General features: G+C 30.2%; 5 protein-coding genes and 3 long non-coding RNA genes across 18 annotated transcripts in view; 2 read left to right on the top strand and 6 right to left on the bottom strand.

Annotated features, from left to right (window-relative positions):
* LOC145189697 (large ribosomal subunit protein eL43-like) overlaps positions 1-11,407 on the bottom strand; it is a 28,669-nt gene extending 17,262 nt beyond the window's left edge. The window contains exon 1 of the mRNA XM_090090886.1: positions 11,385-11,407. Within this exon, the coding sequence (XP_089947012.1) occupies positions 11,385-11,387 (3 nt within the window). The 5' untranslated portion in view covers positions 11,388-11,407. The remainder of the gene's footprint in view (positions 1-11,384) is intronic.
* Positions 11,408-13,690: 2,283 nt separating this feature from the next.
* LOC149887105 (uncharacterized) lies at positions 13,691-17,657 on the bottom strand. 4 transcript variants are annotated; one of them, XM_090091607.1, is made up of 3 exons: positions 17,326-17,650; positions 16,886-16,942; positions 13,691-14,638 (listed from the first exon to the last, which is right to left on the bottom strand). In XM_090091607.1, the coding sequence occupies exon 3, from the start codon at positions 14,610-14,612 to the stop codon at positions 13,791-13,793; it is 822 nt and encodes a 273-aa protein (XP_089947733.1). In that variant the 5' UTR covers positions 14,613-14,638; positions 16,886-16,942; positions 17,326-17,650; the 3' UTR covers positions 13,691-13,790. The 4 variants fall into 4 exon arrangements, 3 of the variants coding, with proteins under 3 accessions (XP_089947733.1, XP_089947734.1, XP_089947732.1); XM_090091608.1 differs by lacking the exon at positions 16,886-16,942 and adding an exon at positions 15,985-16,043; XR_016453709.1 differs by lacking the exons at positions 13,691-14,638; positions 16,886-16,942 and adding exons at positions 14,645-15,651; positions 15,985-16,043 and having other exon boundaries at positions 17,326-17,657.
* A 6,241-nt stretch (positions 17,658-23,898) lies between these two features.
* On the bottom strand, positions 23,899-28,534 carry LOC149887104 (uncharacterized). Its single transcript, XM_090091364.1, has 3 exons — positions 28,332-28,534; positions 25,624-26,704; positions 23,899-24,334 (listed from the first exon to the last, which is right to left on the bottom strand). The coding sequence occupies exon 2, from the start codon at positions 26,676-26,678 to the stop codon at positions 25,857-25,859; it is 822 nt and encodes a 273-aa protein (XP_089947490.1). The 5' UTR covers positions 26,679-26,704; positions 28,332-28,534; the 3' UTR covers positions 23,899-24,334; positions 25,624-25,856.
* A 464-nt stretch (positions 28,535-28,998) lies between these two features.
* Positions 28,999-32,783, top strand: LOC145193958 (uncharacterized). 4 transcript variants are annotated; one of them, XR_016453745.1, is made up of 5 exons: positions 28,999-29,850; positions 30,923-31,997; positions 32,102-32,136; positions 32,338-32,418; positions 32,499-32,783. It is a non-coding gene; the product is annotated as an uncharacterized LOC145193958 (long non-coding RNA). The 4 variants fall into 4 exon arrangements; XR_016453742.1 differs by having other exon boundaries at positions 29,017-29,850; positions 31,904-31,997; XR_016453744.1 differs by lacking the exon at positions 28,999-29,850 and adding an exon at positions 29,878-30,833.
* Positions 32,784-35,923: 3,140 nt separating this feature from the next.
* Positions 35,924-36,517, bottom strand: LOC149887103 (uncharacterized). The gene is made up of 2 exons (XM_090091474.1): positions 36,505-36,517; positions 35,924-36,237 (listed from the first exon to the last, which is right to left on the bottom strand). Exons 1-2 carry the CDS (start codon positions 36,515-36,517, stop codon positions 35,924-35,926), a joined length of 327 nt encoding a protein of 108 aa, XP_089947600.1.
* Positions 36,518-43,686: 7,169 nt separating this feature from the next.
* On the bottom strand, positions 43,687-44,757 carry LOC149887102 (uncharacterized). Its single transcript, XR_016453774.1, has 3 exons — positions 44,698-44,757; positions 44,436-44,612; positions 43,687-44,047 (listed from the first exon to the last, which is right to left on the bottom strand). It is a non-coding gene; the product is annotated as an uncharacterized LOC149887102 (long non-coding RNA).
* Positions 44,758-47,331: 2,574 nt separating this feature from the next.
* Positions 47,332-48,402, top strand: LOC145189601 (uncharacterized). The gene is made up of 3 exons (XR_016453779.1): positions 47,332-47,391; positions 47,477-47,653; positions 48,042-48,402. It is a non-coding gene; the product is annotated as an uncharacterized LOC145189601 (long non-coding RNA).
* A 4,198-nt stretch (positions 48,403-52,600) lies between these two features.
* Positions 52,601-71,720, bottom strand: LOC145190805 (rac GTPase-activating protein 1-like). 5 transcript variants are annotated; one of them, XM_090090299.1, is made up of 25 exons: positions 71,470-71,720; positions 68,536-68,636; positions 67,896-67,936; positions 67,580-67,640; positions 67,065-67,219; positions 66,803-66,872; positions 65,197-65,247; positions 64,385-64,429; positions 62,325-62,363; positions 61,464-61,505; positions 60,595-60,751; positions 60,256-60,310; positions 59,753-59,833; positions 59,222-59,278; positions 58,673-58,730; positions 57,700-57,750; positions 57,572-57,617; positions 57,281-57,372; positions 55,159-55,215; positions 54,740-54,804; positions 54,587-54,647; positions 54,332-54,443; positions 53,522-53,760; positions 53,133-53,344; positions 52,601-52,984 (listed from the first exon to the last, which is right to left on the bottom strand). In XM_090090299.1, the coding sequence occupies exons 1-25, from the start codon at positions 71,615-71,617 to the stop codon at positions 52,933-52,935; spliced, it is 2,148 nt and encodes a 715-aa protein (XP_089946425.1). In that variant the 5' UTR covers positions 71,618-71,720; the 3' UTR covers positions 52,601-52,932. The 5 variants fall into 5 exon arrangements, with proteins under 5 accessions (XP_089946425.1, XP_089946427.1, XP_089946426.1 ...); XM_090090301.1 differs by lacking the exon at positions 59,753-59,833; XM_090090300.1 differs by lacking the exon at positions 61,464-61,505.
* Between the last annotated feature and the right edge of the window lie 369 nt (positions 71,721-72,089).

Here is a 72,089-nt window from a genome sequence, read left to right as displayed (position 1 = left end):
CAGATACGAATTTTCAAGCTGATGTGAGCAAGCTATTTAAACCCATCATCAAGAGCAATGAAAAGATGCTTAAAGGAAAATTTGTATCCAAAATGCCTTTCGAAGTGAACAAAGTTGGAGATAAAATGTATATTGGAAAAATGGAGGTTGAAATAGATGGAAATGATATCATTGTCGGTGAAGAAAAGTATAATGGAACAAAAGGTCTTTGGGAACTGATGACTGAATTAACAATACCAAAGAGCTATACCGATGAAGATTTGCAAAATTATGAAAAAATTTTAATGGATAGTGATGCTATAAGATCTGATTCGCAGCCGCATAAACCGAAATCATCAAGAAGACCAAAGTATCAGCAACTTATTGCTCCTATTTGGGAAAAAATGATGCGTATTGAAAAAGGTAAAAAAGGTCGTGGTGTGATTATACTTCCAAGCGATCCTAATGCGTTGGTGGGAAAGCTTGAATTGAGTATTGCTGCATGGCATGCTGGGAATAAAGAGTCGAGAAATGTGGCTGTTGCTATTTGCGATGAGCTGTTGAGACAGGGGGAGATTAATAAAGAGGAATATAAATCGTTAATGAGAACTATTGATAAAATTATTTAAAAAAATTGTTTTATTTAAAAAAAATGCTCATTGTGAACAAAAGAAGATATGTGAAAAAGAACGTTGTTGGTGGAGGTGGTATTGTAGACATGATTAAAAATTTCATAAAAAGAGCAGCTGCGTCAAGTGTGTCAAAAGCAACAGTGAATTTGCTTAAAAATGCTGCTACAAGTAAAATTGGACAAGAAGCGATTACAGCTGCAAAATCTGCTGGGACAGAGTTAGCCCTTTCAGCCATTTCCACTGCTAGAGATGTGGCTATTGACAAAGGTAAAAAGACTATTGAGAAATTAAAGACTGGTTCATCTATTCAAAGTAATAAAATGTCTAAAAAGAACGCGATTCGAATTCAAGACCTGGTGAAAATGGGACAGGGTATGAAAATAGCATGACTTGCAATGAGAGACATTTAAATGAATTAAATAATTTTTTTATTATATAAAAATGATAAATACTGAGCGATTAAGAGTGACTGAGAATCCAGAGTATGATATTGGTATTGAAAAAGTTGATTTTTTTGAGTATCTTCCAACCAATCTCGATTTAAATTCTTCAAGCACGATTACTTTTGAGATTGACTGTCAATCGATTCAAACAGTACCATCAGAAGCTTACATTCTTATTGAAGGAGTGTTGAAAAAGAGCGATGGAACCTTTTACGATGCTAAAGACAACATTGCACTGGTGAACAACGCTTTGATGTATTTGTTTAATGATGTGACTTATTACTTGTTTGGAGAGCAAGTGGAAAGAGTGATGTATCCAGGTCCAGCCACCACTATACTTGGATTGATGAAATATCCTTATGGATTTCAGTTTGCTGATGGATTAAAACAGATGTGGTATATGGATACGTCAAATCTTGTTGGAAATTCAGGATTCAATGTTAGACGAGACCACTTGTTTGCAGACACTACATCTGTTGGAGCTTTTTCGTTTAAAATTCCGTTGAAGCACATTTTTGGATTTTGCGAAACCTATGACAAAGTTGTTTATGGGTTTAGACATACCATCACCTTTACAAAGAAAGAATGCGATGATGCAATTTATAGAGCGGAAAGTGTTAGTGCAGGAATGATCAACCTTAAAAAATTCAGACTTTATATGCCTCGCGTTGAATTAGATATTTCGAAAAAGACTGATTTCATGAATTTAATAGCTCAAAAAATTCCCATTCAAGTGGCTTATAAATCAAACAGATGTGAAAGACAGCTTATTCCAGCCGGTCAAACAGAATTTACCTGGTCGCTTGGAAGAGTCACTGACAAAAGCATTCCAAGATTTATTTTGTTTGGACTTCAGACAAACAGAAATTCCAGTCAAACAGTTAATCCGTCACTATTCGACCATTGTGATGTTAGCAATTTTTACGTGACTGTTAATGGAATAAAGTATCCAAATTACAATTACGACTTGAATTTTGGAGAAAAGAGAGTGGTTATGGCTTATTCAGATGCGTTCTCTTTTGATGAAAAATATTACGGCACAAATGAACTTGTTTGTCAATCTGGGTTAAGCTTGCTTGAATATATAAAATTATATCCGTTGTTCTTTGTGGATATCAGCAAGCAAAAAGAAAGAGTGGCGTCGGAAACAGCTGAAATAGTGGTAAACCTTAAATTTCGAACTTCAACTATTGCAAATACCGTTATTTTTGCAGTGGTGATCTCTGACAAACTGCTTAAATTTGAATCAGACGGAACCAACATGACTGCTGTTTATTAAGATATCTTTTCAGGAAAAAATTGAAAGTGACTTAAACAAAAATCTTGGTATAATAAAATGAGATATACAACATCGTATTTGAAAAATTTGTTGAATGAAAACGGCGTTAGTAAAACAGCAGATGATTTAATAACGTTGATGATGCTTGCGGTTGAAAACAACTTGATCAGTAAAGATGAGATTTTAGAAAGAGCAAAAGAAAAAAAAGTAAAGCTTCCTCCAAAAGAAAAAAAACCTGTTGATCCAAAATGGGAATGGCTTAGTTTAGTTAAGAAAAAACCCATCACTGTGAGAATAACCGACATAGAAACGGGTGAGGTGACTGAATACAAGTCTCTTTACAAAGCGATGGCAGGAACTGGACGTGGATGGAGATATTTAGAGCGTCGAGATGGAAAGGTGGATAATGGAATCAAGATTGAATTTTTAAATTCTGAAAAGCTTGAAAAACGTAAAAAGCAGCAAAATTGATTTTTTAACTTTTAACATGTTAAAAAATTGACTTAAATAAAATTCTTGACATAAATAAAAGATGGAGAGGAAGTATGTGATTGAATTTGATACCATGGGTCGTGCGCATCTGTTTGATGAAGAAAAAGAAATTCATGCGGTTGGATGTGAATTTACTGCACATGACGAGTGGGGAAGAAAGTATACGATTAGATTTGATGAAATGGGTCAAGCACATGTATACGACTCAATAAGCGAAATTTTTGCCAATTATCTTGTTTCATAAATTTTTAATTCTCCCGCGAAAAGAATTAAAAAACGGTAAAAACTTTTCGAAGAAGAAAATATGCTGAAAGTGTGCCAAGATTTAAAAAAATTGAATTGACTTAAAGAAAATCACGGCAGAGATAAAATGAGTATCTATTCTTCAAAACCAGATTTAATTGCTAAAGAGCGAAAAATTGAATGCACCGAAAAAAAATTTCTTTCCCTTAATAAAATGGGTGATAAAACTGATGCTAAAAAGCAAAAAGCAAAAACTACCGCCAAAGAGCGAAAAATTGAAAGTGACTTAAACAAAAATCTTTCCGTAATAAAAATGGAAAGTAAAACGGTGAAAGAATTAAAAGAAATTGCCAAAGGGCAAAAAATAAGAGGATACTCTAAAATGAGAAAGGGAGAACTTATAATGGCTTTGCAGCCTCCTAGAGTTTTCTCTGCTCCTGCTGCTTTTCGTAGACGAACGACTGAGGCAAGACCGCTGCCTGAAAGACCTACCATGGTGAGGTTTGTTCGACCCGCTGTAAAAGTTTCTATAAAGCCTACAAAAGTTTCTGTAAAACCGACAAAAGTAAGGATTGTTGTTGGCTCTGAAAAACCTGTGCCAGCTCCTCGTCCTGCAGCTAAAAGACCTGTGACAGCTCCAAGACCGAGGTCTAGCAACTTGATTTCATTCGAGCCTTCTACTCTCTTGCAAAATCAGACGACAAGAGATGAACCCTCTATTCTTGATACATCAGTCGAGGATTCAACAAACGTTATTACACCTAGACCGGTTCCTGCACCAAGACCTTTATTTTCAACTCTGACAAAAGTTGCAAAAAGTGTGGCGTCGTATGTTAAAACCAAGTTTAATGATGTTAAAGAATGGATAGAACCCTACGTTCCTGAAGTAGTCAAGGAGAAGGTAAGCAAATCAGCAAAACAAATCGATGAAAAAATAAAGTCCATCAAATCGCTTGTATCAAAAACAGTATACAAACAGCCCTTGCCAAAGCCAATTAAAGTAAAGTTTAAAATGACTGAACATTCAGCGGAGGGTTCTGTGAGACAATTTTCTTATAGACCTTCTTCTCGATATCAAGACCTTGCATCCTTTTTTAATTTGGTGAGAGAGTCTGCCATTCAAACCATGGAAGGGGAAAGAAATACAAAGGTAAGAATTATTTTAACGTGTGAAATGAAATCTGTAAGCATGATGACTGGTGAAGAAGTGACTCGGGAAGCAAGCTTTTCATCAAGATCAGAGATTGTTCTAGCAACTACAAATGTAAGAGAGCTCATGGGTGAAATGGAAGGAAAAGTCTTGGAAAGTAGTGTCAAATACAATGCTTTAGGATCTAATTGCACTATATCTAAGATTTTAAGAATGGACATTAACTTTACTGATTACGAGCCTATCAGCGGTTCTTCCTATATTGAGTTGTCTAAAGAGCTGAAAGACAAAAAGGCTATCATCAACATGGAAAACAAGGACAATCAATGCTTTAAATGGTCAGTCACTCGAGCGTTGAACTTAAAAAATACGCATAACGAAAGAATTGACAATGATCTTATTTTAAAATCAGAAGAGCTGAATTGGGATGGAATGGAATTTCCTGTAAAGACTACTCAAATTAAAAAGTTTGAAGCGAATAATCCTGACATTAACATTAACGTCTTTGGGTATGAAAATGAAAAACTTTATCCTTTGCAAATATCTAAATTTACAGATCGAAAGCACTGTGTTGATTTGTTGTTTATTTCAAACGAAGACACTGACCATTACTGTCTTATTAAAAGTTTAAGCAGGTTATTGTCTACACAAACATCAAAAGGTAAAAGAAAACAACATTATTGTAGAAATTGCTTGCAAGGCTATGACCAGGAAGAAAAGCTTCAATATCATCAACCTTATTGTTATGATAACTCCTCAGTAAGAATCGAACTTCCTAAAGAAGGAACGATCGTTCAGTTTAAAAACTATAACAAGTCTATGAGGGTTCCATACGTTGTTTATGCAGACTTTGAAAGTTTCATCAAACCTCTTAACACTTGCACACCGAATTCGAAAGAGTCGTACACCAAACAATATCAAAAGCACGTTCCAAGCTCCTTCTGCTATTACATCAAATGCTTTGACGATAACCTTTACAAAGGAGAACCTGTCATGTATACAGCAGAAAGCGAAGAGGATGATGTAGCTCAAAAGTTTATAACCATGCTTGAAGCTGACCTTATAAAGATTCTTGACAAGATTGATATAGTAAAAAAGAAAGTGGTAACGGATGAGGATGAAAAGAATTTTGAGACTGCAACTCTATGTCATATTTGTGAATCAGATCTTAACAGTGACAAAGTGTGGGATCACTGTCATTTAACTGGAAAGTATCGAGGAGCTGCTCATAACAAATGCAACTTGAATTATAAACTTCCAAAATTCATACCCATCATTTTACATAATTTGTCCGGCTATGACAGTCATTTGTTCATCAAGAAATTAGGAGGGAAATTAAAATGTATACCCAACAATGAAGAAAAATATATCAGCTTCTCTAAACAAATCAAAGTGAGAGAATTTACTGATAAGAAAGGTAAACTAAAGGAAGTATGGAAAGAGCTAAGGTTTATTGACAGCTTCAGATTCATGGCTGGTAGTTTGGACGCTTTAGCTAAAAATCTAAACAACGATCAATGCAAAAACGTTGCTCAATATTACTCTGGAGAAAAGTTTGATTTATTAAGAAAAAAAGGTATTTACCCTTATGACTGGGTGGACTCGATTGAAAAGTTCTCCGAAACGCAATTGCCTCCTATTGAATCATTCTATTCCAAACTGAATGATGAGGGAATAAGCTGTGAAGACTATGCACATGCTCAAAACGTTTGGAAGGTATTTGATTGTAAAACATTTAAAGATTACCAAGAACTGTACAACAAGTCAGACGTGCTGATACTTGCTGATATCTTTGAAAATTTCAGAGACGTGTGCCGTACCTATTACAAGCTTGATCCTGCTTGGTATTACACCTCACCTGGTTTGGGTTGGGATGCCATGTTAAAACTCACTGGAATTCAGTTAGAGCTTCTGTCTGATATTGATATGCTTAATATGATAGAAAAAGGGATACGCGGTGGAATTTGCATGATCAGCAAACGACATGGAACTGCTAACAACCAGTACATGAGTGATTATGATCCTTCACAACCTTCGAAATTCATTCAGTATTTAGACGCAAATAATTTATATGGATGGGCTATGTGCAAACCTCTTCCTGTTAGAGGATTCAGATGGATGACTGAAGATGAACTTTTAAATTGGAAATCCATGCCTTGCATTCTCGAAGTTGATTTAACCTATCCCAAAAGCCTACACGATTTACACAACGACTATCCTTTGGCTCCTGAAAGACTAACCATTGGAAAAGTAGAAAAGCTCGTTCCTAATTTAAACAACAAGGAAAAATACATCATTTATCATGAAAACCTAAAACTCTATGAACGACTTGGATTGATCGTTACCAAAATTCATCGAGGTGTCACCTTTGAAGAAGAACCCTTCATGAAACAATACATTGACCTCAACACTGCATTAAGAGCAGAAGCTAAAAACGAGTTTGAAAAGGACTTTTTTAAACTCATGAATAACTCTGTCTTTGGAAAAACCATGGAGAATATTCGAAAGCATGTTGATATTAAACTAATCACCACAAGAAAAGAAGTCTTGAAATTGTCAAGAAAGTCTAATTATGATAGAAATACCATTTTTGATGAAAACCTTACTGCAGTTCATATGAAAAGAACAAAACTCTTTTACAACAAGCCTGTTTACTTAGGACTGAGCGTTCTAGACATAAGCAAAATTCTCATGTTTGAGCATCATTACGACTATATCAAACCTAAATACGGAGATCGAGCAAAACTTCTCATGACCGATACTGACTCGCTCATTTATGAAATCGAAACGGAGGATTTTTATCAAGACATTGCTAACGATATTGAAGCTAAATTTGACACGAGCGAATTTCCAAAAGACCATCCTGCCGTTCAAAACTTTGCATTTGACTTTGGGTTTAAAAATAAAAAGGTTATAGGCAAGTTCAAAGATGAAACTGCAGGTAAGCAAATTAAAGAGTTTGTTGGACTTCGACCCAAACTCTACTCTTACAAGATCGCTAAAGATGAACACAAAAAATGTAAAGGGGTTAAAAAGAAAGTCGTTAATAAACACATCACTCATCAAGATTATTACGACTGCTTAATGAATAAGACAGAAAAGCATGCAACCATGAACGTTATCCGATCACATGAACATGACATATACACCGAAGAAATCAACAAAGTCGCACTCAGCGCTAACGATGACAAAAGACACATCTTGCAAGACGGAATTCACACGCTAGCCCTTGGACACTACAAACTAAAACCGTGCTTTACATTTATGGACTATGATCAACTCTTCGGACATGATGATTAAATATAAACTCGGAACACAATGCCATCCTGAAAACATTAACTATAGCAAATCACTATATTATAAAAATACTGATGCGGTATTTCTATAAATCACAATGTGACAGAATGCACAATTCATGATTGCAGAAAATTAAAACACGACGCCATCTTGAATTCCTTAAGTATGGAAATATATCAATGTCCTAGAATCGATATTGCATACAAAAAAATATCAATGCATACAAAAATATATCAATGTCCCAGAATCCGCTAATCCTAGTAGTCACACAAATTGACATACGACTAGTTAGACTTTTAAAGTTAAACCTCTTAAGGTTTATTTAAAAGTCTAAGCTTAAAATTTAAACATTACTGTGATATGTGCCATCCCTATTTTATTATGCCATAAAACTATTTAACTAAAATTCCGGTCTTTAAATTACCATAGATTAATGTAAACATGTAAAATAGCGGGCAGAATATAAATTTTTAAAACTTAACATATCATATTGTTTACAAACAAATGTTGCAGACCGGAAAAAAAGTATGTTTGTTATCACCGAGAACAAACAAGACAAAAAAGTTTGAGAACATGCATTAACGGCGTTGAGAACACTTTAGTTTTGTTGTTAATAATTTTCGAGTTGAAACTTATACTAAAAGGAAATAGTAGCTAGGAAAATGGCTAACTGATAAGTTTTGATATAGTTAACTTAGAGAACCGCATTTGAATAAAGTTGAGCTAAAGTTGTTTTTGAACCAACATGGCAGACAAATGTATTTTGATTTTCGTGACGTCATCTCGGAACACAGAATTGCAAGTAATATGTAATCAAGATTTGAATAATAAATAATGTGGTTTGTTATAAATCATTATATTATATACTAATTCAAAACATGTTATGAACTCATGATATATACTCAAAAAATTAGAAAGCTTTCTTGTCGGACTTTTTTTAGTCACCGCTTTATTATAAACGTCTAGAAAAATCCCGCGAGATCTGAACGGCATAATTTTACGTCACCCTCAGATAAACGAAACAAACCCGAAATTTACGGAGACTGGCCTTAAACTACATGAGCGGGCTAGCTCGTTTAATCATATAAACGCAAAATAAAATTAAGGGCCTGTTTATATGGAAAGTGGGCTGGCTCGGCAAACGAGCCAGCCCATTTGCCGAGATCTCGACGTCGTCCTTATTTCAACTTAATTTTATTTTACGTTTATATGAATAAAAGAATTAGCCCGGATCGCTATCCGGGCCAGCTCGTTTATTCATATATACGCAAAATAAAATTAAGTTAAGATATTGATGACGTCGATATCTCGGCAAACGGGCTGGCTCGTTTGCCGAGCCAGCCCGCTTTCCACATAAACAGGTCCCTAAGTTAAAATATTGATGACATCGATATCTCGGTAAACGGGCTAGCTCGGCAAACGAGCCAGCCCGCTTTCCATATAAACAGGCCCTAAGAAAGCCGTCGGTTTGACGACGTTTCTTAAATTAAACGATTTTAAAGTTCTTTAAACTTCGAAAACAAACTAATTAAACGATTATGAAAGCAGTAAAAAGTTGTAATTTTAATCGTAATCGACTTTGAAAACCTTTAAATGTTGTTAAAACTTAATTAAAATGATGTTGAAAGCCGCAAAAAATTGTAAATCAAACTTTTACGATTATGAAAATAGTATAAGCTAGTTTTATAATATATTTGACGAATTTGAAAACCTTATGTGTGTATATTATTTATCCCGATATTTACATTGTAAAATATGCCAAGAGCCATCGATCGCTGGTTTGGCAGTACTTCTTGAATGAATACAGGGGAGAAAAGGCCAATGATGTGTGCAGCATCTGCAAGAAGGACCTAAAGATGACTTCTGGATCAACATCAACCCTGAGTGGTCACCTGCGGTCCAACCACAAGGATGAGTACATTAAAATGTGTCAGAATTAAAAGATACGAGATGAGGCAGAAACTGCCGACGAGGACAAAATTGAAGAGGCAAAAGATGAACTGGAAGCAGCTGGCAATCGTAACTTAGTTAAATTAAGCATGTTACGATACCTCATCTCGTATCTTTTGATGTCAAAAAGTTAAAAAACTTCATGTCAAATTTATATGGTTTTTAATTGATGTAAACGAAGGTAAATCAATGTTAATGAATGTATATAATTTTTTTTGGTTCACAAGAAAAAAGTCTCTAAAAGCCAGAAAGAATATGTACTACCCAGCACAGAGCACTACAAAATTGAGTGGTGACATAGAGCTCATGATTTACCTAACAATTGGAAATAAGCCTTTCTCCATGTGTGACTCTACCCCTTTCCAAAAGCTGCTTGCCCACTTTTACTCAAGGTTTGAGGCTAAAAGTGATACCTGCATGGTTCACATTAAGTTACCTCTTCTCTACAAGAATCTTCAGATGGCCATGAAGAGCATATTTGACAAGGGACTTCCACGTTGTGACCGAGTTGCAATCAACACTTACAACTGGGCCTCAAGCAAAAATAATTCATTCATGGCAGTGACTCTTCATTACATCACTAAGGAGTTTGTTCTCCAAAACATTGGAGTTGTTCCTTTCCCAGGTAAGCACACTAATGACAATATTGCTTTTTATCTCGACAACTTAGTTAAAAGTATTGAGCCACTCAAAATGGGAAACGAGTTGTTACGTGTGACCCAGATTCAAATATAAAAGCTGCATTTAGGGAGTCAATGACCATCGCTGATCTTGATAGAGATTCAATCACGTGCATTGACCACAAGTTTAACGTGGCCATGGAAAGGAATGTAAACAAATAGGCTTATGTTAAAGCTGCTATCGATACATTCAGGAAAATCTCCACCCGAGTCCATCACTCTCCTCTTATTGAAAGGGTTTTGGAAAAGAAGTGCCTCGAAATGAATGGTAATATGTTTAACTCTTTAAGTTGATACGAATACGAAGTTATATGTCTTAATGTCAGAAAATCACTGCCCCTTGTGCTATCAGATAGAACTCTATCTAGATGAGGCTCCTTGGCAACAACCATCTCCGAAATATGCTATGTACTCTCAGAGCTTACAAAAAGGAATAGACCACACCCTTTCACCCAATGATAAACAATTTGAGCTTGTTACAACCATCCTGCCACTCCTGATCACATGTCGAATCATCTCTGAGTCAATGTCGAGTAGTGAGAAAATTACTGTTAATAGAACTGACAGCCATTGTTCATCTTGTGGACAGGCGTGGTTCTCTGAGGGTCAAAGAAATTAGAAAGAATAGTGTCACTGGAGTAGGTCCTTTCATGGTTGAACTTATTGTAGAACTCGAGAATCAATTCCTTAGAGGAGGCTGTGACATCATGCCTTATGCTGTAGGTTGCCTGCTACACCCCTCTTCTTGAAAAGCTAATAACTGCATGGTGTCAGGGATGAAATCTTTGACAAGTTTAAAGCCAGTCATTCTACAGCAGCAGACTGGATGACAAAGCAGCAAAGTACAATCAATGTCTCAGATGAAATCACCCATGAGCTTCTTAAGATGATGGGGAGAATGAATTTTGGAAGGCAGCAACAGAGGTTATAACTGTTAAGTATAATAAAAATTAAATTTGTTAAATATTAGTTAATTTAACCTTAAACAAACAAAGCCATTTGAATTTTAAATTGAGGATACGAAGACATACGGGGGTAGATCGAAGTTACACGAACTTTTTAAAAGGTTTTTTAGACTAAAGTAACACTTCACTATAAATCTTCTTTGAACCTGATCATAGATAGATTCTAATTGATTTGGTTTTTTTTTCTAAATCTGAGGAATATAGTTGGAGTCTAGGAGACTAGAAGGGAAGAGTGCAATAGTACTATCACAGCCACATACTAGTTATCACTTACCATTTCACGTCACTTTAAAATATAGCTTACAAAACTCGAAATCGAAGTCATTTAACTTGAACTTAAACTTGAAGTCAGTGAACTTAAAACCTGAGCGAAGTCACGCGACGTTCATTTGTTTACTTTTCGTATGCATTCGTTTCCTTTACGCAAACGGTTTTGAAAGCAGTTACATTTTTGGAAGCAAATTTTAAAACCGCTAGAAATTTGAAACAGTATTGAAACACGTCATTTTCGAATTTATACAAGTTTTTACTATTTTAAAAACTGCGAAAATATATTTTATTCGAATTAATACGATTTTGAAAACCGTGAAATTCATTTTTGTACAACTTTAAACGATTAAAAAACACGTTCACATACAACTTTTAGCGACGTATATCTAATTGAAGTTTTTTTTACAAACTTCAAGTTTTTAAAATTGTTTTTAATTTCTAACCTATAGGTTAGAAATTAAAAACATGTTTAACCTATAGGTAACAACTGCTAGCAAGAAGCTATAGCTTCTTGCTAGCAGTTGTTACTGGCTATGGATTGAGATTCTTGATACTTGAGTTGAACTAGAGAATGATTCTAGCCAACCAGTTGTTTGTTGCTTAATATTTAAGTGAACAAGGTTTGAATGAAAATTAATTCAAAATTTTATTTGCTCCCCAAATGTTTTGTTGCATCGTATATATTAAAAAATGAAATGTTTGAAAATTTATAAAACTTATTTTAAAATCGTGTCGTAATGTCGTAATGTCGTAGTGTCGTAAAAAAAAAACAGATTGCAGTTTACAAAAATTTACTTTGCGTAAGAAAAATTCTATCTTTATGCGTAAATAGCGCATTTTTCAGCTTTGTTGGATACGGTCCAGATTTGATAATTGAGCACAGACCGTAAAGCAACGCGTTTTTTTAAAAGTATCAAACTTCAAGTCCGGAGAAAATGATCAATACGCAAAAAGCTCAAATTAAATTTCTCTTAAAGATTTTTTTTGAAAAAAAAAGGAGAAAAGCCTTAAAAAAAGAAAAAATGGAATAATAAAGAAACATTTAAGCACAACTTTTCAGTAAAGTTTAGTCTAGTACACTTCGATGATTGTTATCATCAACTTATTCCACCAGAAGTTTGTGGTACAATGAAAAAATCCAACATTTTTCATAAACCTCTGTTGTCGCCCTAACACAATTAAAAGGAAAAAACATTGCTAACGACACTTTGATATATAAAGCCGATTTGCAAAATAAAGGTTTGAGATTTTGTCAGGTGAAACCTTGTGATCATATTGACATTTCTGTTTGACAAGATCAGGTTGTGATCGAATAAGAAACGTTGAAAAGGGAGGGCGGTCACTTATTTTGGGTGAAAACCGGTGTCTCAACTTCTAGAACAAGCAAAAATACAAAAAATTAAATCGCCAGCTTAATTTTTTCTTTTTCGAGGGTTTGGTAATTGTTCATTTTCAGAAATATAAATATTAATTGTTCCATGAAGTACACATTAAATTTATTGCTTTTAATTTTTGATGGGGTGATACCACCAACTTCCGCCCAGGGTGTCACCCGAGCTAGCTACGCCACTGAGCTATACAAATATAAAAAAGGTAAATTTTTAAATTTCTTCCTCAAACTCCATTGAGCCTTTTTTTATTCATTGTATGGAAACTAGAGTAGATTGTCTGTAAAACAGAAGCTGATAATATTCTTCCAAATGCAATATATGGGTATGAGATCATATCATAGTATCAGATCATTTTTTCTTCTTAATTATTGTTCATTTTTAAAAATCACAATTATTAAATCTCACAACAGGGTTTTACTAAATTTCATTCTTTCATCCAACAACTCCATACTTGAATATACTTTTTTTAGAAAATAACTTTTTGAAAACTTTTTGAAATTGAAAAAGACTGCTATTTGCAGTCTTTTTCAATTTCAAAAAGTTTTCAAAAAGTTTTCAAAGACTGATGGTAGAGGCCAGTAAAACTTATTTTAATGCAGCTTAAAAGACAATCTTTAACTGCAATTTGTTTTAGAAAGAAAATGTTTTACTAGATTTTTGTCGATAAATTTATATTTCATAAGCTCAAAGTTATTACCTCCCACATTTGTTAGAGTCAAGTGGTAGGATGTAGTTTATGCTTAGAGTAATAAAAAGTGAAACATAAAATTATCAGGATAAATCTGTACCAGGCTTAAGGTCGATATTATACCATGTATATCGAACTTAAGCCTTCTCGTTTTGTAGGTGAGTACGAAATGTCCCTTAGAAGTCATAAGACTTATTAAGGCTCGAATAAGAATTTTCAATAATCTTCTATACTTTTCATTTTTTCTTTCTAAAAATTTGGAACATTTTATTTCAATAAAATATATTTATGTATAATATAATACTATAAAGAATACTTTAATTCTATAAAATCAAGGCAAAAGCCTAGTAGACTCAGTTTGTACGCTTAGTTTTTGATTAACTGAACGACTTTTCAGAGATAACTTTTTCGATTCTTGTATTAAGAACACTATTGGCATAATAAAACCATCAAGCCATAGTGCATGTACAACATACTTTGTAGCACCTAAGCTAAACATATCGTTTATCAAAATAGGGAGGTAGCTTGCTAAAAAGGTGAGGGCAAAAGTGATGCAAAAAAATGTTGTCCTTTTTGCCATAACAACATCAGGAGAAGTGTTTTTAAGCCTTTTCAGACAAATGATAATATCAGTGTAAAGTATGAAAAGTATTATACAAGGAATTAATCCAATAAACTGAATTTTTTGTGCCAACTTCGCCTTGTTCATCATAAAAGGAATGGCCAATCCACCTGATATTATATATGAAAACAGGTAAACTGCCAACAAACATCTCTTAGTCAACTTGTGTGTAAGATAAGTAGATGACTTAAATGGGTATTTAGCAGCTATCCATCGTTGTACAGCAATCACTAATGTTGTGAGTGCAATGTTCCAGTTAAGAGCTGGAGATATAATTTTCATCACAAGTATGTAAAGAACTTTCCATTTTAACGAAGAACGAGGAAGTTTAACTAAACCATACCAGTAAGTTATCTTGGTGAGCCCAAACAAAATGTTGATAATAAATATATTGAGAAGCAAGATTGTCAATGGACGGAACTTTTTCAATCTAATCATGAATATAATTACAGGTACATTTACTCCAAAACTAAGAACTGCTAAACATGTTTCAATAGTTCTATTAATTTTTAGTTGACTTTCACTTGACATTTCTGTGCAATTTTTCTTGTTGAAATCTAATAGTAAGAAACAGAAATACATACATAAAAATTAGAGATGGGAATCGAACCCTTTTTTTAAAGTTTGGGTCTGGTTCGGTTCGGTTATATCTAATGTTCGAGTTCGGTTCAGTTCGGTCTTAAGCACAGTTCGGGTTCGGTTCGGTATCAACACAACTGTTTTTTTATTAGTTACAAAGCTTTACATCCACAATGATAAAACACAAATAAATTAAAGTAATATTAAGTAGTTAAAGCATTGCAAATATTTTGAAATAATTTGCAATGCTTTTATACTGCAACTTTTTTGGTCCATTTACGAGTTAATTTACTGTTACTCATTATTACTAAAATATTATGTAAATATTGCAATCATTAATTACTAAGATATAAATAAAAACTCAGAACATTAACCATAACCTAATATTGCAAATGTTTAGAAACAACATTTCCATTTTGGTTAGTAATCTTATGAACTGTAGACTTATCGCAAGGTTAGAACTATTTTGTTCTATTTCCCATTTTAAATATTGGGAGAAAGTTTTTCATTTTTTTCTAAAAGTTAAAATTACTTAAAATTTTAGCTTAGTTTTTAAAGAAATAATAACTTATGCTTTAAATAATTTTGATTTAAACAAATTATTTAGAAAAAAATTTAAAAAATAAAATATATTTTAAAAGTAACTATTAATTACTAAAATTACTAACTCACTTTCTTCCAACACTTAAAATGAGAGAGAGAACAAAACAATTCTAAACTCGTGGTATGTTATGCATTAGGCTATGAATTATGTTATGTATCATGTTATGTATTTTAGAGATGTGGGAATTGCAAAACTTTCACTTTTTCAAGCCTCTATTTAGCTTGGTTAGAGTAAGAACAGTTGGTTTGATTTGGCTCGTTCCCAACAGTTTTAAAGTTCGGGTTCTGTTTGGTTTGGTAACAACTAAAGTTCGGGTTTGGTTCAGTTCTGTCGTAGATAAGGTTCTAGTTCGGTTCGTTCGGTTCGGGTTCGGTTTGTTTCCCATCTCTAATATAAATATAATACTTATGACTTTGATTTGTGTTGTAAAAATCCTAAACTCCTCAAATAGTTTAAACACACTATTGTTTACGGTTTTACATGCTAATTCAAACCCTAATAATTTACAAAACAAACACTTCATATATAGTGATGAGAAGTGGGACAGCCATAGATGAATGATTAGATAGGTAGATAAATAGATAGCAAGTGACTATAATACTAGATAGTTAAAATGGCTTTAGCCAAGCATGACAACAATAGCGATAGTAAGATATAAGACACTTGTGGTGAGTAAAAGTAATTAGTATACTAAATCGATAAATGAATAAAGAAACTTACCTTAAACATTAAACTAATTCAAATCAAAGTCAAAGTGACAATAACCAACAAACAGTAAACTACAAAATAATTTTTTAAATACCATTTCAATACAAGCAAATCTAATAATTAACTGCACCAAAATGAAGTAAAAAATAAAGTTCTGGCAGAGGTATGCTTCCATCAATTATGGAACAAAATTAAGGTACACATAAATTTGTTCCATAAATGATGGAAAAACTGAGCTGTCCCAATTCTCCCTTTTTCTATTTCTTACCACTCTCCTTTAGTAGTTTTGGAAGAAATGACTGGAAAAATGGCTTAAAATTTAAAATTGACTGAAAATATGACTTGAAAATTGACTTAAAAATGACTTCAACTTTTTTTTTATTGAGGGTGAAATATATATAGGTTTTACCAATCATTAAGTTAATCTTCCTAAAGTTTTAGACACTTTTTAAAACTATTGGCATTTTTTAATTATTCATCAGTTATCAAACTAAACTGTAAAATTCTTGCTAATTTCTGCATATAATCAGTGCTCTAGGAGTGTAACTCAAAATGAAGGGTTTAAAGCCATATAAAAAAAATTGTTTTAAGGCTGCAATAAAAAGTAGACAGAAGTAACAGATTTCCCAGAAAATCTTATAAAATGCAGTATATAACTTATATTTAACATTACTATTAATCAGGTTCACCAATTTTATTAACAAGGTTTTGTAGTGCTGAAATTTTAGGGGTGGTAAAGAGTAATTCTGGCTCTAGTCAACAGCTATAGCTTTTCTCAAAAAATTGGATGAATGAAAAAGAAAGGAAAACCTCTAAGCTTGCATTCATTCAGGTTATGAAAGATTTGGGACAAACTTAAAATTTAGATCTTGAGGTATAATAAGCTTTGAAAGAGCAGTTCTATTAACATTACCTAATTCCAGAAATGGCTATCTTGAGCTAATACTACTGGTTTACATATACCACCAAGCTGAAAAAAAAAACTGATCTTCCCCTTCAAAATTGACTTTCTGTATTAAGATAATAAACATGTTTTTAAGATGACTTTTGGTAAATTAAAAACCATTCAAAAATTTAAATGATTTTTTAGAGATAACTGTTCAATAAACAAAAATATTAATAGCAAAATTACGTTAAAAAGAAATTGATTAAAAAAAAAAAGGGGACATCTTTTAAAAGGCCTTTTAAGTAATATTCATGATCTATGATTTTACACTCTTAATTTTCTTTTTCTTTTAACTTTATTTTACAGTTAGTGATAATATCAAAAAATAAACAAAAAGAACGATAACGTAAAAAACAATTTATTTGTAAAGAAAGTTAAGAAAAAGTAAAAATTAAAAAAGTTGTTACATTTCGATCAGATGCTCAATAAATCTATTATCTGATGGTATTTCCCATTCTATCCAACTTAAGTTAATTTTCATGACATTGCGTGATATTTGTATCAAAGCAAACGTTTTTCAAGTATTTGATGCATTTCAATAAGCCTAAAAAAACATTTAGAGGCGTTCTGTCTACTTTCGTTTCATTTAAAGCCGCTCTGTTCACTTCCCATTAAAATATAAAGAATTCTTTACATAGTAAATTGATAGGATTTGTATTCACACATTGATTTGAATAAATTGCTTATACCAACATATTATTTCGTAATTACCGCCAATTTAAGCGTAAAAACTCCACAATAAATTTAAGCGAGCTTTGTGTAGAGGAAATCGTAAATCCGAAAATTTGCGCTACAACTAACAGTTTATTGTTTTGAAAATAAAATCAGAAATTTGGACACGAATAAATTTCTAATTTTTTCAGACCAAGCTGTATTTTCACATGAATTTCTCCACTAATATCAAAAATCAAGTTAATTATCAAATGTTATTTGCAAAAAAAGAGACTTTTTAGGTTAGCGTCACTAATAATCAAAGAAACTACTTCGCCAATTATAAATACTTTTATTTAGATTTCTTTACATTGCAGTGGAACACACTGAATTTGACTATAAAAACTCAGAATTTGATTCTAGAATAGTTGTACTACATTCTATAGAACTATTTGAGTCTAATTTCAAAAACAATCTCATCTAGTGATGTTAGTTTTTGACGCCCCATACCACTTTTGTTAGAACCTGTCACCTTCTTTGTAGTCGTTTGATGTTGTCCCAGAAGTCCTACATACTTAAATAATGCATTTTAAGTTTGTAACATTATAAAACATTTATGACATCCTATTCTATGATAGTACATTATTGCAGTATCTTGCATAATCTATATTAGGCACCATTTACACCTTGGGAAACAAGACACTTTTTACTATATCATAGGCATCTGCGTCTCGCTATTTTTTTATTCGAGACGAGACGGTGGTATCCAGGACACATTTTTTAAATTCCGAGAAAAAGTTATTGTCCCGATTTATAACTTTATTCCGGAACAGTTTTTTCTTTTGTCTCGTTGTTCTGTTATATGTAAATAAGTTGTATTGTCTCTAATACGTCCATGGTGTGATTGATGTTTCGGAGTGACTGATGTTTCGGTGTGATTGATTTAACAGATTTTCAGTCAAAAATTAGAATTGGAAAAAATATAAAAATCACACAAGATTTGATGTTAATATCAAAGAATAATGTTTTAGTAACATTTTTTATGAATGTTTAAAAGGTTATATAATAAAAATAAATTCGCGAAAATTATCAATTAAATAGAAAGAGGAAAAAAGTGTGTAAAGTCACCCCGCTGTGTAAATTCGAACCGTTACACGGTTCGAATTACAGAAACTAAAATTTGTTTTGCTTTCACTTTTTATGGTTATGTAATTCTACCGTGTTTATTACTATTGTAGATGTATCGAATCCTGGAAACATTCCAGAAATTTTGGCAATCAAAAATAGTTTTCATCTTACAATAAATCCATTTTGATCAGCTATGCACCATACCTTTCTTGTACCATACCTTTCTTGTACCATACCTTTTTTTATAGGAACCATACCTCACTTTAAAGGCTCAGGTACCATACTGGCAACAAAAATATTGATTATTTATAAATTCATATTTTCTGAGCTCAATAAAATTACTAAATCCTGCATTTGTTAGAGTAAGGGGTTAGTATGTAGTCTATACTTAGAGTAATGAAAAGTGAAACATAAATTTATCGGGATAAATATATACCAGGGTCAACTTTCAGTCGTTTTGTTTTATAGGCGAGTAACAAATGCCCCTTAGACGCCAGAAGACTTGTTAAAGATCAAATAAGGATTTTCAATGATCTACTGCAGTGGTTCTTAACCGGTGCTCCGCGAAGCATTGGTGCTCCGCGAGGTAGTTGCAAGTGCTCCGTGAAATTGTGAAACTCAAAATTTAATGTTCACTTACTTATTGCATAACACTGTAATGATTACAGTTTAGGTAAGAAGCTACAATAATTGGGTTTTATTACCTACCTACTTACCTACCTACCTACCTATCTACCTACCTACCTACATTGAATGCAAAATTTTGAAAATAAAAATGAAAAGTGCAGTTTATAGGAAACCAAATAATGATAAGGTTTGTATTTTATTCTAATCAAGAGAAAAAAAAAGTACATTTACATTCATTTAATTAAAATACATGTTGAGTAAAAGAAAAACTTAATAATGTCTGATTAAATTTAAATTTGGTCGGACAATGTCCAATCAAAATTTTAAGATGTTTGTAGCAAATTTTATTTTTAATTACATAGCTCGGTTTATATTACAGCTGTTAAAACGTCACAATAAACTAATTTTTTATTACCAATTTAAATAAATAATGAAATATTTATTTAAATTGACAAATTTAAATTTAATCAGACATTTTGTCTGGGACTTAATAAAAAATTAAAATAAGCCCTGTATTAATTCCCAAATCATTTTTGGTTTTTACTGTAATACCCCATAATGGACAAATTTCTTATCAAACGAAAAGCGAACGATTCGGAAGAACAAAATTACTTAAAATGGACCGAGTCCAAGTTGAAGCGGTAGTAATGCTCTTGCTGCACATATTGTGTCTGATACAAACGATAGGATTAAAAGAAAAAAAATTAATCGACAGTATTCTAAAGAGTATTTAAATTTTGGATTTACGTACATTTGTGAGGAAGAATATCACATTCCACATTGTATTGTATGTGGAGAAAAATTATCCAACAGCGCGATGGTTCCTAACAAGTTGAAAGGTCACTTTTCTACAAATCACGCCAACCTTGCTACAAAAACTAAAGATTATTTCAAACGATTGTTAGATATGCAAGTTAAACAAGTAAAATACTTTGAAAAAACTGTGAAAATTTCCGATAAGGCACAGTTGGCGTCATATAAGGTTGCTGAAATGATTGCTGTTCAGTTAAAACCACATGCTATAGCAGAGTTTAATTATACCTGCGTGTTGTGAAATGGTTAAAATTATGTTTGGCTATGAAGCAACAAAGGAAATAATGAAAATTCCTCGTTCAAATGATACAATAAAAAATAGAAATAAAAATATGTCGGATTATATCGAGAAAACAGTTGCCGATAACAGTTGCCAAACGGCATTTTGCTCTGCAAATTGACGAGTCCACTGACATAAGTGGAAAAGCTCATATACTAGGGTTCGTTCGTTTCCTTCATGAAAACGAAATAGTGAATCAATTTCTATGCTGTCTTGAGCATACCGAACGCTCGACAGGACAAGATGTCTTTGATTCTATTTCTTCCTATTTTGAACAGTTCAAAATATCATGGGAGTTGTGTGTGGGAATTTGTACGGACGGTACTCCATCAATGGTAGGCTCATTAAAAGGGTTTGTGACTCGCGCCAAGAAAAGAAACGTCAATATTATATCTACTCACTGTTTTTTGCATAGAGAATCTCTGGTGTCCAAAACATTACCAGTAGCATTAAAACCTGTGCTAGACAAAATTGTAAATATGGTAAACTTCATAAAATCGAGACCTTTGAAAATACGCGTCTTTAAAAATCTTTGCATCTCTATGGAAGCCAAGTACGAATCTTTTGCATACTGAAGTGAGATGGTTATCCAGAGGAATAAATTATTTCAGCAGTAAAAAGTGTTACGTCGCTTCTTAGAACTGAAGGATGAATTGATGACCTTTTTCCAAAAGGAAAATATGGATGATTCTGTGGAATATCTTCAAAATGACATTTGGTGTGCTAAACTGGCATATTTAGCTGATATTTTTGATTATTTAAATTGTGTTAATTCCAGCCTTTAAGGAAGAAAAGAAAATTTTTTAACATCGACCGACAAATTGACAGCGTTTCGGAAAAAAGTTATTTTTTTGGAAAAATCGTGTGTTGGAGAAGAAGAAAGTAGATATCTTTCCTTTTCTTAATGATAACACTACCGACGAAATTATTTCAGCAGTAACTGACCATTTAACTTTATTAGAAGAAAAGATTGAATTTTATTTTCCATCAATAAACGTAGAAACTTATGACTGGATACGTAATCCCTTTGCCAAGGTTTATACATCAAATAGTAAGTTGTCATACCAAGAAGAAGAAGAATTAATCAACCTATCATCGGATCGCACACTTAAAATGAAATTTTCCGAAATGGTTCTTGAAGAATTTTTGATCTTTGTGCAAGAAGAATACTCAGTTATATCCATGAAGGCACCTTAAATCTTGTTGCAATTTTCAACATCATAATTGTGTGAACTCGGTTTCTCGATAGTCACCAACATAAAAATTAAAAAACGAGCAACACTTACTAATTTGGATGAAGAATTGAGGGTAGCTATTTCTAAAATTAGGCCTAATATCACTGAAATTTGTAAAAACCGTCAAGCTCAGGTTTCACATTAAATCTTTTTATTTTTCTGAATTAAATTTTGCTCAATGTTATTTTTTTCCTTATTAAATTTATGTTTATTAACAATTTGTTTGTCATGTTATTATTTAAAACTGTTATGTTATAATCTTTTATTTTCAATAAAAGTCGTACGTATATGTATTTGTTTGTTTTTTTTACTCCTTGACTTCAGTGCTCCCCAAATTTTTGTCATGATCAAAAGTGCTCCCCGACTTCAAAAACGTTAAGAACCACTGATCTACTGTGCTTTTCATATTCCTGCCTTACAAAATTTAAACTGCACAAAAAAAAAAAATTAGTAAACAAACTTGAAGAATTTACAAAATTCAAACCTTATTTAAATTCAAACCTTAGAACGTGGCTAAACTGTTTGAGTCTTTTTATATAAAAGCTGAATTTTTAGTAGGTGTTAAAGAAACCCATCTCAAAAAAAAAAAAGAAAAAAAAAGAGGTATGAAAATTTTTGTTACAAGTTTCCTCACATTCATGTTGAAGAAAATACTTTGACAGAAAATCGAGAAAATCAATTTGCCCAATTTTTTTTCATGAGAAGAATTTGGGTGGTGAAGTAAAAAAGGGATTTTGAGCAGTATTCTCAACAAGCACAGAACTTTTTGGAACCTCAAATTCAAAAAGCTGTAAAGTATGTAAGAGAGACGGCAAACCAACGAATAGTTTACCAAATGAGGTTAGTCATAGACAAAAAAAATCACGCATACCACTCAATGATCTTAACAACTTTCTTCTGAACACTTGCTAAAACGCACTCCTAATACTAGTAAATACTAGTAAATACTAGTAAAATAATAAAGGTTGAAATACCTATTACTAAAAAACTTGGATGAAAAAATTCTTTGGATTATAAAAGCATGCGAATGAGTCTTACAAAACATCAACACGATATTGAATTCTTTGTACGACATCCTTTACAAATATTTTGTCCAAGTTACCTTCAACCGATTTGGTAGAAAAATTGCTGCTGAAAAAATAGGAAAAGTTAAGAGAATCAACAGAGTGAAAACAACCGTTCAACTCGTTGGACAACAAACAATAAAGACATGAATACACTGCTTAGTGTTCGACAAAGTCTGCCTATTTTGATGATGTTCAATGCAACAAGCTAGTCTTTACTTTGAATCCAAACAAGATGCTTTTTTTGGAGAGAACTTCAAACTGATCAACATTTTGTTTGCATATCACTGTAGCGTAATTACTATAGCCTAAAAAGTGATAAACCTATAAACTACTACTAGTTACTGGATCAGCAACCAACTAACATAAAAACCATACATTTTCGGTGTGTAAATATGTAGTTTATGTATCCAACAGGTTTTAAAAAAGCGCTGGAGAAGTCGAAAACTATTCGGTTTTTTCATTTTTGGCTGAAAAAGCTGGATAAAGCAGTTTTATGTCGATTTATTTTGATTTAAGCTATTTTTGATATTTACTATATTAAGGATATTGTAAAGATCCGATATAAAAAGTGACAAACACGATAGAAAGATAGGGTTTTGTCAAAAATAAAGTAAAGGTAATTATATAAAAAAATAATAATTTCGTTCATTAGTTCAATTTAATTTAAGGATTGGAACTTTTAGCTGGACTTATTACAGATTTTTAAAATCCAAATCGGAAAAATGCATAGTTTTGAGCAACAAAAAACTGGAAAAAAAAATTTTTTTTGAGAAGATAACGCTGGGGTTCGAAATAAACAGTGACGATGCTTTAAACATAATTTAACTTTAAGTGATTATTACTATATGAAAAGCTAAATGTACGAAGAAAAAAAGACATTATCCAGATTCGAAAAATACTGAAATCAACAAGTCTGGGCAGTTGAAAGACATGTAAGAGGTCGAAAAAGGCTCAAAAGTAATAAATCTACTTTTATTACTCTTAAGTTTTATAATTTACAAGTTAAACAAGATAAAATTTACAGATTACAACACTTTTACACAACATATAATTCAACTATTCTATACTTCTGTGTTTATACATAAACTAATTTATTTTGCTAAAGTAAACTTTAAAAGAAGAAAAAAGTGTAAAATATAAAAAACGCTGCAGTATTTAAACAAAGAAATTGGGTAATTCATTTGAAGAAAGATTAGTCAGACAAAAATTGATAACAAAATTATATAAAAAATCTCCTACAAATTCTATCTATGATTGCTATAAATTTTTTATTAAATATTCAAAATTTAAATTAAAAGCTTTTTAAAAAAATCAAACTCATATTAATAATTCTTAACTAAAGGTTGTTGCTGGCCCAACAGGAAGAAAGTTGAAAGCAGTTAATCCTTTTTAACAGATCTGGAAAGTTCTCTGAAAATCAGGAAATCAGTGTCAAAGAGTTAAACAGAAACATCCAAGAAGCGAAAGCAATCTGAAAAACATTTAGGGATAACCTTGCTGGTGTTTCATGAGCTCTGACGCTGTGTTTTGGCAATGAGTTAAACTCTATGACATATACTACCACTCAATTACAACACATCTCAGTGAAGTTGTACGCATCATCTCACCAAGTTTACTGCATAGAGAAAACAAAGAGCAAATCTTTAGCAAAATCAAACAAACTAGTTTGAAAACTTCTGTTGAAAAATTGAGTTAATATGTGATAACAGCATCATTCAATCTAAGCATAGCAAAAGTTTTTAAAAAAGGTTCAATGTAATAAAAAGAAGTTCAGTCTCTAAAACAACAAAGTTGAGCAAATCTACAGGTAGTATCTATCATTCTTACATTATTCATCATAAAATAATAAGTCTTGAGAACTAAGTAATTTTATGACATGTGAAGGTGTTTAGTGGCATTTAGAAAACAATTATGTAATTTTTCACAATAGAGAAACAGATTCTGATTTCAGGAAAGAAGGTCCTAATTAATGCATTTTAATGAAAACAAACTCACAAAGTACAAGTGAAGTTACATTTGAAAAGGTAAAAATGCACTGATAAGGTTAAACTTTCAATAGACTTACTAACCATGGTTACAGAGAATGTTGAAGATACAAATTCAGTACTTAAAAATTAAACACCTAAATGATAAGATATATTAATACTAAGCCTTATAAATTGAAGTATGAATTTATATAGTTTGTAATTTATATATCCAACAATGTTTGTTTCACAGGTAACAGAGTTTGATTTTGACGAACTAGTAGATTTAAACTTAACAGAACCTTTTAATACTGACACTGTGACAAAAAAAATAGTATACTTGAAATAGATTTTAAGTTGTTTTAGTAATTAAATTTCTAAAAATATCTCAAAAATTAAGAGAAAATATGTATCAGTCACCCTAAGAACCCCTAAAAGGCTTAATACTGACGTTCTTAAATTAAACATAGCTAAAAAATATACAGTTAAAGGTTGTTCTACACATTACATATTCAATAAAGGTTATGGGAGTTAGACAAGCATTACATGTTTTAAAAAAATAACTATGTGAAGTTTAAGAATGGTAAAATGAAATTTTATTTTTAGACCACATAGACCTTTTAGATAATCCACTCTCAAATATATTTATGAGACGTTTAGTAATGGACTTTATTAATGAAGTTTATTAAAACTTTGAACATCCTATTTGACTAAAACTTGTTTATCTATAATATAATGTTATAAAACAATATTCTATTTGCATTAAATATAATTCTTTACATTTACCTGCATATTTTTATCTATCAATGGTAGTTTCTGCAAAAACAATGTCAGATTTTGAGAACTTTATACTTAACATAAAGTTCTTAATTTGATCAATCCTGCATGGTGAAAACACATCAAAAACGTTGAAACAAAAATAACACAAAATTAAATATACCTGATATATTGTAAATTTAATCTTCAATCTACTCATAATTGAAATTATCAGAAGTCTCATTTCTAAATGTTATTACTTCAATGTATTATGTCATTTTACTAGGAGACTTAATTCTTGAAGAGGAAAGAAAAGAACTATTTTTTTAAAATTTTAGGGAGAAACTTTTAACCAGTTAACATTTGAGATAAATTACTTATTTTTTTTCTCACATTGCTGAAAATTGTTTTATAGTTTCAGTGCAAAAGCTTAATAGATTCAGTTTTTATGCTTGGCTTTTGATTAACTGAACAACTTTTCAGAGTTAACTTTTTCGATTCTTGTATTAAGAACACTATTGGCATAATAAAACCATCAAGCCATAGTGCATGTACAACATACTTTGTAGCACCTAAGCTAAACATATCGTTTATCAAAATAGGGAGGTAGCTTGCTAAAAAGGTGAGGGCAAAAGTGATGCAAAAAAATGTTGTCCTTTTTGCCATAACAACATCAGGAGAAGTGTTTTTAAGCCTTTTCAGACAAATGATAATATCAGTGTAAAGTATGAAAAGTATTATACAAGGAATTAATCCAATAAACTGAATTTTTTGTGCCAACTTCGCCTTGTTCATCATAAAAGGAATGGCCAATCCACCTGATATTATATATGAAAACAGGTAAACTGCCAACAAACATCTCTTAGTCAACTTGTGTGTAAGATAAGTAGATGACTTAAATGGGTATTTAGCAGCTATCCATCGTTGTACAGCAATCACTAATGTTGTGAGTGCAATGTTCCAGTTAAGAGCTGGAGATATAATTTTCATCACAAGTATGTAAAGAACTTTCCATTTTAACGAAGAACGAGGAAGTTTAACTAAACCATACCAGTAAGTTATCTTGGTGAGCCCAAACAAAATGTTGATAATAAATATATTGAGAAGCAAGATTGTCAATGGACGGAACTTTTTCAATCTAATCATGAATATAATTACAGGTACATTTACTCCAAAACTAAGAACTGCTAAACATGTTTCAATAGTTCTATTAATTTTTAGTTGACTTTCACTTGACATTTCTGTGCAATTTTTCTTGTTGAAATCTAATAGTAAGAAACAGAAATACATACATATAAATATATAATACTTATGATTTTGATCTGTGTTGTAAAAATCCTAAACTCCTCAAATAGTTTAAACACACTATTGTTTACGGTTTTACATGCTAATTCAAACCCTAATAATTTACAAAACAAACACTTCATATATAGTGATAAGAAGTAGGACAGCCATAGATGAATGATTAGATAGGTAGATAAATAGATAGCAAGTGACTATAATACTAGATAGTTAAAATGGCTTTAGCCAAGCATGACAACAATAGCGATAGTAAGATATAAGACACTTGTGGTGAGTAAAAGTAATTAGTATACTAAATCGATAAATGAATAAAGAAACTTAACTTAAACGTTAAGCTAATTCAAATCAAAGTAAAAGTGACAATAACCAACAATCAGTAAACTACAAAATAATTTTTTTCTTATAGCTTTTCACTACAAGCAAATCTAATGATTAGCAGTCAACAAAATGAAGTAAAAAATGAAGTTCTGGCAGAAGTATGTTTCATTATGATATTCATAACTTTAGTTAAAAAATGATGGAAAAGCTTAGCTGTCCCAATTCTCCCTTGCCCCACTTCCCACCACCCTCCCTTAGCAATCAAAAAAGACTAAGTTCTTTTATTATTTAGGGTGCAATATTTATAGGTTGTACCAATTATTAAATAAATTTTACTATTATTTTAGACACTGTTTAATACTATTGGACCTTTTTTAGCTCTTCATCAGTTATATTTGATTTAACTGTAGGATTCTTGCTAATTTGTGCATAAAATCAGTGTTCTAGGAATATAACACAAAAAGAAGGGTTCAAAGCCATAGTAAAGTCATTTTAAGGCTGCAACAAAAAGCAGACAGAAGTAACAGACCTCTAGAGAAATCTGTTATACATCGCAATATAATACTTATCAAACAGCCAGGTTCACCAACTTTATTAACATTGTTTGATAGTGCTAAAATCTTAGGATTGATAAAGAGTAATTCTATCTAACTAACTAAAACCAGAATTACTCCTTATCAATCAAAATAATCAAAAGATAGGATGAATGAAAAAGGGAAAGGAAAACCTCTAAGTCTGCATTCATTCATATTATGAAAGAGTTGGGACAAACTAAAAATTTAGATATTGAGGTATAAGAAGTTTTGAAAAAGTTGATTCTAGGCCTGTTAACATTGTCTAATGTTAGGATGGTCATCTTGAACTAATATCTCTTGGTTTACACATATTTACCAAGCTCAACGGATGAAAAAACCAATCAAAACCTTCAAAATTGACTCTCTGTATTAAGAAACTAAACTAGTTTTTAAGATAACTTTTCTAAATTAAAAACCATTTAATAATTTAAATGACTTTTTAGAGATAACTGATCAGTAAACAAAGTTATTAGCAAAATTATGTAAAAAGAAATTCATAAAAAATGGAACATTTCTTAAAATGCCTTTTTAGTGATACACATGATTTTACACTCTTCTAACTTTTTTTTCTTTTAATTTTACTTATAGCTAGTGATATCAAAAAAAAAAAAAAAAAAAAAAAAGAACGAAAACATAAAGACAAACAATTCATTTGTAAAGAAAATTAAAAAAAAAGTAAAAAATTTAGAAAATTTACGTTTCAATCCGATGCTCAAATAAATAAATCTATAATGCTAATTCCCATCTGATCCCATATTAGTTATTTTACATGACTTTGCGTAGCGTTTGTGGTAAATCATGTTTTTCAAGTATTTGAATAGCATCATATAAAGCAGAAAATACTTAAAGCCGTTCTGTCTACTTTCGTTTCATTTAAACGCTGTTCATTGAAAGCCGTTTCGTCATATTTCCGAGAAAATATTCTTAATTTAGCAAATAATACCCCATTCACACCGAAAATAAAAATTGCTTTAATCGTGGTTATTTAAACTGGTGACGCATTTTCCATTCAAACTGCTTCTTAAAACCTTGTTTCAAATAAATGAGTTTAAAAAACGGTAACTTAATAAGAAAACATCACGAGGTTATTTTATTAAAAAACTTTTGTTTAGAAGCCGAGAGGTTTTATAAATCTCCAGGAAAAAAAAAAATATATATTTATATATATATATATATATATAAAATTGAAGGAAATTATTTATATACGTATTATATTAATATTTTCTCTTTTATCCCTCTTACGTCATATACGATACATTTAAGCATACATTTTTGTGTATTATAAGTATGATTTGTGTTTAAATAACAATCTTTTCATTTCGTAAATTTTCCATTTTGTTCTTGTTTTTAAAAAATACTTCAGAGTAGACGAGACCGAAGTATTATACAAAAGAAATTTTACTCGAGTTAGCAAATTTAAGTTTTATTCGGTTTCGTAAAAACAAACCTGATATATTCTGGTGTGTCAAGGATAATAATTAAAAAAGGTTTAAACAGAAACACCGTTTTAAAAGCGAGTGTTATTAAAACTCGGTTTTGTTAGTGTGAATGGCGTATAAGATAAGATTTGTAGTCACACATTGATTTTAATAAATTGGTAAAGTCATATGTAAACTTTCTTGTTTGCGTGAAGAAAGAAATTGGTTCGAATTACAGAAACTAAAATTTCTTGTGCTTTCACTTTTTATGATTATGTAATTCTATCGTGTTTATGACTATTGCAGATGTATCGAATCCTGTAAACTTTCTAGAAATTTTGGGAATCAAAAATGGTTTTCTTGAGGAAACTTGCACCCAGGTAGCCATAACGTAAGAGTTGTACTCTTGTGTCAATGAATAAATCTGCTTCCTCCACTGATAGAATAATTTGTTTCGGTATTTAATCGAAAGCACAATAAATAGCTCATGGCAACAACAAGCACTTTTGCTTCCCAGAGCAATTACCCAGCAAACATGCTTTCAGCGGACCGTGATGCGTAAAGCCGCCGCCGGTATGCCGCTGCTGGCCCACTGTGATGCCTAATGCGGATTGCCGCTGCTGGCTAACCGATGATGGACCGTTATCTCGTTTTGTGTTGGCTTACCGCCTTTGGCTGAAAAACGGCAAAACGCTTCGTTGTGGATACGTTTTTAAATCGGCATGCCAGCTTCGGTAAACACATGGCGATACATTACAGTTTTGCCAACACAAATCCAGAGTTGGCTTTTGGATAGCGGTAAGCTGTCGTTATAACACCAAAAGCAGGCATTTCGATTGAAATGCCTGCTTTTGGTGAGGCTTAGATTGATCGATGTTTAAATTGTGACTGTTTTATAAAAAATTAACTGATTATAACTTATTAGTGTTTAAATATATGCTCAAAATTGTTATTACATTTATTTTTTAACAATAGTTTACTTGATATTTATAACTCTGATAAAATTATATACTAAGTAAAACAGTAAGTATTAAATAAACAAGATGTAAAAAAAAATCAAATTAGTTTTTAGTCTTAAAATATGAATTATATATATAAATTTATATTGAATCTATATCTATACTTTATATTATAAAATATAGCTATAATTATTGCTTATAAATATTAAAAGTTATATGATTTTAACATTCTTATAATCTTATAGCTATACTTATAGCAATACTTTATAATATTAAGTTTAGATATTGATATAAAGTATGGATATAGATTCAATATATATTTATAAGACTCAAAATTAAAAAGACTAATTTATGTATATATACACACACACACACACACACACACACACACACACACACACACACACACACACACACACACACACACACACACACAGAGTTAATCACAAAAGTTTTCGTACACCTTACAATTTAGAGAAAACACTTAATAAAAACCATTTTAAATGCAAAAAATTAATTTTATATCAAAGTAACAAGAATATATTGTACAAGAAATAAAAAATAATTAACTAAATAAAAATATTTAACTAAATAAAAATATTTATTTGTAAAACTGAAAAAGTTTAATTTTTGAATTTATAATGTCACAAAAGTTTTCCTACACTAAATAAAACTTGTAAAAAAAACAAGAATATGAAAAATTAAAAAATCTTTAGTATTTTGTTGAGCATCCATTGGCATTTACACAAGCTTTTAATCTTCTGTTCATCAGTGACACTAATTTTTTGGTATAAGAAGACGGAATTTTATTCCATTCTTCTAGTAAGATATTTTTTAGCATATTAACATTTGTTATTCTGTTTCCTGCTTGTCTGTCTAAATAATCCCACATATTCTCTATTTGGTTAAAGTCTGGTGATTGGGGAGGAGAATGCAGTTGTTTTGGAATATTGTAGAGCAAGCATGATTTTACAACATAAACAGTGTGTTTTGGATCTCGATCCTGTTGAAATATCCAATTATTTCCTAACCTTAATTTAGCAGCATCTGATTTCAAATTATTTTTTATAATGTCCAAATATACCCAGCGATTTATATTATATGTATTTTTTAATATATACCAACTTTAGTAAATAAAACAATTTATGTAAATTTATATAAGTTTCAATAATGAGCTTTTGGACAAAATGGCCAAGAAAAAACTGATGCCTACATCAAGTTTTCCAATGCCATTAAATAAAGAGGCATTTTTTAGTTCAGAAGATGAATAACATTTTTAAATAAAATAAACATCTTTATTTACAAATTTGTTATCTTTATTTACAAATTTGTTATCTTTATTTACAAATTTGTTATCTTTATTTACAAAGTTGTTATCTTTATTTACAAATTTGTTATCTTTATTTTACAATATTTAATATATTTTTAAATATTTTATATTTTAAACTTACTGGAGTAAAGTATTTGTGCAATAAATATTACTGTTTCCATGTTTTTCATTTTCATTCCCTTTTACTGTAACCTCTTGTATATGAGATTGTTAATGAGAATTTAAATTGATCGTGATATTAAATGTTACCAGTGAATAAAGTAAGATAGATTTTATTATTTTAATGTTATTTGTTTCAATGTTGTTTTTGAAAAAAATCCAAAATATAATTTCTGGAGTCTGTCTACTGTTTGAAAAAATTATATACTTATTTACTAAACCATTTTATTTCATTCAACTATTTGGCTTTCTTTATATTTTTTCAAGGTATTTTCATAGTATATTATATTGTGCTATGTTTTTGTTTGCATGGTGAAAACTATGTTCAATGTGCAAAGTATATTTTAGTTCATCAAATTATATTTTTATTGATGTGTTCTGTCTTTGATTCATTCTTTTTCAGATCTGCACTTGTGTCTTAGGCCTATGGTTTGCAAAAGGTTCACCATTGCCCTTAAGTTGCTGTGGGTTTCACAGTTTGATTTCCAACCTGGCATGTAAGTATATCATTTTTAAATACTATTTTATTTGTTAACTTAAAATTAAAAGTAAAGATAATTTTTTTTAATGAAATAACAATTTTTTTTTTATTGTTCATTAGCCCCTCAAGTGTATTGATAGGAATTGCTATACCAGGTAGAGTATTTAAGGTTACTTATATGAAGTTTTATTTTTAAAAAAAGGCACGCATTATGACTTTATTTTTATATAGTTTTTTTTTAAAGATGTTTCCTTAGTTAAGATAATGTAGCAATATAATTAAGCAATGTTTTTGTTGTTTTTATGTTTTAAATTATGCTTAAATAATAAAATTAAATTTATATTTATTCAATGTAGATAAACTTAGTATCTGGAGTTATTTGTCAATAACTGATGATCAGACTATTTTAAACAAAAACGTTTTTAAGGACTGAGAAGGTAAGTTTATTATCTTTGTTGTAATAGCTCTAAACTTAACTGTTTCAATATTTTCATTATATATCATTGTCTGCTTTCAGGTAAATGTTAGAAGTCTGCAGACTGCAACGTAAATCGATTTTCAACACAATATGGCTTTCCGAGCATATTTAGTTTTCGATTGAAATGAGAATAAACTAAACTTAAAGATGTGTTTAAAATTAACTATTTATTTTATATTTTAAAAGTTCGCTAAACGCAAGTTAAGCAATAATCTATAGATACTAATATTTTATATATTCTGTTTTAAATAAAAAAAAATTATTGTGACTTTAATATTCATATTGTAATTGTAAATTGCAATCTTAAGATGATTTTTATTATAACTTCTGATTATTCATTTTTTTTGTTCACCGAGCTTAAGCGTTGCCACGTATGACCTATTGATTTACAGTTGGGGTAGTGTTTTTTGGTGCAAGGAGAATTTTAGTATGATAAATTCGTATTTAATGGCTATATACCTATGCACAAAGTCAAGGTATTTGAAGTGCCTTCCAGGCATCGGCATGATTTGCCATTCTTTTATGAGTAAAAATTGCGCTGAAAGATATACACAATTTTGCTAACGATAAGTGCGTTCTATTCAAACAAAAACACAAAAATAATATGTATATCAATGCATTCAAATCTTAGTGAAAACTTATTATAGGTCCTATGCTATTCCGCTATCGCTTTATCATCGGTTTGCCGCTGACGGAACGTTGTTCAAAAGTTGTCGATTAGCCGCCATCGGTCCGCTGCCGAACCGCCTGCAGCTTTCCGCTAACGGACCGATGTAAATACGATGTGCAAGCCTACGCGGCAACGCAGCGGGCGGCCGACGTCGGCACGGCATAAGTGCTGACAGTGGTCCGTTGTCGGTCCGCCTGCTTAATGTTTGCTGGGTAAGAGGCTATCCCTTAAAATATCAAAATTTTCAAAAAAAAAGAAAATTGTTTTTAACTACTTTTACCTGAGTATAATTATAAAAATTGTTTCAAAAGTAGCAAATTAACCTATAACTATCTTAATTTGTCTATTTAAATAATCTCAAAGTGAAATCCCGAGCAACTCCATAGCAACGCACTTGTTTAACTGTATACATCCTACATTTTACCTTAATTCAAACCATGTATGTTATAATTGTCATATACAAGCTTGAACAGCTTCTTTATGATTTTTTCTAGAATTTTGTAAAGGTTGCTACATCAAGTACGACAAATTTAAATCAATTATAGTGTTATTTTATCAGCTTAGTTTTATTTGTGAAATTGGGAAAAGATTGTCGAGTGAAGCAACGTACACAAACTTAAGTGTCAAAAAAAAGATTGCAACTATCTTCATCAGTTCTTCACCTCTATCAACAATAATAATAAAAAAGGATTTGATATTAATAAGCGAATAATTTATTGCATGCGACTATTGGACCATGGATATGCAGACATAAAAAATTTAAACCCTGCCTTATAACAACATTATGGTTCAATATGGAAAGGTGGAAATGAGCCAATGTTTTTGTATTTTGGCCGGCATAAAGTCATTTTTTGGTCATTTTAGGGATATTTAGTGGTTACCATGGCAGTAATATGGATTTCCAAAAAAAAGTTAGAGCATTATTCTTAATTTAATATAAGCATGTTACCAATAATCATATTTTGTAAAAATGCTTAGATTTAAAATCAGAGGGGGTACCCCCTTAACACTTTCGCTGCCAACTACGAGTATACTCGTAGTAAGTTGGCGTCATTTATTTGCCAACTACGAGTATACTCGTAGTAAGTTGGCGTCATTTATTTGCCAACTACGAGAATACTCGTAGTAAGCTGGCGTCATGAGCTTGCCAACTACGAGTAAACTCGTAGTTATACTAACTTATTTCAAACAACATTTGTGCATGACTGGTTTTGTCTGTTCTTTTTTTTTTTTTTTTTCTTAGCTTCACATTTGATTTCAGAAAATATTACATTCAAGTTTTTATTTTAAAAATCCAGGGAACCTAACAAAAAATGCGGATAAAGACAGAAATAGCTTAAAACAGATAAAAATAAAACATTGATATTGATTTAATTTTATTTCATGAAAATTCAAGTGTAAACCTATTCTGTTGAATGATACATTCGCCAATACATAACGGAGGTCTATTTTCACAAACAGCACATTCATATCGTGTTTCTTTACGTTTTATTCTAGAGCAGACTCGACATGGTTTGGTTGGGAATTTTTTCTTTTCATTCGGTGGTATTGAAGACAAGTAGTGGAAGCAATTATTGGTGATTCGAGGCACAATTTCATTCAAACGTTCACCAAATAAGTCCGTAACCACTAATTCTCTAAACTTAAGCAAGGAATATGTGTGATCTACCCCATATTTGCTGTTTAGACAGTAAGCATTAAACAAAAAAGTATCAAAGAGATGAAGTGCTACTTTTTTATACCATCTAATTGTCTTTCTTAGGCAATCATAATATGATACCATTTGTTCCGCCCTATCTACTCCTGACATATATTGATTGTAATCTTTGATAATGTTGGGTTTCATTTTCTTCTCTCCTCTCCTGTTTGTCACTTCAATCATTTGCAACGAATGCAAGTTGCTAATCAATAGCACGTCTCTTTTGTCTTTCCATTTAGCAACCACTACACCCTCTCTGCTTCTGCTTATAACGTCTCCCTGTTTCAGTTTTGCTTTTGTACACTCTTTTGGATTTGACTTTCGATCAGTTCTTAAAGTACCACAAATATGTGTTTTTTGATTTATCATGTGCTTTGTTAATTCAAAGGAATTGTAAAAGCTATCGGTGTACAGGTGATAACCTTTTCCCAGAAATTTTTCCATTAAATCTAAAACAATAGCTCCCAATAAATGTTTATCGGGAGTTGTTTCGCCAGAGTAGATTTTTACTTTTAGTACAATACCATCTGATTCGCAAAGCTCATAGAACTTGATACCATACTTATGTCTTTTATTTTTCACATACTGCCTGAATACAAGACGTCCCTTCCAAAGCATCATTGACTCATCGATTGATATATTTTTATTAGGACAGTAGATGTTATCCATTGCATTATTTAAGTGATCGAGAAGTCCAATAATTTTACACAAGCGTCCACTACCCGAATCTTCATTGTTAATAAAATGGCAAAACCGTAATATTAGTTGGAATTTATTTCGTGACATTATTCTAGAAAATAAGGGAAATCTATAGAGACTGTTCTTAGACCAATAGTGTTCTAAAGATGGCATTTTGACACACCCCATATGAAGAAGAACTCCAAGGAACTGCCGCATATCTTCTGAATTTATTGGTTTCCAATCTTTAAAACGTGAGCTTCTTCTGAGGGTACGCTGCTTATTTATTTCTTGCGTTGCGTAGCGATTAGTTTCAACTACCATAGTATTTATAAGCTCCTCTGTAACAAATAGTCTAAAGAAATCTAATGGTTTCTTGCTCTCCATGTTTATCTTCAAACCAGGATCCGCAGAAAATTAAATTTGTTTTACAATATTCGGCTCATCTTTCCATTGGTTTGAATTTCTAGATGGACCACCCGTTGTTCTAGCTCTTTTCGGCGGCATTAAAAAATCCTCTGCAGTGGCTGCTAGATGAACGTCTGTGTACTGATTGTCATCACTTTCTTCAGCGTTATTATCTTCAGAACCTGATTCTGATGCAGTCAAGCTCGAAGACGTAGTAATATAAGCGAAAAATAAATCCGAATCTTCAATATCATCACCTTCACTATCCTCAAAGTCTTCCATAATCATATGTGCTGATCCAATAGTGGAATATCTGTGTTGAGCTAATAGGAGATAGATAAATTTATAAATTAACAATTTATAAAAAAGAAATTACTCATCTATAAAACACATTAATTAGTATACTGTGTAAAAAATTCTAAGTGCACACTAAAATGTTTTTTAATGTATTAAAAAACATCTTATTGTGTACTTTAAATTTTTTTTCACATTTTCAATAACATACAGCATAATGTAGTTATCAAATATATTTTAGCTTCTAGTCTAAAAAACACAACAATTTAGAATTAAGAAAACAAAATATAAATTACCTTGTTTACTCATGATAACTGCCAATGTGCATGTACAAAAAAATTGAAACACTATTTATAATAATAATGCATAAAATAAGCTACATTACTACACCTTTTCAAGATGTAAGTGAGAACTTGAAAGTTGTAATTAAGAAACGTAAGATGTAATTGAGAAATACAAAATGTAATTTAAAAGTCGCAATATGTAATTTAGAACATGGAAGATGTAGTTAAGAAACGAAAGATGTAATTGAGAAGATGAAAGTTGTAATTGAGAAAAGCTTATAATATGTTTCAAATTACATATTGCGATTACTTATTTACATGTTGGGTTTCTCAGTTACATTTTAAAATTTCTTAATTACCTGTTGTATTTCTCAATTACATCTTACGTTTCTTAATTACAACTTTCAAGCTCTCAATTACATTTTGAAAAGATGTAGTCACCGCAATGAGTTATACTCATTGCAGTGCTACGAGTACTTCGGCACTGGAGAAAAAAATTCCTTCGCCATTGCCAAACTACGAGTATACTCGTAGGGCTTTTTTTTTTGTCAGTTATATTCAGAATAAAAATTAGTATAGAATTATTTCAGATTAAAAATATTTTTTTTATTGAAATGTTGATATCTAGCCTTGGCAATGAGAATGAAACCACGCAAAACAGCCTCGGCAAAAATTAATCATTGGAGACATTTTTTTAAATACAATTAGTTAAAAAAGCCTGTTGTGCGTTTAAGAACGTTGATTTTGGTTTTTATGGGTAACGACAGCCTAGAACATTACAAGGAACTTGTTGAACAACTGTTTGACAGGTGACGTAGTTTACGACTAAGAATAATTTTCAGTGACCTTAATGTGCTTTTTTTCATTCTTAATCAACTGGTAGTTTTTGATACACAAAAATTATTCCATTTCAAAAAAAATCTACTAACCGCTTATTCTTTAACATTTATTTCTTCTCGTTTGATGATTTAAAAAAAAATAATTCGACCACACTTAGTACTTTTTTAAGTAATTTTTGTGTCTCCACTTACATCATCTTTGTTTTTCATTCGTGCAACGCAATTGTTTCGCATTTGTTGTAGATTTCATTTTGTGTTGAGATGACATTTATACAGATTCTTTTTCTATCGATATATTGCGGATCTTTTCGTTTTAACTTCACTTTATCGCAAAACTTTTATTGTATCCAAATGGATAAACCAAATACTAACAATAATTGACTTCGCGACAATAGTAAAATTGATGACGAGAAAAGTAAATGGTGTTTCAAATTGTGCGGGTTTTTTAAGAATTAATAAAATTTTGATTGCGCACTGAATTCGTTTGGGTATTTTTACATTTAAGAAGTGTGATGTGTAAAATTTATAAAAATGACTTCGTACACAATACAACAACGCGTTCAAGTTCGTGAATTATTCTATGAAGATCAGCGTTCTGTGAAAACTGTTCTTAAAAAATTGCGTGAAATTTATGGTTTATCTATTATCGTCCATCTCAAAGCAACATTTGTCGAAGTGTTAAAAATTTTCAAGAGACCGGTTCGGTGGAAGGTCAAAAAACTAAAGAATACAGTTGTAGCTGTCGTTCGCAAGAAAATATTGATTTGGTTCGTGAGGGTTTTGCTGAAGTCCCTGAAGTGTCCATTAGATGACGTTCATTAGATGACGTCCATTAGGTGACGTTCACAATAAGTTGGACTCAGTGTATCAACAACATGGCGTATTTTACACAAAGATTTTGCTCTGAAGCCTTATTAGGTTCAAATAACACAGGAGCGTAAGTCATTAAGATCATTTAAAACCTCGTTCAATTTATCAATCTCATCAATGAACAACCACAAAATCATTTCTCACAAAATCATGTTTTCTGATGAGGTTTTGAACATAGTCGATATGTTAGTAAACAAAATTACCATATTGAGGTGAGAAAAATTCATGAAATATTCACGAGAAACCTATACATCCTAAACGAATCACTATTTGGTGTGCATAATGGTCAGGTGGTGTAATTGGACTTTTCTTCTTTGAAAAAGCTGCTGGTGAAGCTGTTATTGTAAATGGTGATTGATATCATCGGATGATGACCAAATTTTTGTGACCTGAAAATAATGCATATTGATTTAGAGAACATTTTATTTCAACAGGACGGCGCTACATTTTGCTAATCAAACAATCACCCAGTTCGCGAGGTTAGAATTATTTTGTTCTATCTCCTATTTTAAAAGTTTGGAGAAAATGAGTTATTAATTTTAGTAAGTAATGATTACTTCTGAAATGAGCTCTATTTTACAAGTTTTTTTTCTAAATAATTTGTTTAAACATAAATCATTTAAAGCATAAGTTATTATATCTTTAAAAATTAAGGCTAAAATTTTAAATAATTTTTACTTTAAGAAAAAAATCAAAAACTTTCTCCCAACGTTTAAACTTGGAGATAGAACAAAATAATTCTAACCTCGCGAGTTGCATACCAAATTTCCTGGATTTGTTATCAGTAGAAATGGGGTTGTTAATTGGCCACCAAAATCATATGATTTATCACCATTGGTTTATTTTCTTTGAGGTTACGTTAAAAGCCTAGTTGTTTTCTGAACATATGGATGAAATTATTCATGTCATTGGTGGGATAGAGTGTCAATTATGTCTAAATGCTATTAAAAATTTTAAGAAAAGAGTGGAAGTGTGTGGAGCTGCATGAGGAGAACGTGTGTGGAGTGCATGAGGCCATTTGGCAGATATTGTTTTTCGTAAATATCATAACTGATACTTCAATTATCAATAAAATTTATTCTTAAAAAATTTCTACAATTTGAAATACCACGTGAATTTCCTGGAGATTGGACAGAAAAAGTTGCATTTATTGAAAAAGAAACTAAAACCAATATGTGTAAATTTCATTACAGAACTTTCTCATAACAAGTCAGCAAGTATTAAACGCCACTATGAAACTAAAGATGTAAGTTTTCCTAAGCAATATCAATCAAATTCAAATCACCGAAAAATAATTTGAATTACTGAAAACACGGATTAAAAATCAATTAAATACTTCATCGTTCAGTAAAAAATCAAATATGACAACAGAAGTAGGCTTTGTAATACCATGGAACATTGCAAGAGTAAAGCTTCCTTACACTGACAGAGAATTTGTAAAGTAAAATGATTTTAGATGTCCTCTCAGTTTTAGATCCTAAAGATAGCAAAATTCGGAGATTAATTTCTCAAATTCCTATTTCTTGACATTCAACTGAAAAAAAAATATCTGAGATAAGTGCTGATATTAAACAGCAATTGTTAAATGAATCGAAAAACTATGAAACATTTAGTATTTTAGCTCTAGATGAATGAACAGATGATCAAGAAAAACCTTAAGTGTCAATATTTTTTATATGTAACATCAGATGTAACAACTGTGAAAAAAGTATTAATAAATTTGTTTAACCAGAAAACGACAGAATTAGAACCAATTAAATTTTATTTGACTAAAAAGAAAATCGCGTTTGAAACCTTTACGGTGTAAAGTTTTTAGAAGATCTTTTGTTTTTGACTAATATGATGCAATATTAACAAAGGTTAAATTTCTCTTTTCAGGGAACAGAAAAAAAGTTATCGAAACTAATTCAGACTATGAGGAAATTGTTGTGGGTACTTCAACTGATTTTGTTCTTACTTTAACCTAAAACCAGTCTAAAATAGTTTGCGACTCAAATAAGTTGGTTACGCCCGCTTTAGAAAATAAAGTTTCATGCGATTCTGAAATGGGAAGAAAATTCTTTATTTTATGGAGAAATTAAAGACATTTTTTCGGATTTCATGATAAATCTTGGGCAGTTGAAATGCTTTATGATATGAATTTTTTGCAGGATCTTTTGTTTTGGACTGATATAATACAGCATTTACAAAGTCTAAAATTTGTCTCTTCAAAAAAAAAAAGAAAAAAAGATCTGAACTTAACCAGACTAATTTTAGTTCTCAAACAAAAAAAACATCCTTTTTCAAAGAGATCTAACTTTAAAAAAAAACCTTTCATCATTTTCTTCAAAGGAAGAAGATTATTTCTTATCCAGTAATGAATCCATTTTAATCGATATTTTGTAGTAAAGTTTGTTCAATTTTCTCAAACATGGCTGAAGAAGTATCTCAGTTTGAAACGGAACTATTAGATCTTCAAAAAAATCAAAATCTTCTGATGCGGCATAAAACACTAACTTAATCGGAATTTTGGAAGATAGTGTCTGAAGCTCCTCAACTGAAAAAGATTAGTATAAAACTTATCTCCGTTTTTGGTTCAGCATACACATGTGAATCCTTCTTTTCCACTTGGAAATTTGTCGAGACAAAGTATCGTGCAAATCTAAACAGTGAGCATTTGTCCGAGTTACATAGACCAGCTACTGCAAGCTTAAAGCCAGATTTTAAGAAACTTACCAGTAAAGTCCAGAATCTTAGTGCCTGATTGGAAAATTCGTAGCTGCTGTAATTGTTACTTTTTAAAAAAGCTTATGATATGCATCATATGCTTCTTTAAACAATTCTATGGCTGTTTTTCTAGTGTGAGCAAAAGGGGATCAGATTGTTGTTTAGATTGATTGAAATGTATTTTTTTAAAACACTCAAGATAACTTGAAATTGCAAACAAGCTTACATTTAAAGAAAAGTTTTTGCCTTTAAAAAAAGTTTTTTTTTAACTTTTTTTTAAAATTTTTCTTTAGATATAAAAGCTATTGGTAAACACAAATTTTGTACACGGAAAGTTTTTAGAAAAAGTTCTTTAGATAAATTTATTTTATTTTCATAAAAATCTAAATTTCAATTTACAGAGAATTTTACAACGCTTATTTCGCCACCAGTTGCTAAATTTTTTTTGTTAGGCAAAATATCTTTAAAAAAGATCGAATAAAATTTTTCTGAGCGAAATATTTAAGGCGGCTCTTCCGCTCACGTTAGTATTTGAATGCGGCTCTCGTGCCAAAAAGTCTGACTTGCGCTGAGCGAAACTGTTGTTTAATGATTCGATTCGAATGAACGAAATCCCCCTTCGCTTCAATGACAGCTTCGATTCGAGACCTAAACCGTCTGAAGGCGCGTATGAGATGGTCCTATGTTGCCCGTTACTTTCAGAGAACCCTTGGTGTTGTTGGGATGTTTATTAACATCTCCCTCAACGACGCCCCACACAACAATCCGACGAACTCTGGTCTGAAGATTTTGGGGGCCAAAAGTTTGGAATAATGTGGTCATAAAAATGGACCGCCAAATATTCTTCAGTGATTTAAGACTTACATGACCAGTCTTGTTGAAAAATGTAGGGCCTTCCGTTTCTTACTCTACCGATTGATGGCTTAACAACAGTGCCCAAAGCTTCAATGTAAGCAGCAGGATTGAATGTTAGTTCTTCTTCAAAGAAGTTTTGTGGCATCACATGTCCTTCGTTACTAACAACCCCCGAAACCATAACAGATGCAGGAATTTTTGTGTGCATGACTCTTGAAACTTCGGAAGGGTCAGCACACAGCCATTTGTCATTTCTTCTGTTCACCTTTTGATCTTGGTCAAAGCTTTTTTTTCGTCTGAAGAAAAGCAAAGCATGTTTTTCTCATCGAGATGTTTCAGTTTGTTTAACAGCTATTTGGATCTTATCAAACGATTCTCTTTGGTGGTCGCTTTCAAAGTTCTACCAACTAAGTCTGCTAAGTTTTCTTCTTTTTTGTATCCAAGAAAGCTTTTTGTTTTAAACAATTCTTTATCATTTAAAAGAGAGAGAATTTAGGATCCATCAAAAATACCTGGCTTTTTTTTTTTTTTTTTTTTTTTTCTCTATTGATAAACCTGGCAATGCCTTTTGTTTTAATTTATTCTGGCAGCGCGAGGCAAAAAGCCGCCTTCGGTTTAGCACCCGCCGCTAATTAGGAAGCAGAAAGCACTGGGGGCGGTCTCCAAATAACCTTGCCAAAAAACATCTTATGACAACGGCTGCCAGTGGCTTTCGCCTCCCGAGTTATTGCAGCTCCAAAACATTCTGGCAGCAGCTGCCAGAACGGTAGCTGCTACCGCCATTCAGGGGGCGGAAGCAACTGGAGGTGGAAGATAGAACATTCTGATTCCATACTGGTATTAGTTACTACACATAACACCTTGAGGTTAAATAAAGATTTATTTTTCATGTTATTAAAGGTTTGTTTGAAAAAAAAACTTTTTTTATGACTGTAAAAAATTTATGCCATGGTAATCTTTATCAAATGTGGACAGAGTTTTGCCTCTCTCACATCATATTGTTTAGTTTTTAAGTATAACACCGGTGTAACCCAATCATATATATTAAGTAGATGTCTAACTCACGCTTCTGCAGTGAAGCAAACATTTTGCCAGCCAGGTTTGTTTCGCCAGCCTGAAATAACGCAATGATAAATAAAAGCAAAACAAAAATGAATTATTGTCAGTTTAAATTAAACGGCTACCGGCATTAAGAACTTTAAAAACTTGCTTCACTTTTTCTTAAGGAACTTTTGTGAAGTTAGACATCTAGTTAATACATATAATTGGTGTAACCCTTAAAACTAAACAATATGGTATATAGCAGGTGTCAACGTTGTTTATGTTATTGGTATTTGCAAAGTATTGCACAACAAAAGTACGACGCAAGTAGAGAATTAAGCATGACTCTTCATTTTACACAACCTCCTGAACGGGACTGTATAAATGAAAAGCTGTTTTTCTAGTTCTCGTTCTTTCCGTATTTCTTATAATCACCCACCACTAGCCACGATGATTGAACTCCTCTAATTTAAGAGGGGTTTTAACGGCCCTGACAACCATTTCGCCGGTGATAGCTTGACACTACGAATAGCATTTTCAAAATAGGTAAAATGGATTCGAAAAAAAAAAATAGTGCTTCGTTTTTAGCTGCGGATTTTGTTAGAGATTTATCTAATAAAAACAAAATAAAGACAAGAACAGTGGCAAGTTGATTGGTAAAAATGGTTGTTTATCAGAAATGCTTTCTATTTTATAAGTGAACTACGTTTGAAAGTGACAGAATCTAAAAGTAATATCAGATTAAATTTGCTAATGAGGTTGGCTTTTTTGTGTGTTCGACGCAAACCAATGTTCAACGCGTATCTTGAATGTTAAAAATAAAACGAAACACTTTTGTTCAAATCCAAACAAATGATGCAATATAAACATTACATCCAGCTAACCTCTCGGTGGAAAGTGTTTCAAAAGTCTTGTTTTGAGATTTCATTAAAACATAGCTTTGTCTAAGCTTGCGAGAAAGAAAACAAGCTAACGTTTTCAGCAAGTTGTTACTTTGAAGCGCGAAGCACCGACTACCATCAAGAAACACTGCAAAGTTCAAACATTTAAGTTCAAACATTTAAGTTCAAAAAAAAACTGCAAAGTTCAAACATTTAAAAGTTTCTTTCTAAAAAACAAACAGAACATTTATCTGTTAAACTTCGATAAATGATAAACATCCGTGTTTTTTACAATCATATCTATCTTCCCGCGAAACGTCTTCGACCATAACGGCTACTTCTTTTTCGTTCTGCTCCTTTATCCTTAAAAAAAAAACAAACAGTGATTTCAAAAACTTTTCTTTTTAACGCAAGAAAAAAAATGAAATGACAACCATTTAAACAATCATATTAAAGCCTTTTTCTTTCAATGCAAAACTGTTTAACTCTTTCCCTACCACAAGCCGCTGACAGCGGCTTTTGTTTTTTAATGTGTATTCAACTTTTATATATTTAAAAAGATCTTTTCTTTGGCTTTCTTTATATAAGTATAGTTTGTTATGGTTTCAAACAGATTTATTACTTGAATTTCTATTAGTTTTGAATAATATGTGATCTTAAACTTTTTTTTTAAATTAAATCGGTCAAAGCGAAAAGTTTTTTAAAAAAAACTGCGGTAGTGAAAGAGTTAATCTTTAAAAACCTAACTTACAACGATCATTTTCCACGACCGCCTCCTCGATGACCTTCTCTATGACCGCCCCCTCTATGACCACCTCATCTATGTCCACCTTCTCTATGACCACCTCCTCTGTGACCGCCTCCTCTGTGATCTCCATTTCTAGGATCACTCATCTTGTTCATAGCTTTGTAACCGCCGTCTTCAAATCTAAAACAATCGTCGTTTTCAAAAAGTCGAATGCAACTTAAATGAATTAACATCGTTTCTACAAATAGATTAATCTGAAACTTACGACTCTCTTTTTCGATAATTCATTAACAACTCTTCATCTTTCTAGATTGAAAAAAAAAGTAAACAGAAGTCTATCTCGTTTGAACTTTATTCGCCAACAGGTATTTCTTTTTTTTTAAAAAAAAAAAAAAACAAAAAAAAAACACACACGCATACAAAGAAAACAACAACAACAAAAATGAAACATAATTATTAGGCAAAGCGAAGAATGAAAAGTTTTTCTACAAACACGCGCTAAATGCACATAAAGTCGTCAACAAAAGCATCGAGATAAACAAATATACTTCAGTTGAGTCTTTTTTATATCCGACATCATAGTCTCTCTCTTCGTATCTAAAACAATTATCGCTTGCAGTTTACTGACATTAAGAGTTTCGCGTCTTGTAACAAACACAAATAAAATCTCGAACAACCCAGTCAACTTTCATCGGTTTTGAAGCGCACGTAGCAACGAGAATAGATACTTAAATTCTGCCTCGAGATTTTTCTTTACACGCCGATTCGGAGCAGCTTCCTGAAGCTAAAGGAAAAACGAATAAACATTCAGAATGTCTGGTTAGAGGGTATATGAACTTTCTCAAATGACAAAATGAAAACACTCACAAAGAATTGAGCAGAAATCACAAGCAGAATCAACACGCTAACTCGACCCATCTTTATCACGTCTTTTTGAAAATAAAAACAAGCGAACTTTTCATCCTTTTTATACCGTGTGAAACTTTCGCAATTGTCCCCTAAAATAGCACAGAACAACGTTTAAAATATTATGAACATTCCGCGATTGAATAAACCTTTCGATTTGCGTGAATAGATTAAGTTTGATTGCTAACCATTTCTGGTTATAACCGTAAAACTGACGTTAAACGTGTTGCTTCTGTTGTAATTATTGCTTAAGGATGCTTACGAATAAATGTTTTGTTACTTAGCAAATTTTGATGAACTTTTTTAATCATCGAAAAGAAAGGAGCCGCTGGGCCAAACTCGTTGTGAAAGCATCTATTTAATAAAAGGAATTTTTCTCCTTTGTATCAAGTGGTGATTAAGAGGCTAATGTTCACCCACTGAAACAATTGTGTTTGCACTCTCATAACTTTATTTTTCTTTTTAATGTCTTTAAGTTTATTATGGGTGGCTTTTACATGTTTAATATGGCTGGCTCTAACCGAGAGACCAAAATTATCAATAACCTCCTAAATTAAAATGCTTCCTTTTTTCCATCATACAAATGCAAGTATTTCCTTTTAATTTCAGTTTAGTTACAAGTTTGATATAAATATCAGTTAAATAAATAGAATACCTTTTTTTTAACTTTTTATATTGAAACTTTTTACCTTGACTCGCAAAATGAACATCTTCCTTCGCTGAGTTTTCACTTTAAAACGAGTTTTAACTTAAAGGTAAAACGTGTTTTATTTTTGCTTAACCTTAAGACGCATGCGCAATAACTGTTAGGAATCAATATAAGATCACCTTTTTCTTTTAACTTCTAAATAAATTATCCGTCATACATTGTGCATTACTTGAAACTGCAACACTAGTCAACAAAAACTGTAACATTAAGAATCCTAGAAGTGCACCTAGTAACATAAAGATTAGTCTGTAACAGAGGGCAGGTTTCTGTGTTTAAGCGACCCAAAGTTTTATATATATATATAACTTTTATTTGTTACTACATGCGCGGTGAAATGAAAACTGGTCAATTAAATACGTTAAGTAAAGCTTACACTTTCGCACATTAACAGTCGTGGGAGGCTTTTGGTAAAACTGTCGCATTTAGCGACGACATCACTTTGGAAGTTTTCTTAAGCAATAATTACAACAGAAGCAACACGTTTAACGTCAGTTTTACGGTTATAACCAGAAATGGTTAGCAATCAAACTTAATCTATTCACGCAAATCGAAAGGTTTATTCAATCGCGGAATGTTCATAATATTTTAAACGTTGTTCTGTGCTATTTTAGGGGACAATTGCGAAAGTTTCACACGGTATAAAAAGGATGAAAAGTTCGCTTGTTTTTATTTTCAAAAAGACGTGATAAAGATGGGTCGAGTTAGCGTGTTGATTCTGCTTGTGATTTCTGCTCAATTCTTTGTGAGTGTTTTCATTTTGTCATTTGAGAAAGTTCATATACCCTCTAACCAGACATTCTGAATGTTTATTCGTTTTTCCTTTAGCTTCAGGAAGCTGCTCCGAATCGGCGTGTAAAGAAAAATCTCGAGGCAGAATTTAAGTATCTATTCTCGTTGCTACGTGCGCTTCAAAACCGATGAAAGTTGACTGGGTTGTTCGAGATTTTATTTGTGTTTGTTACAAGACGCGAAACTCTTAATGTCAGTAAACTGCAAGCGATAATTGTTTTAGATACGAAGAGAGAGACTATGATGTCGGATATAAAAAAGACTCAACTGAAGTATATTTGTTTATCTCGATGCTTTTGTTGACGACTTTATGTGCATTTAGCGCGTGTTTGTAGAAAAACTTTTCATTCTTCGCTTTGCCTAATAATTATGTTTCATTTTTGTTGTTGTTGTTTTCTTTGTATGCGTGTGTGTTTTTTTTTTGTTTTTTTTTTTTTTTAAAAAAAAAGAAATACCTGTTGGCGAATAAAGTTCAAACGAGATAGACTTCTGTTTACTTTTTTTTTCAATCTAGAAAGATGAAGAGTTGTTAATGAATTATCGAAAAAGAGAGTCGTAAGTTTCAGATTAATCTATTTGTAGAAACGATGTTAATTCATTTAAGTTGCATTCGACTTTTTGAAAACGACGATTGTTTTAGATTTGAAGACGGCGGTTACAAAGCTATGAACAAGATGAGTGATCCTAGAAATGGAGATCACAGAGGAGGCGGTCACAGAGGAGGTGGTCATAGAGAAGGTGGACATAGATGAGGTGGTCATAGAGGGGGCGGTCATAGAGAAGGTCATCGAGGAGGCGGTCGTGGAAAATGATCGTTGTAAGTTAGGTTTTTAAAGATTAACTCTTTCACTACCGCAGTTTTTTTTAAAAAACTTTTCGCTTTGACCGATTTAATTTAAAAAAAAAGTTTAAGATCACATATTATTCAAAACTAATAGAAATTCAAGTAATAAATCTGTTTGAAACCATAACAAACTATACTTATATAAAGAAAGCCAAAGAAAAGATCTTTTTAAATATATAAAAGTTGAATACACATTAAAAAACAAAAGCCGCTGTCAGCGGCTTGTGGTAGGGAAAGAGTTAAACAGTTTTGCATTGAAAGAAAAAGGCTTTAATATGATTGTTTAAATGGTTGTCATTTCATTTTTTTTCTTGCGTTAAAAAGAAAAGTTTTTGAAATCACTGTTTGTTTTTTTTTTAAGGATAAAGGAGCAGAACGAAAAAGAAGTAGCCGTTATGGTCGAAGACGTTTCGCGGGAAGATAGATATGATTGTAAAAAACACGGATGTTTATCATTTATCGAAGTTTAACAGATAAATGTTCTGTTTGTTTTTTAGAAAGAAACTTTTAAATGTTTGAACTTTGCAGTTTTTTTTTGAACTTAAATGTTTGAACTTAAATGTTTGAACTTTGCAGTGTTTCTTGATGGTAGTCGGTGCTTCGCGCTTCAAAGTAACAACTTGCTGAAAACGTTAGCTTGTTTTCTTTCTCGCAAGCTTAGACAAAGCTATGTTTTAATGAAATCTCAAAACAAGACTTTTGAAACACTTTCCACCGAGAGGTTAGCTGGATGTAATGTTTATATTGCATCATTTGTTTGGATTTGAACAAAAGTGTTTCGTTTTATTTTTAACATTCAAGATACGCGTTGAACATTGGTTTGCGTCGAACACACAAAAAAGCCAACCTCATTAGCAAATTTAATCTGATATTACTTTTAGATTCTGTCACTTTCAAACGTAGTTCACTTATAAAATAGAAAGCATTTCTGATAAACAACCATTTTTACCAATCAACTTGCCACTGTTCTTGTCTTTATTTTGTTTTTATTAGATAAATCTCTAACAAAATCCGCAGCTAAAAACGAAGCACTATTTTTTTTTTTCGAATCCATTTTACCTATTTTGAAAATGCTATTCGTAGTGTCAAGCTATCACCGGCGAAATGGTTGTCAGGGCCGTTAAAACCCCTCTTAAATTAGAGGAGTTCAATCATCGTGGCTAGTGGTGGGTGATTATAAGAAATACGGAAAGAACGAGAACTAGAAAAACAGCTTTTCATTTATACAGTCCCGTTCAGGAGGTTGTGTAAAATGAAGAGTCATGCTTAATTCTCTACTTGCGTCGTACTTTTGTTGTGCAATACTTTGCAAATACCAATAACATAAACAACGTTGACACCTGCTATATACCATATTGTTTAGTTTTAAGGGTTACACCAATTATATGTATTAACTAGATGTCTAACTTCACAAAAGTTCCTTAAGAAAAAGTGAAGCAAGTTTTTAAAGTTCTTAATGCCGGTAGCCGTTTAATTTAAACTGACAATAATTCATTTTTGTTTTGCTTTTATTTATCATTGCGTTATTTCAGGCTGGCGAAACAAACCTGGCTGGCAAAATGTTTGCTTCACTGCAGAAGCGTGAGTTAGACATCTACTTAATATATATGATTGGGTTACACCGGTGTTATACTTAAAAACTAAACAATATGATGTGAGAGAGGCAAAACTCTGTCCACATTTGATAAAGATTACCATGGCATAAATTTTTTACAGTCATAAAAAAAGTTTTTTTTTCAAACAAACCTTTAATAACATGAAAAATAAATCTTTATTTAACCTCAAGGTGTTATGTGTAGTAACTAATACCAGTATGGAATCAGAATGTTCTATCTTCCACCTCCAGTTGCTTCCGCCCCCTGAATGGCGGTAGCAGCTACCGTTCTGGCAGCTGCTGCCAGAATGTTTTGGAGCTGCAATAACTCGGGAGGCGAAAGCCACTGGCAGCCGTTGTCATAAGATGTTTTTTGGCAAGGTTATTTGGAGACCGCCCCCAGTGCTTTCTGCTTCCTAATTAGCGGCGGGTGCTAAACCGAAGGCGGCTTTTTGCCTCGCGCTGCCAGAATAAATTAAAACAAAAGGCATTGCCAGGTTTATCAATAGAGAAAAAAAAAAAAAAAAAAAAAAAAGCCAGGTATTTTTGATGGATCCTAAATTCTCTCTCTTTTAAATGATAAAGAATTGTTTAAAACAAAAAGCTTTCTTGGATACAAAAAAGAAGAAAACTTAGCAGACTTAGTTGGTAGAACTTTGAAAGCGACCACCAAAGAGAATCGTTTGATAAGATCCAAATAGCTGTTAAACAAACTGAAACATCTCGATGAGAAAAACATGCTTTGCTTTTCTTCAGACGAAAAAAAAGCTTTGACCAAGATCAAAAGGTGAACAGAAGAAATGACAAATGGCTGTGTGCTGACCCTTCCGAAGTTTCAAGAGTCATGCACACAAAAATTCCTGCATCTGTTATGGTTTCGGGGGTTGTTAGTAACGAAGGACATGTGATGCCACAAAACTTCTTTGAAGAAGAACTAACATTCAATCCTGCTGCTTACATTGAAGCTTTGGGCACTGTTGTTAAGCCATCAATCGGTAGAGTAAGAAACGGAAGGCCCTACATTTTTCAACAAGACTGGTCATGTAAGTCTTAAATCACTGAAGAATATTTGGCGGTCCATTTTTATGACCACATTATTCCAAACTTTTGGCCCCCAAAATCTTCAGACCAGAGTTCGTCGGATTGTTGTGTGGGGCGTCGTTGAGGGAGATGTTAATAAACATCCCAACAACACCAAGGGTTCTCTGAAAGTAACGGGCAACATAGGACCATCTCATACGCGCCTTCAGACGGTTTAGGTCTCGAATCGAAGCTGTCATTGAAGCGAAGGGGGATTTCGTTCATTCGAATCGAATCATTAAACAACAGTTTCGCTCAGCGCAAGTCAGACTTTTTGGCACGAGAGCCGCATTCAAATACTAACGTGAGCGGAAGAGCCGCCTTAAATATTTCGCTCAGAAAAATTTTATTCGATCTTTTTTAAAGATATTTTGCCTAACAAAAAAAATTTAGCAACTGGTGGCGAAATAAGCGTTGTAAAATTCTCTGTAAATTGAAATTTAGATTTTTATGAAAATAAAATAAATTTATCTAAAGAACTTTTTCTAAAAACTTTCCGTGTACAAAATTTGTGTTTACCAATAGCTTTTATATCTAAAGAAAAATTTTAAAAAAAAGTTAAAAAAAAACTTTTTTTAAAGGCAAAAACTTTTCTTTAAATGTAAGCTTGTTTGCAATTTCAAGTTATCTTGAGTGTTTTAAAAAAATACATTTCAATCAATCTAAACAACAATCTGATCCCCTTTTGCTCACACTAGAAAAACAGCCATAGAATTGTTTAAAGAAGCATATGATGCATATCATAAGCTTTTTTAAAAAGTAACAATTACAGCAGCTACGAATTTTCCAATCAGGCACTAAGATTCTGGACTTTACTGGTAAGTTTCTTAAAATCTGGCTTTAAGCTTGCAGTAGCTGGTCTATGTAACTCGGACAAATGCTCACTGTTTAGATTTGCACGATACTTTGTCTCGACAAATTTCCAAGTGGAAAAGAAGGATTCACATGTGTATGCTGAACCAAAAACGGAGATAAGTTTTATACTAATCTTTTTCAGTTGAGGAGCTTCAGACACTATCTTCCAAAATTCCGATTAAGTTAGTGTTTTATGCCGCATCAGAAGATTTTGATTTTTTTGAAGATCTAATAGTTCCGTTTCAAACTGAGATACTTCTTCAGCCATGTTTGAGAAAATTGAACAAACTTTACTACAAAATATCGATTAAAATGGATTCATTACTGGATAAGAAATAATCTTCTTCCTTTGAAGAAAATGATGAAAGGTTTTTTTTTAAAGTTAGATCTCTTTGAAAAAGGATGTTTTTTTTGTTTGAGAACTAAAATTAGTCTGGTTAAGTTCAGATCTTTTTTTCTTTTTTTTTTTGAAGAGACAAATTTTAGACTTTGTAAATGCTGTATTATATCAGTCCAAAACAAAAGATCCTGCAAAAAATTCATATCATAAAGCATTTCAACTGCCCAAGATTTATCATGAAATCCGAAAAAATGTCTTTAATTTCTCCATAAAATAAAGAATTTTCTTCCCATTTCAGAATCGCATGAAACTTTATTTTCTAAAGCGGGCGTAACCAACTTATTTGAGTCGCAAACTATTTTAGACTGGTTTTAGGTTAAAGTAAGAACAAAATCAGTTGAAGTACCCACAACAAATACTACTGCTACTATTGAAGTTACTTGCACTATTGAATTTGCAACTTGATTCTAGTCGAGAGATGTTGAACTAACTTCAAATAGTGTAAAATATTAGTGCGATGCTTGACGGCAAGTTGCCCACCTGGCTTTTATTTTCTGATAGACGAGACATGTATCATGTGTTCATAACTGCTCTTCATAAGTTATATTAACATTTTAAGATCTTCGCATAACTAGTTGCATTTATAACTTCTAAAAAGTCTTCACTTTCTAAATACACCCCCGCCCCTGGTATGACAAGCAGACGAATAAAGCTTGCTTCGTAATTCAAATATCAAACACAAAATATAAAACAAAAGCTAACTAACAAAAATATTTAAAAGATTTCTTTTTATTTAAGTTATAGATTACATTGAATATCAAGTTTACAAATAAAATGGTTCTTGGAAGAAAATTAAATAGTAAAATATAACAATCAAATATGAAATAATTATTTTTAAATAAACAATCTGATTATCAGTCCTCATCTTTTTTTTTGCATAGAAAACCCAAAGAAATAAAACAAGCGTATATTAAAAGCTTTCCATTTTAAGAAGATAATATTGAAAAGCAATAACTCATCAATTCAGAACATTTTAGATAAAAGAATACTCTTAAAACGTGTTGACCAATATATTAAAATCATGCAACTACAGTTTAAAACTTCTATAAAACAAAATTTCAACTTTAATGACAATTGAAGTTAAAGTTTTACTTCTAAGCAAAATTTAAAAAAATCACAAGAGCTTTCCAATAAATATTGGTTACAAAATAACAAAACGCAATTAACACATTAACTTTTATAATGTCTTTTTCCACGTGTTTGGTCTTTTGGAGACACGAGAGAAGTTTTGCATGTTAAATGTATATTTACAATGTATAAGCTCTTCTCATTCAATATCAACGGCTAAGTTTTTTCTTCAATCTTTCTTCTTAAAGAATGCTTTCACGACGGGGAGTTGAAATACTGACGCTTGGAGTCTTTACTTGACTTTATTCTTAAATTATTAAAAATATTTATGCAAAAAAAGTCCTTTTTTAACAATTAATCTTTAGAATTAAATAATTTGTGTGTTAAGAAATAACACACAAAAAATCCCTGTAATTAATTGTAAAAGCATATTAGTCATAACAAAAATCATTTACTTAGGGGTCATTGCAGAAAACTTTCGTGGATCGTTATTTTCTTTGTTGTAAGGACCCAATCGGTTTTCTGAAAAAACCTCTGGCTTACGTTCGGGTGTGGTGGGTGTGGCAGTAAAATAATTGGGATTATATGGGGGAGTCTTTGCAGCAGGGGGACCACCAACAAATTGATTCCAATAATCTGAAGGCATCTCTAACAACCGACAAACGACCTATTATAAAAAAGCAAAATATTTAAAATCTAAAAAATAAACTTTAAGTTAAATAAACCAATACAATTATGAAAATCAAACTATGCCTTTAAAAATACTTGTTATTTTTTAAATTCAAATTAGCAAACCTTCATTAAACATCAGAAACCTTTAAAAAATAACACACAAAATTCATACTTCAGGTTGTGATTTAATATCCTCTAGCATTTCCATATGTGTTGGGTTTTGTGACCGATGTCCGACAATTGTAGGTCCAAATACTTTAGCAAGATTTGATACACACATTTGTGTTTGAGGAGAGTTTGCAACATGCTGAAGATGAAGTATAACCAAAGCTAAAGTGTCACGATTTGCTTGAGGAAGTTCGCTTACACACTGGTACATTGCACTTAAACTATCATCTTCATCACTTAATGCTTAAAGAACAGAAAATTACAATAAAATCTCATTATTTAGATTATTCCTTTAAAAGCATTTTAAAGAGAAGGTGGATCCAGAACTAATGAAAACTTAATATAATACTTTTTTAAAATAATCTTTTCTGATAAATTTTACTTATGAATCTTCAAATTCATAAGTAAACTTTATATATTATATATTTGAAGCTTTTTCTTGAGAAACTTAGAAAAATTTATTCAATAAAGTAACAAAATTCAATATTAAACTAAAAAAACTTGTTACAAGAGATTTTTCTGACAGTAACTTTTTTGTGATAAACTCCTGTTGGTAAAAAAGTGTTCTGGAGGAATTGTGCAGACAAGAGATTCACTAAGATACATATAAAAACACTAATGCATAAATTTTTTTTAATGAGCAATTGTAAAAAATTCATTACAAAATATTTTGCAAATTATCTGCTGATACACATTCCCCATTCAACCATAGTAAAGTCCTGGACCCACCTTTTGTTAATTATCGACTTTTTTCATCAACAGAACATATTTAACAAATGCTATATGTTATTATAGAACGTTAATAAAAACCCACCAGCAGCACAAATAAATGACTCATGTAATGCAAATGTCACTAAGGGTTCACTCAAACCCCTTAGAAAATCTTTTAAACATCCACATATAACATGAATATCATGGTACTTGGTCTAGTAAACAAAAGATTTACTTTAATACACTTGAAAGCCTTCACTTTATATTAGTTCTTGCTAAACCCTAATAAAATCCCTAACATGAAGAAAAAAGAGAATAAAAATTTAATATTTCAGATAACAAATATTCAAATTTTTACCAAATCAGGTATTTTGCCTCGGAGAAACTTCTCTTTTAATTCCCTAACATCTTTCTCTGCACTAATATATGAAGAAAAAAAAAGTATTCAAACTTTAAAACAAATTTAATTAACCAAACAACTTTTACTTAAAAGAACTGCAAACAAACTCACCCTGGAATTCTGTATATACCAGTCTCTTTTAATCCACGTTTTTCAATTTCTTCAATGCAATTTTGCTTTAAATGAAGTTAAGATAATTTATAAATTTGCATGATATAATTATCTATGTTATTTTTGAAGATTTTTTCTAATCAATCTTTTGAAGATATGATTATAAAATAAAACAGGCAACAAAATGCGAGGGAAACAACTGCACTGCTTATTAAATTTATTTTTATAAATTTAAAGCATGACATTCATGAACCAAAAACTTATCTTAAAATAGCAAAACATATATTGATTTAGTTAAACTTTAAACTTTAACAAACATAAAGATCAACATAACAGTACAAACATAACAAGTATCAAGTATAAAAACAACAGTTAGTCATAGTTAAAATTTTGAATTATCTAGAAACAAGATTACTTACAACAATTGGAGGGACTTTCATGGATTTATTTGTCAAATAATATTCAATTGTACCTTCCTTTAATAAACAAAATTTAAAAAAAAAAAAGATTAAATAAATACAAGATTGTAACAGAGAATAGAAAGATAACCTCAAATATAAATTTAAAAAAAAAAAAAAAAAAATTGAAGAAAAATGTTGTTTGTTAAGTTTTACTTTAAATGCTGTAAATCAAAGGAAAAAATGATGAACAACTTAACTTTAATGTTTGTAATACATTTCATTTCATTTCTTTTTTTTTTTTTTTTTTTTTTTTTTTTTTGAAAAAACCATGGGACAATTAACCTCTTATAGCCCTGAGTTGCTTGTAGTCAACATACCGAAAAATGGTTTAAAAGTTTAATTAAAGTGATATTTTATAATAAAAAGAATGTTGATAACTTTAGTTCAGTATTTAACCAATCAAAATAAACAGACACCAAAGTTTATACTTTGAATCCTCAAGTTTATTAGCTTTTCGATTTTTAAAAATTGAATTTTTGCGTGTTTGTAAATAAGGTCAGTTTTTAATCTTTGTTTTTCAGAAATATACCATCTTTTTGCAGTTCAAAAAATGACTAATTTGTTTAATAACATATTTAATGTGATCTTATATATCTTTCACATTAATTTTTAATCAAACGAGTTTTTAAATATAATTTAAACCTTCATTGCTTTAAAGCAACATTGCGCATATCCACTTAAAAAGCCAAACCGCAAAGTTTTGTTTGAAAACGTGTTTTGTTGACTTCAGGCAACATTGCGCATCAACAGAAAGTCTATTATATTAAGTTAATCTAATAAACAACATTATTATAGGTATTATTTTTTATCTACTTAGATGGATACTTATAAATTTTATGGTCAAAAAATAAAATCAGTTCTTCCTAGACCAATTTTAAATCCTGCAGTATCAGAGGAAAGTGATTTATCTTCCGAAAGTGATGACTCAGTTGTACTAAATGATAATAAATTAGATTGTTAACTTACTGATTCAGAACTAGAAATAGAGTTAGATGCTGATTTGGAATTAGAAACAGAGTTGGATGATTGATTTTTGGAAAGTAATGTAATTAAATTCTTTCAAAATGTCAATTGCCAAATCATTGATTATGCAAGAGAAAAGGTCAATCAGAAAAGTACGACCTTCAACATCAGTTGATCTGAACTATAATGCAAAGAAAAAAAGAGGTCATGCAGCGCCAATTCCAAATAAATTCATTAGAAATGATGGTTACGAACATTGGTCAGAGTTTATAGATAAGAAAGGAAGATGTAGATATCCTGGTTGTAATGGTTTCCCTAAGGTAAAGTGCTCCAAGTGTGATGTCGTCTCTATTTTACGCCAACATCCAACTGTTTTAAAACTTTTCATGCATCCTAAATTTTTTAATACATTTCTCTAAATAAAATGTAAAATCAGAAAGATAAAAGAAAACATGGTTTTTCATGTAAAACACAATTGTATCAGATTTAAAAAAAAAACTATTTTAGTACTTTATGCGTCTGTTGTTGCCTAAAAGTAACAAACTCCAAATTGACCCCCAAAAAAAAAAAAAAAAAAAAAAATGTTTTTTTTAATTTCATCATTATACTAGAATCATAAGTGAATAAAATTAAAAAAAGTATATTTTTTACACAACAAGAAATTAAAGTGGGCTATAAGAGGTTAAAGTTCCTGTTAACAATTTAGGAATTTATAAATTAATTTAAAAGCATATTTTACAAAAAAAAATTTAATGAATGTCTATTTTAAAACTGAGTTTAAAATAAAAAAATATAATTTTTAAAATCTTAAAAAATAAAAAAATATTGAAGTTCTTTTTTTTAAACTAACAAAACCAATGTAAATTAAATGAAAATATTAGTTTTTTAATTTCTTTAAGTTCAAGAATATGATTTTTACATTTATACATTTTGTAAACTGTATATACCAATGTATAAAACAACCCATTTTATAAGTCAACCTATTTTAACTAAAAAAAGTAGTTTAATGTTCTATCACAGATGTATAGGACTTTTTTTTGAAATTCATTACTAATAAAAATATATAGTCATGCCAAATAAACAACACTAAAAAAGAATAACCAAGTCACAAAAATACCTTCTGCTTCTTACTTCCTGGTGTATTACTACTAGGAAAACATGGCATAGGAACATCATCTTTACATTCCAGATGACAAACAACCTTACATTCTAAACAGATAACACAGGTGGTGAACTTTAAACTGTAAGGAAAATATTATAAAGTCTAATTACTTTTGGTAATTAGACTTTATAATATTTTTAAAATTTAAAGTATAGTTTTTAAAAAACCATACTTTAAATTTCAGTTTAAAGAGTGGAAGTTTAAGTTGGCTAGCTTATAATTGCCAGAACTAATTGATAATGTCACCTCTACATTTTGCAACTGAACTTCCAAACCGAACTTTTTTCTTACACTAAAAGCAAATTTCAAAAAATTATAAGAATTATAAGAAACTTTTAATATAAAACACAAATTTAATTAGGTTTAAAACTTACCGGACCACATGCTTCCAACTTCACAGCAATCTTTGTTACAAATGAATGAGCCTAATAACAAAGCCAGAAAATTATTCTGAAATATTTATTACTAAATGCAGAGTTGTTATTATCATTTTAACTTAAGATAAAAATTATTCATATTGAGACCAAACTTTTAATAATGGTGAAATAATATAATTCAGGTAGAATATAATATAATTAAATAATTTTTTACTTAATTATATTATATTCTACCTGAGGCAAAAACAAAAAAAAAACTAGAAAATTCTACAAGAGATAGCACTAGCTTTTTTAACCATGACATCATTTCCCATACACTTTATCCATAATCAAATACATAGTATTTATTTTTGACAGCTGTTAAACAGTTTTTACAATAAATAATCTTGAGGTTGAAAGGCACATTTTGTCTCAAAAGACCTCAAAATTGATGACTAAAAGGTTGCCAAGATGTTTTTTTTCCTTGGAGTATCTACCTAGAATCAATTGTACAAGCATTATTCAGTTTAACCAAAACACATTGCTAGTGATCTTTGGGTTACAAGGATTTAAAAAACAGTTTTATATGTAAAACAAATTTGAATTTTTTTAACAATACTTAGAAGTGGAACTGGTTCTTAAATATATCGAGAGATTAAAGCATTCATAACAAATTTTTAAAAAAAACATCTCTAACATTCTTTATTGTGTCATTTTCAGCCAGAAGATAAAGAATAAAAAGTTTTCTATAAAAATTTATGTACATAAATTCTAATTTTCAAAAAATAGCGTTTATTAGGATTTATATATAGTAGCTCATGATTATACTTAAGAATACGTTTATTTAAGCATGTTATGTTAACGTGCTTAAATAAACATATTCTTAAACGTATTCTGAACTACTGCTTGTTACATGCAAAATGTTTTAGCATGATCAGGAGCACTCCATGAATAAAACTTGTGCTTTTTTAAAAAGGAATTAATATCATACCAGTTCCTTGCGAGCTAAACGAGGGGAGCTAACAGTATTGAACTTCTTCTTTGGTGATCTTGATAAACGTTAAAAAAAGATTTAAATAGAAAAACAGCACAAAAAAGCTGTAGCTAAATATTTTTTTGTAAAAATACATGGAAACTTAGGTATCAACCTAAGTTTTCATGTATTTTTACAAGAAAATTTTAATACAGAATCTAGCAAGATTCCTAATTCTAGCATCTTTCTAGAGCCATCAATTTATAACAAATGACCGTTTTAGTTTTAAAATCAACAACTATTGCTAATTTTGGATTCAGCTGAATGTTTCATAACAAATATCAGTCTGGTAACTGTCAATGATTATAATCAATGTGGCAAACTCATAATTTATATAACATTTTTTTAAATCCAAAAGTCAATGTATCAGTGATTTTCATCATTAAATCAGTAATATTTTAGCATAACAGTAAAAGCTGTTTTATAAAAGATTAACTGATTTTTAATTAGCCATAATTATCAGTTAACTGTAGTATACTCTAGTAAATTGACTATAAGATGACTTACGTGAGATGATCAAGACTGGGGTAGATATTTGAAATTGTTGTTTGCTTAGCCATTGTTCTAAAAATACAACACAACCTTGATTTAAAACAAAAACATCAGCTACTATGCAAGAAATAACTAAAAATTAAGCAACATCAAAAAGAATACAACTTTACAAATTTACAACAAATAATCCTACTTTAATGCCTTATAAGTTTTTTTAGGCTCAATCTTACAAAAACAACTTATTTATATCAATAAAAATTGTTATTGCTAAACTATTGTACCTAAACAATATTTATTTTTCTCTTAAAAAAGTTACAAATCACTACAGGTTGTGGCATGGTAGCTAAATTCTATAAAGAACCATTAGTTGTTTTTCTCATAACAGTTCCTACTTTTAAATCTTAACTCTCCAGGAAATAATTCCACTAATTTTTGTCTAATGAGCCATCATCAATATTAGTAACTAGTAAAAGTGATTATAATAAAATAAAAAAGTTCTTTTTTTTTTTGTTCAAACGTCTGAGATTAATAATTGGTTAGTCCTACTTTTGAAATTGTTGTACATGTTGTTGTTGTACGTGTTGTTGTTGTTGTGGTTGGTGATGATGATAACGAGATATTGTGAAGCTAGCAAGTAAGAATAGATAAATATATCAATAGAACTTCGACCATAAGAAACTTGTTTCTAATTTCTAACACAAGCAATAATTTAAAACAATTAACCTTAAGCAGGTTAGTTTATCAGTAAAATTTACATTTATTAGCTCTACATTTCTATTTTACTAACACTTAAAACTTGTCTGGATTTTATTATATCAGTTCTATCAGTTTATGAATTATTAAAAACAGATTAATATATAAAATTTTGTTAACATCTTAGATTTTTTTCACTGCATATTAGAATTAGTTCAGCTATAGACTTAATGTGTTACTAAATTTTTTAAACTTTGATAGTTTGTTTAATAATTGATTATTTAAGAGAAAATATTTTATCTTAATTTGACATTAACCAAATTTAGAAATTTACAGAAAAACAAGAGACTAAATACCTTGGTGCAGCTTCAGAATTTGTTTTAGCATCATCACTTAAGTCAGTTATTTCACCTGAAATCAAATAAAAAGTTAAAATCAAAGTAAGGCTACATTCTTATTCTGTAATCTATATGAAAAAAATATTGTTTTAGTAAGTACTATCACATTTACAACCCTACTCTTGATAAAAGTTTATAAATCATTTGAAAAAGTTTAACTAAAGAACATATTAAAAATTTTTTAAAAAAGTACAAAAATAAAAACAAATATTTAAACTATACATTTACTTTGTAAACTTTATTTACTTAAGTTCCAAAATCTTGTATATTCAAATATTTTATGACACTCTAACTTACTGCTAGTAGCAGACTCTTTCAAATGTTGGCGCGATGGCAATCGCTTTTCCTGAGGAGGGGGTCGAGGAAATTCACGATCCAATCTATCTGTTAGGTGGAGATTTTTGTATGGGCTAGTCTCATTTACTTGTACATGAGTTTCAACAATATGTGAAACCTAAATTTTATGAATCAAACAATATATTTCATACCAATAACCTTTTTACAAAAATTATGTATTGTGTCAGTGATTAGTCAAAAATTACATCTTGTTTAATACAAACTTTTTTTTATTATGTTAAATGTATAAAATTATAACATAATTCACTCTTTAAATGTCAGTTTAACAAAAATCTTTGATCACACATAATTATTAATCTAACCTCTTAAACTCAATTAGTATTATATCAAGCATTAGTAAATGTCAATATTTTAAAATCTAATTTTTAAGGGTTTAAATTCTTTTTAATGCCTTTTAAACAATGTTATTAGCTTTTTCCATAGAAAGGATGTTTTTACTGAACAATATAATTTTTTTAAGTATATAAACACTTTTAAAATTGAAAAAAAAAAAAAACAAAAGTTTAGTGCATTATGTTTTATGTGATGAATTTTAAAACACTTTGTATAAATCCAAGCTAACCTTTCTTGAAACAGAGCAGTATAAAAAGCTTAGTTAATAATAATCAAAAATGAAACTTCTATTTAATAAATTCAAAGTAACCTTATAGTCCTTCTAAAAAGGCGTACAACAATTTATGAACTAACTAAGTGAAACTTTTTTCAGCTGTTTTCAGCTGCTGGAATGTAATAAATCTGTCATTTAAAACTTTTAATATAAGCTATAAGTTCTGTCATTGAGTAATCTATCATCTAAGTAGACTAAAAACCTTGTGAAATCTGCGTCTTCGGTTAAACTTCTGCAGAGTACCCTAGAAAATTTGAAACAGACAGTTTAAATAGGCAACAAAGAAAAACACCCAAAAAGTATTTTTTATTGAATACAGCGTTGTTAAAATTTAATTACTAAATAGCATATCTCTATATACTAATTACTTAAAAAAGAAAATAGTACAAAATGCATCTATGAAAGTGGTAACTTCAACTTCCTTTTCAATCTTTCTTTGAATAATCTTTTACTAAGATTACAAATGATCAAATTAGAAAAATTTCTAAAGGTCTAGTGATAATAATACTATCTTGAATACTTAACACCATGATAACATTAATATGTTTTTTGAAATATTATATTTAAAATTTTTAAGTATTTAAAAATGTTTCAATGAAATTAGTTTGTTTTAAAGCCTTAAATATTAACTCTTATTAAAAACCATGTTTTTAATAATTGGACAATATCATTTGAAGTTAAAACATTTAAATTACAGAAATATTATTGAGTTTACAATTTCATATTTAGAAAGGTATAATGTAACAAAGCCAGCTATGTAATATAAAGGTGGCCTTGTTACATAAATATATTTCTAAATATCATAAAATTATTAGTTAAAAAAAAAACAAATATCTATTTTAATTTGAATTATGGAGATTATGGTATAAATATAAGTAAATCCATGGAAACACTGAATTTTTTTGTAACTTACATTTTGTTTTTTTGTTTTTTGTTTTTTTTTTTAAAAAAAAGCAAACAACAAACAAACAAACAGAAAAACATTTAGTAAACAAATGCAAACTATCTGCATTCATGATTTTATCACACAAATTTTCATGCCCAAAATATCTAATAAACATACTTCTTCAGTTACTCTGGTTCTTTTAACATATTCTGGATCCTTAAAAGAAAAACCTTACAACTAAAATAACATTAAAAATAACAAAAACTATAGTAAGATATTTTTACCTATTCTAAAAAGATATTAAAAAAAAAATAAATTGATGGTTTAAAATATTGCCATCAAATATAACAATTATTTTACCTAAGCAGTTATAAACATCACTATTGAGAAGTTGTTAATAACCTTTACAAGGCGAAATTATGGGTATATGATCAATAATCATATATAAAGAACCTTTTAGAGCAAATAGATGTTAAAAAATGTTTTGAAAATTTAATTCTTTGACTGATGTGACACAAAATTTCAGCCAACAATTTTAATTTAGATGGTTTTTATAAATTACTTTTAGAAACTACAAAATCTTTTATAATGAACATTAAAATTCAATGTTTAATAATTCTTTAAATAGATTGGATAAGAAATTCTTTTCCCTTCTTCATTGTATTCAAAACTATTTGAAAGTGCCAAGAACTCAATAAGAAGCAAGGATAATATTAGGTGTTTGATATGTAGGTCACAAGAATGATTTACTTTTAATAAATATTACAAAACTGAAAAGTTGTGAGCCTCATCCTTGATAAAAAGTTTCCTTTTAGCAAATAATTTCACCAGAACTATTTTTAACAAAATAGAAAACATTTTAGAGGTCCCTCAGAAACCCAAAAAAGTTTAACACTTTGAAAAAAGCCTATTTTAGCTACTCTAATGTATTTGACTTAACCAAATATTACATGATTTTTTATATCATACACCATTTTCATAGGTAATTTTTTTTAAACTGAGGTAGCAATAAATTGCTTTATACCAAGCTTTAGCTGATGACTCTGGAATTTGTCTTGAAAACCTGAAAGATTTGTTTTTGAAATAACTAAAAAAAAAGATGACCTTGAGCCATTGGATAGTCTAGAGCATATCATGGATTATTGCATACAAGAAAATTTCAAGAATGAATATAGGTAAAAGATTTCATTTCAGTGCATTCTCTGACAATTAACAAGATTCTTTGTTTTGTGCTGTATTGATGGCTGAGCTATCAAAGCACATTCATATTATAAAACACTGCTAAGACTTGAATTGCTAAAGAAAAATATCTGCTATGCTTAGTCCCAAGACATCAATGCAAGACAATAGTTCATAAGATTGTTTTATACTTGCTTAGCAGCCTTTTACAAAGATTGTGACAAAAATAATACAATGTGCTTTAGAGAGGTAGAGAGTGTGGTGAACAGTTTTTATCAGCTAGCACAGCTTTATTCAATACTGAAGCAAATATCATTGTTGCATTACATACACTTGTGTTAGTGCAATCTGAAGCTTATTTTGTTGAAAGCACTGTTTTTCAGTGTTTAATTGATAGTATGGATGGAACAAAAAGTTTCCCTGAATCACTTTCATCTAAATCCATTTCTTTTTCTTCATCTGAGTTGTCTAATATTAGGTTAGTTACAATTTCTTTGTCACTGCTATTTTTTCTATCAATTAACATGATTTTTAGTTTTTAATTTTCTTTTTTCAAAGGCCGCTTTTTTCTGGGACTTATATAGACTCTGATCATACTGTGCACAGTCTTCTATGGTTGTTTTTAATGCTAGATAATAGGTTCAAAATTGCATAACATCTTGACTCAAAGGCAAACAGGCTCCTTTTAAGTGTTTTAATAGATATTCAACCAATAATACATCATCATTACTTCTAGTCAAATAATTACTAACAATACTTACTACCATTTTGTGATGATCCAAAATGACATCTCTCTATCCAAAAAATAACTAACTAGGACATTAGTATTATTAAATAAGTAAATGAATTAAAAATAGCCTAAAATGCTAAATTTGCCTACAAAACCTCTGCATCAAATAGTCAACATTCCAATTTTCGCAACATTTGTTTATTGATGTTTTAGTGAAGATTGCCAAAGTTCTTGCAAAATTTTTTTGACATAGATGTGTGTATATATATTTAACTAGAAAAATCAACAGATAAAAAAAACAAAAACAAACAAACAAAAAAAGGTTTACCTCACTAGCTTCATTTGTTTCTAGCAAAGGAGCAGAAGGCCTTCCCTTAAGATAAACACTGAATGCAATTAACAACATCTTTTTATGTTAAACAATAAACTTATTAGCATTGAGACTTTAAAAAATAAAGAAATCTTTACTATTTAACAAATTAGCTGGTATTCGCAAGTATTTTAAACAATTATTGGAACAACCAATCTTAAAAATTTAAAGATAGGTTTTCCATTCATAAAATAACATTTTAAGTTAAAATGTTATTTTCTTAATACTTTTAATATTATTATTCATAAATACATGCTTAAAGTTTCCAACTATAAAAACTTAAAAGTTAGTAAACTAATCTAATTCTTGATTAAAATTTTTTCAAAAAACTACTTTGAGATGAAGTACAGCTTAAAACTTGAATAACCATCACTTAACATAAACAATATCAATAAAGAGCTATAAATTCTGTCAAATATATGTAAACAAATTTAGTTTACTGGACTGAAAAAATCATTAGCTGTTCAACAATTTTCTGGTTTTATCCTGAGTTCAAATCTTAGCCAAGTGTTAAAATTCTCCTTATAATCAACCCTAAAGACAAACCTAAAGACTTAGTTTAATTTATAGAAATTATGTAGTTCTGTTATGTTAGAATTTCACTTTAACTTCAGGTCACTGATATTCTTTTAGTTAAACTACATGACAAATACTAATGTCTATTTTGCTATTATATCTCAAACATCAATTTATGTGCACATGCAAACAAAAGAATTATTTGAAATTAATGACTTTTCATTTAAGCAATTAACTAAAACAAAAAATCATACTCTTTTGTTGGATTTTCCCTTATGGGGTCCCATGGAACTACCAGTTTCATCCTAAATGTTTGAAAAATCATGTAAAAAACCAGTTTAATGTTGTCTGTTTTGCATTTCAAAAAATTAATACTGTTACAACTTATAAACCTATTCTAACTAGCTGCTCAAAAAAAAACAAAATAAAAACTATTAAAATGACTTTACCTACCTGTTATGAAGTCCAACAAAAACCAATGCTTTCAATTTTTAAAAAAGCCCTAATCCATGAATTATATTCAAAAGTTTAATTTTTGAAGGCAATTGTTTTTTCTATAACTTTTTTTGTCAATTGTACTATTAGTTAACTAACAACAAATATGTAATATTGTAAAAAATATATATATGTTTACATGTATACACATATACTTCACACAAGTGCATCTCCAAATAGCTTTTGAAATAGTCAAGTTAGTCTCAGAAGTGCAACATAATGGGAAGAAAAGAATGAGAATTTAAATCACAGAATGGAATAACATAAAACCTACAAATGACAATATTATGGTATGAAGTTCAGTCTAAACAAATGTAGGCTTTAAATGAATTAACATAAAGGAAATTGTATCTGCTCACTCTAAAATGTTATAACATTTTAGAGTGTGCAGATACATTAGATTGGAAAGAAATGACTGATTGTAAAACACATTTCATGGTAATAATGAACCACATTATATTACAAAACACTAGGCGATGTAATGATTCCTATTAAATCAGTCTGCTACAATAGTTATTACGTCATTTAAGATCCTTGTAATAATAAGAATAGACAAATCTGTTTCAAGAAAAAGTCTTTTTACATGTTATTAATACTGAATAAACTAAATAATCGCTCTTAACAACAACCATTTATATTGCAATAAAAATAATAAAATACAACAACAAACAGAAAAAAAACAGGATTCTCTAATGGCTTCCAATGTTTTATTTAAAAAAAAACTTTAAAACCTAATAAAAACAAGATGCAAGCCCACTTGATGCATGTTGGAAAAACATTAATATTACTTATTGCAATCAACATATAGGTTTGCATATTTTAAATAGCAATGACTCAATAATTCTATTTTGAGTTGGTGTTTAGTTAAGTAATACTTCTTTACACTTTTATTTTTTTAAAAAGCATCCATATTTTAGCATCTTATTAAAGTATTAAGTTTTTTAAAGTATTTTAAGCAGTTAATGGGATGACTTATCCTAAAGCATTACTTTTCTAATATTTTTTGCTACTGTGTGTGTAGTCCCTAATTAAACTTGCATATTGTACTTTAGTTAGGAATTTCTCACTACAAAACATAAATTCATTAATTGATCAAATTCTTAAAAACTATAATTTAAAATTTCAATAAAACATCTTTAACATTTGGTTCAATATAAAACTTGAATAACCATCCCTTAACATTAAAAGCAATTTCAATGAAGAACTATAAATATTGTTGGATAAATATTAACAAGATTAGTTTATAGAACTTAAAAATTCATCAACTGATTAACTTAATCTAAAGTTAACATAGCTACTTTGAACTAAAAATCAAATAAACTGTAATTAAAATTTAGATAAATATGTTTTTTGTTGGGTCCCTACCAAAATATCATCATCTGTCATATCATAATCAGATGGCGACAAAACACTTCCAGATTCTTCAAATGTGTAGCTATAATTAAAAAATAGAACAAAAAACAAACAAAATTAAAATATATAGCAAGCTGCTATGATTCTAGCTGCAATATAAGATTCTAGAACATTTTTATACAACCTGACTGATTAAACAGATGTAAGTATGCTTATTTTTCTAATAAAAATATAAGCACATTCATCACATCTTTCATAAAATGTCTGATTTTACCTCTGATTCATAAGCCCCACTTCCCCATGTCGGTGGTGGGTGGCAGAGCTATAGTTATTTAAAGATTGGGCAAGTGCTTGTCTATCAACAGAACTCAACTGATGGCCACTATCTTTGTCAAGCAATAACTCTTTAATTAATTGAAGCTGGCGAGCCTAATAAAGAGGAAGTGCACTTTAACTAATTTTTCTAAATATCCTGAATTATTTTTAAACATAAAAACAAATTATTAAAGAGCAAAAACATTTTAAAACCTGCTACAAACTTGGGTCAAATTAAGTCTCTTATCAAGCATGTAATTTAATTATTACTGAAATAATTATAAACAATTACAGAATCCTTTTGAGAAGGATCTGAGAGAGATAGAGATTGAATCTCCCATTGCATTTGTACTTATAAAACATCTGTACATACTATATTAGCTCCTTATAAAAATGATATCTTGTACTTATAAAAGAAAACAAACTGTCTTAATTAACTAATTACTTTTTTCTGGGTTGAATCAAAGCACTTACCATATGGTCAACTGATTGCTCTGCTTTTAAACGCTTTCTCATTTCAGAATCTAGTTGATTCCTAAAAATGTTAATACAAACAAGCTAAGTAGAGATACCACTGTGCTTATGTTACTCATACCCTAAATTATGTTTCAGCAATATAATAAAAATATCCTTTTTTTAAAGCTTGCAAAACTTTATTTTATCATTTAAAAAAAAAAAAACAACTTTGTTAGCACACTAAATTTTGAAATACCTTTACCAAACAATGCTTTCAGAAACTAAATTTTAGTTAAGCAAATATTGTTGGCTTTAAACTATTGTTTTAACAAACCTAGCATGCTTCAATTTTACCACCAAGGTATCAGTTTCTGCCTTTAAGAAAAAATAAGAAAATAATTAGGCTCCATAATTACTTTATCAAAAATGACTAAAAAATCCTTAGTGATAAATTTTCAAAAGAAATTTTTAAATAGTAAAGAGTTTAATTAGAAAGTTATTAGCTATTACTTTCATGCATATTCAACTCTTTGTTATGAACTTAATACAAAGAAAGCTGAATAGCAGCAACTCTCATGCAAGCAAACTAGTTTCTAGCAACTTTTAGTGAAAATGAATTAACTTAAAAGTCCCGCAAGGCAGATATTAAATGATATAAATCATTTTATTGACAGGGTGTAGTAAAACAGGTTTATTTAATCCTATATAGATATTTGGTAAACTATCAACCTGAGGTAACTAAATGTATAGGACATTTGTAAAAGAAATTAGAACAAAATTTTACGTAACCATTAGATAAAAGTAAAATTTATAGGAATGAAACAAACACATTTTAACTTTATAGAAACTTTAGTTAAAATGTGTTTGTTTCATTCCTATTTAAAATTTATAGGAATGAAACAAACACATTTTAACTAAAGTTTCAAACTCTTGTAAAAATTACAAAAAAAGTTTAGAGAAAAAAAATGTCAAACCTTGTATTTTGCCATCTCCTTTTTCATCATGTGATTTTCTTCTTCACAACCATGCCACTTCTCACGACACTTATCTTGATGGGAAACAAACTTAAGAAACTCTATAATAAAATTTAAGTTAAAAGATTTAAGGACATGCATTTTAATCAATACATAAATTTATATTATAAGTGCATGAATCTATATAGTAGGTAAGATTTAAAAACTTGTCTTTTAAACTTGTCTTTTGATCATGAATTGATTGATCACACTTTTGTAAATTTTCAGTAATTCAAATCTACTAAGAGATTTAAAAACATAAATAATATACTGCAAATGTATAGTTTAACACTAAAAGAACACTTGAATTTGTTTACTTAATTCCAGAATTAAGTGAATAAATTGATAAAATTTGACTCATAAATTTTAAAATACCTAAGGCTCACTATATTGATATATATTTATCTTATTAAATCAGATATTGTGATACAACATCATTGTAAAACATTTTGTGACTATTTATATACAAACTTACTATAAAGCTAAGCACTTAATTATCTTAAATATTTAGAAACATAAATAAATTTTAAAACGCTTTAGGCATTGTAATCACACACAAACACACACACACACACACACACACACACACACACACACACACACACACACACACACACACACACACACACACACACACACACACACACAAACAGTGCGTTTATTAAGTAATGCAAAAAACCATAGAACTATATTTTTCACCAATGGAATTTTGACACATTTTTTTATAAAAAAATATATAGCACATATATGGAGGTTTATGAGGCATATTTTTACATGGACAGTCATGTTCACAGACATAGTTGTGTCATTTGAGGTGATGAAAAACATTCTAAATGAGTTTTACAGCCTCATTTCGTTTGCAATTATTTTTCTTTGAGGAAACTGTAACAGGAGAAAATTATACAGACATGCTAGAGACTCATTTTCTGCCAATTGCGTGGAAAACGTAATTTATCCTCAACAGTCTTTCAGCACGATGGTGCACCTACTCATTATTTCTTGTCTGCTAGAGAAGGGGACTTCCATAAACATGTCATTGGTAATCGATTTGATTTTAATTGGTTTGCCAGATCACCAGATCTTAATCCCTTAGATTTTTATTTCTGGGGTGTAATTAAATCAAAAGCTTATTGAAGAGGAATTGTCCAAAACATGAACTTAAGAAAGAACTGTAAAGGTCAAATCTGAAGTATCACAGGATGAATTATTGTCTTCTGTGACCGACATTCTTTATTGATGTGAATTGATTATGCAAGTTGATGGGGATATTATTGAACATATAAAATAAAACCTCCAAAAGTGCTAATAATTATGAAATTTTGTGGTATATATGTTTTAATAAAATGTTTGAGATATTGTCTATTTATTTTTTGCAATATTTAATAAATGCACTGTGTGTATTTGTTTGTTTGTTTGTTTGTTTGTGTGCGTGTGTATAGTTTTTTGACCTAACCAGGTTAACTCAAAAAACATTTAGTAAAATCAAACAAGGTTCTAGGTATGCATTGAAAAAACCAACTGACATAATCAAACATTAAAAAATTCTCAATAAATAGAAACACATAAAAAAAAAAAAACTTGATACCATTATTGCAAAACTAATGCTAAACATAAGTATTCAAAAAAATACTATAAACTTCATTATGAATATAAGATCTTTAGACAACTGCTACTTAAGTCCAGGAATTAAGCAGTAGCTTCTTTACCCAATAAAGCAGCTTAGAATCCACCATTAATAAAACCAGAACTTTAAAAAGCATTTACATTAAAACATAACATAGCAATACCTGTGAGTATATATTTTGTTGCAAATATTTAAGGTTATATATTTTTCCTAATGAAATTATAGTGTCAAGTTTCTGGATTATAAGTATAAAAAAGTAAACCAGCAATAGACTCTGTACTAAGTCTTTTCTGAAATATAACAAAAGTTAGAAAAATTATTTTGCAGATGTTCTAATACATATGAAAAATCTAAGTAAATAATTTAGCTTAAAAACAAATAAACTGGTGAAGATTGTATTTGTAATGCTTAACTTATGCCAAGTTCAAATATTAACAATATTATTGGTAGCAAAGATGAAGTTTGTTACCAAACGTTTTGGAATGCGATGAAAAATCATAGTCACTATCTGGGAACATAAAAATAAAATTACAGCATCTTTTTAGTTATCAAAGGTTTAGTAGAGATAGAACTATCAAAAAAAAAAAAAAAAAAAAAAAAGCTGTTAAAAAAAAAAAACATCTTACATTACATTAAAGACTAAAAAAGAATAATTTCCAATTATTTTGCAAAACCCATGCATACAAATTCTTAAAAAGATATTGAAGTCAAAAGTGCAATTTATTGTGGTGCTTTATACAATATAGTTTTTATTTTAATTTTGATTTTCTTATATAACAAGTTTATTTCACAGTAATATTTCTTAGTTCTTCGTACTTCAATTCTACATCTATATACAGGATACAGAATAACTCAAATATTATTTGACTTATTTTATTTCCTGTATATACAAGTCTTAATATTATAAAAGTCATAAAAATTGTTGTTTACAAAAAGTCATAGTCTTGTAATATTTTAAGATTATTTTATACTTTTAAGATTACTTTATGGCACATATTTAATAAAAATATCTTCATATCAACAAACTCAATTTTTTTAAAGAGGAAACTTTGAAATCACTCTTTAGGTATGGTAAGCATATGTAAAATTAGAAATTTGGATAATGGAGAAAACATGATTAAGAACAAATGTTATATATAAAAAGTATTTATAGCTAAATAAACTGCAGACAATTATAATCATTATTTATTATCTTATGTAAAGTTAATTGTACTTGACTAATATTTTCATCATTTAATTTACAGACAAATAAAGTTTTTAAAAAACCTTACCACTTTCAATGCCTTCAGCCAAGACATTGGTACATCTAATAAGTTCGTCATACTTTTTTATTGCAACACTAGTCATATTGGTATCAAACTGCTCAAGAGAAGTTTTAGTGCTAGCTTTTTCGGAATCAGTTTTCTTGGCCTTTTTCATTTCGGTGCTGAAGTTCAAATTTTTGAATGTTTTGGACACACTTGTTAAAAAATATCTTTAATTAGTACAAATTTAGAAGTAGCTTTGTAGCTGTATATATTGCTCTAAAAATAATAATAAAAAAGAAAATTATTTAAATGGAAATAAAATTTTTACTAACAGATTTTTTCTAAAATTATAGTTATTTAATAAAGTATTGATATCTGAGAATAACTTTTGCATGTTAAACCATAGTGTAAACATATGAAGGTTTATTCGCGCTTCGTCACCATTAAGCCAATCAAAACCTCTAAACCTAAACAAAAAAAGTTTTAAAAACTGGTAACGTAAGGTCATGTTAAATCTTTTTTTCGGTTTTCCAGCTCAACAAATTTTTTTTTCCAGCTCAACAAATGGTATTCATAAAGCTCTTAAACAGTTTTTTTTATTTAATTAGAAATTTCTAAAGTAACAATTAAGTGTATTAATATCA

Source organism: Hydra viridissima, unplaced genomic scaffold (genome assembly GCF_058129835.1).
Source record: "Hydra viridissima isolate aposymbiotic clone 2 unplaced genomic scaffold, HvirCarnegie_v1 scaffold_6, whole genome shotgun sequence".
In the NCBI taxonomy this organism is placed as follows: domain Eukaryota; kingdom Metazoa; phylum Cnidaria; class Hydrozoa; order Anthoathecata; family Hydridae; genus Hydra; species Hydra viridissima.
Note: the sequence above shows the minus strand (reverse complement) of the source record. Positions and strands in the feature narration are given on the sequence as shown.

Excerpts from the sequence above, each read along its gene's own strand:
- LOC149887105 (XM_090091607.1), bottom strand. The coding sequence starts at position 14,612 with ATGTCAAGTGAAAGTCAACTAAAAATTAATAGAACTATTGAAACATGT.
- LOC149887104 (XM_090091364.1), bottom strand. The coding sequence starts at position 26,678 with ATGTCAAGTGAAAGTCAACTAAAAATTAATAGAACTATTGAAACATGT.
- LOC145190805 (XM_090090299.1), bottom strand. The coding sequence starts at position 71,617 with ATGAAAAAGGCCAAGAAAACTGATTCCGAAAAAGCTAGCACTAAAACT. Across the intron at positions 59,834-60,255 it reads AATTCTGAAGCTGCACCAAG|CTTCACAATATCTCGTTATC; the intron begins GTATTTAGTCTC and ends CTTACTTGCTAG. Across the intron at positions 54,805-55,158 it reads TGAAAGTCCCTCCAATTGTT|CAAAATTGCATTGAAGAAAT; the intron begins GTAAGTAATCTT and ends CTTCATTTAAAG.